The 60,948-nt window shown below is 38.1% G+C and overlaps 2 protein-coding genes across 4 annotated transcripts; one reads left to right on the forward strand and one right to left on the reverse strand.

Moving 5' to 3' along the window:
• Positions 1-27,612: 27,612 nt before the first annotated feature.
• UCHL5 (ubiquitin C-terminal hydrolase L5) lies at positions 27,613-44,459 on the reverse strand. Its single transcript, XM_068691387.1, has 11 exons — positions 44,241-44,459; positions 43,736-43,799; positions 41,661-41,766; positions 34,581-34,706; positions 34,437-34,498; positions 34,210-34,340; positions 32,302-32,365; positions 31,102-31,204; positions 30,593-30,706; positions 30,147-30,245; positions 27,613-27,738 (listed from the first exon to the last, which is right to left on the reverse strand). The coding sequence occupies exons 1-11, from the start codon at positions 44,320-44,322 to the stop codon at positions 27,694-27,696; spliced, it is 996 nt and encodes a 331-aa protein (XP_068547488.1). The 5' UTR covers positions 44,323-44,459; the 3' UTR covers positions 27,613-27,693.
• Positions 44,460-44,515: 56 nt separating this feature from the next.
• Positions 44,516-55,856, forward strand: RO60 (Ro60, Y RNA binding protein). Of its 3 annotated transcripts, none has more exons than XR_011099159.1 (9): positions 44,516-44,671; positions 49,422-50,020; positions 50,533-50,753; positions 51,017-51,163; positions 51,924-52,061; positions 52,397-52,513; positions 53,270-53,376; positions 53,781-53,927; positions 55,253-55,387. XR_011099159.1 is itself a non-coding variant. In XM_068691385.1 (9 exons), the coding sequence occupies exons 2-9, from the start codon at positions 49,441-49,443 to the stop codon at positions 55,403-55,405; spliced, it is 1,617 nt and encodes a 538-aa protein (XP_068547486.1). In that variant the 5' UTR covers positions 44,516-44,671; positions 49,422-49,440; the 3' UTR covers positions 55,406-55,856. The 3 variants fall into 3 exon arrangements, 2 of the variants coding, with proteins under 2 accessions (XP_068547486.1, XP_068547487.1); XM_068691385.1 differs by having other exon boundaries at positions 53,270-53,383; positions 55,253-55,856; XM_068691386.1 differs by lacking the exon at positions 44,516-44,671 and having other exon boundaries at positions 49,653-49,791; positions 53,270-53,383; positions 55,253-55,856.
• The last annotated feature ends 5,092 nt before the right edge of the window (positions 55,857-60,948 follow it).

Below are 60,948 nucleotides of genomic sequence, written 5' to 3' on the forward strand. Positions count from 1 at the left end.
ACAATGCCACTGAGCTGGGAATGATAGGTTTTGTGTTATTTTTAGAAAGCTAAGCTAGGTTAGTCACAGCTCAGAAGTGGTCCCAGGGAGGGGCAGGACTGCATAGTCCAGGGAGCTGAGGAAGGGAGGGGAGCGATGAGGTAGGGCAGGGAAGGAGGAACAGAAACATGCCGAGCTGCTCCACTGGCTAGACTGCCACTGAAAGCCTTGCTGAATACCTCAAACATTTTATCCCGGCAGTCAAGATATACCTTGGCTGGAACTTAAAGAATAATAAGGGAAGATGAGAAGACAGGAGATTTGGTGGAATAACAACAGTAGTCTTAAAAACCTGCAAAAGCCAAGCGATATAATAGTTATCAGAAATTAGCACACCAACAAACAGAAAAATCTCCTGAGCGATAGAGCCAGTTTAAAACCACAGAGGAGCTATCTTCTACTTGCAACTTCCCTCTATTTCTGTGATTATACGTTTGTTAACCCTGATAATTTATTGCATTGCTTCTATAAATATTACCTATGTTGGATTGCTTTGTCACCCAGCTTACATTTCCCGCATAGATCCCACGTGATGCTTCTCACCCAATCTTTTCTAGAAGATCTAAAAGACTAATGACTGCCAAGATAACGATGTTTCACTGAGAGGCACCTTCACACTCTTACGGCACTTCCAGCAGAGCTGGGTGCATGTGAGTGTGTAGGAGAGATGACAAACGTAATGACAGGAGAGATGGAAATAAGAAGGCTGGACATTTAAAATACAGTATCTTCATACATGCAACCTGCACCTCAGATAACCTCCACTTTGTCCAAAGACAAACCTTCTTTACTCACATCATCCAGTTACCCACAGTATCCAATAGCCGAGAAAATTAGAGCTGGAAAAAGATCACAAGTGATGAGGCTGCCAGGAAAGAGGAGGCTTAGGAAGATGCTTCCTCTTGTATTACCAGCACAGCTGATGAAATGCAGTTTGTTTTACAGTCATCTAACAGTTAAAAATAGCATGAAAATGTAGTACAGAACAGAAAACTTTTAGGATTGAAAAAACATTTGTGGAAATTACTGCAATAACTGGCAATATGTAGAAGAGAAAGAACTATATTCATTACACACCAGGGGAAAAAAAAAGTGATGATGACAAGAAGACAGGTCAGAGTTCACAGCTGAATCCTTAACCCCTTGCACATTTAGTGCCTGCTGTCCTTTCACTTCCCTCCTGGTGCAGAACACTCCAGTCTTCACCATTAGTTTTTTTTTTTTTTTAACCAGTTTTTCCTTACCACAGATGAGAAGCAGCGTAACCAAGGACTCGAGCAGTCCAGCTTCTGTTGCATAAGAACCTTCAGGATTTGGGGAATCTCAGTATTAAAAACTTTTTTATTATTATTATTTTTTTTTTATTATTTTTTTAAATGCAACAAAGCATTCACAATGTCACGGAGTTACAGTGGAGCCCTTATGAACTTCACAGGGATGGAGTCATTTCACATTTATTACATCACAGTACAGACTTCACAAATTCATTTATTTTATGCTTTAGAATGGATACTTATGCATTTATTTTTTGTTATCACATTTCAAATTGCTTCCTTGCATGTAACTCCATTCCTTCAACTTTCCGTACAGGTCAAAGACCTTTTTAATCTTCTCAGGAATCTGGATTTATTAGAAATAAGAACAAAGGTGAGAAAAGAGGAACAGAACAAAGAAACTACACAAAACCACAGCTGTTCTAAAAGCCTGAACACTCAGAGAGCTGCATTTGCACCACTGACTAAAATTAATGGGTATCACACCTTTCAGCTACCCAGCTCAGGGAGAAGGCAAGTCCTTAGGAGAGCAGAGATTTTATTTCTCCACAGACAAAAATAAAAATAAAACCCTAAGCGAAAAGCTGAAATGTTTTTCTTTTTGCTTATAATAATGTTATTTCTTCGAAAAGAACATCCTTCACTCTGTAATAAGGAACTCAAGCATTTATAGTAATATATTTTAAATAGAACATGAATAGTTTAAAATCAGGTTAAAAACAATCTGGCTTGTAGTGCTTAATGGAAGATGGAAAATGCAGTCAACAGAGAAACATTATACTTCACAAGGGAAATGTTCTAATCTATTCTTAACTCATTTTTATCAATAATTCCCAGAGCTGGCTTCTAGCCATTCCAGATGAATAATCTAAAGCCAGGAAAAAAGCAGTTTGGACAGACATTATCCACATCTGTAATTCATCTGCCTTGCTATATTAAGTCATTCACCTGTTAAAAACTAATTTACTGGTATATAGATTAATATGCTTAAAGGTTACACAGCTAAAAATAACGCTGCCTCCAGGATTTTCTATACTGTGAAATACATAAATTCTCCTTGTCAGGAGGCTGCTATAAAAAGGCTTTTGCTTGTACTTCTAGAAGCAGACATTTTAAAGTTCAGTCAGGGGTTATATTTGGCAAACACAACCTGAATAGCTTCACAACATATATAAAGTTGCGTGGCTTGTTATTGAAGGTACTTTGTTATTGTCATTATTCGGGGGAAAAAAAGCTATTGTTTTTACCATGCACAAACAGAACAGTAGAATGTGCCTAAAACCAGCAAAATTATGTATGAATATATATATATTTTTGTCAGCAGTGATTTTTATTTTTTTTTTAATAACAACAAAAATAGTTTAAATCTCTAAGTGCTCGATGGCTGAGCCAACTTAAAACCATAAGTTCACTTTCTGCAAAATGACTGCCCCAGCAGGATGCAGCTGCGGCTCCTTCCCCCCCTCGTATCATTCCTGTCCTTCTCGCCCACCCCAGCCACCGCTTTCCCAAGGATCCTGCTCCTGCACACCCCATCACCCGCTGCACCAGGCAGCCCATGCAACAGTCGGCCAGCATCTGTCCCCTGCTGATTTTAGCAGGAATGAATTAGGGAATGTGGTTTTATTCTACCTTGCGCATTGTGAATAAAACCGTTCGCAAGGCTGCACAGACGCAGCGTAACCTCTGTGCTGCTGTTACGACAGCCCCAGTAGGGCTTAATAGAATATTTATTGCTTGTCATTAAATACAAAATGGAAAAAATGCTCTTCAACCTCTGGGAGCCTGGGATGACTTTCGCTGACCTGAAAGAAACAAACAAGGTTTCCATCTCTAATTTTGATTTGGAAAACACGGAGAAGTACTTCACGTAGGGTTAACTCTAGAGCTCTCCAGTGGCCAGGACATAACCCTTCAGTGCCACTCAGCAAGGCCTCGTGTCTTCTATGTGCAGCCAAAGCCTCACGGCGTGCTAATGAAAACGCAGCAGGAAAGCCAACGTGGCAGAATGCCAGTTTCGTTAAATAGAAAATGTGCAGCTAGTAAGCTCTTGTCCATAAAAGAAGTTATCCGAGGGCCAAAACAACAATGGAAAATTGCAGTTCTAGTGTCAACGCTATGCCAAGGATCGTCAGAAACAAAGGGATTCTGCTCCAACCAAGCAGATGGAAATTCTTCTATCGCGTCGAGATAAAGCAGGCCTCCCTCCCGGGACCCAACCGCACGGTTACACCGCTGCCCAAGCAAAGCCTTTCAGCCACTCCCATGCAGAGCAGCATCCAGGAAGGCAGCTTGATACTGCAGCTATTTTTATGATTGATCTCCATTTCTCTTGTGCGGAGAGATACGAGCACAAGGACACCAATGTTCCATGAAAAAACTTCCTTTGATAAACAGGATGTTGGATTTCATTTGGGGTCCCCCTCACACCTGTTCTCTTTATGGCTGCGTAAACATCCTCGCCTCCCCACAGATCCTTTTGCATACTGTACACATAACACATCTTCCTCCTGCTATATTCATCGCTTCAGTGGGAGCAGTCGGCGCGTCACTCAGTGCTCATGTTAACGGGGCGCATGAATCACTCCTTATCTCATTTATGGCACCGTGGCAGAAAAACGCAAAGACAAACACATGAACCCATTCACAAACATTGCAAAGAAATGCACAAGTTTTCCTTTTAGCAGAACAAATAATGAGAAGTGACCTATCAGATCACAAGATCAGCTGGCATCCTGCTCTATAGAATTACTTATATTTACCTTCTCTTGCCTTATCTAACTCAATTAACTTGCGTTCAGGATATGAGTATACATTCATGTTTGTCTTTCCAAAGAGAGTACCATGACTGGAGCAAAGCTCTGCTGGAGCAAAATTCCACTGAAGTCAACATTATCCAGCCGTGCAACACTAACATGGACACATGGGCTGAGTTATCCTTTGTTTTTGACTGGTTAGATCATGTCCTGAAGCCGTGCCGTGGCCCCGCTGAAGTCCATCAGTGACCACACGAGGGGCTCCAGGCCCTGCCTCCAGCAGGGCGCTCTGGGGAACACCCTGGGGTGTTCCTGAACAAATGAGGAGTGAGCAATGTCAGCTTAAGGATGCTCCAGTCAACAGTCCTCTCCATTTGCACATTTCCCCACTCTTCTGGGTCCCTATCTCCTTTCCTCCCTATCTCCTCTGACTCATCTGGGCTTTCACTGGTGTGTGCACTGCCTTCCCCTGCCTTCACGCCAAGGACCGTTCAATTCTGCAGGACAAGCATTGGCTGCCTTTGTCCAGAGAAGTCTAACTGCAGCATGGAGGAAAAAAAAACACGAGATACCAAATTCTGATTTAAAAATGAGGTTTATACATAGCAGCGAGAACATTAAATCTTGAGGTAGGCGCGGGTACGTGAGCTTACAATTAAGATGCGGCTCTTCTAGAGTTACTCTGTTTGTGATTCAGCTCTTAAATTTGGGATGGCAATTCTCTTGTACGATCAAACACAGATCCAATATGTGTAACAAAATATAGGCTTTATCTTGAGACATTTATCATCTTAATAAACAAAAGACAGAGACAGGAAATCAATAAACTCGGTCTAGGAACAATATCAGGAACAATGAACTGGGGAAGAATAATAAGAGGAAATAGAGAAGATCAAGCACACTGAAGTAATTTTAGAAAGAAAGAAGACAATGACGTTCCTCTCAGCTAGCAGGGGAACTACAGTGAGGGTCACCTGGGTAGCTAGAAGTTATAAATAGCATGGAACAATAGCAAGTAAGAAACACCAGAACTTTTCAAGCTGAGAGGAAAGAAGTTTGACTTTAGAGTTCCATTTTTTTTTTTTTTTTTTGGTGTGTAGTAACTAATGATCATGTGAGAAGGACTCTACTTTTTTCCTAATTAGAGGTTGTTTATGAGTGCCCCTCTCATGGTGTGTCAGTTAGGAAGTCCAGGGCTGAGGAAAAACTGCCAAATCAGAGCTCCTGGCACATGGCCACAGGGCAAGATCAGAGAAACTAACTGAGTATTTCCAGTGGGACTGAGTGAAGAGGTAAAAATGCTGAAGAGCTTATTTAAGACAGCTTTCTAAATGACTGCGGAATAAAGGGAGATCTGAAATAAAACATTTGAGGCAAGAAAAAAAAAAAAGTTAACTTGATATTGAGTTGTCTCAGGCAAAGGAAGACAATATACCTGTAAGTATATCCCATACCTCTGATTGCCTTGATGTTGTTAGAAATGACTGACAATGAGCTGATCTTTAAGAAGCACCAGTCCAGTGTCGAATGAGCTGCTGACCATTTAGGAACAGGGTTTATCTCATAGGATTTTTTTCCCACTCCTCCACTACCCTCATTTACTTTAATCAAGCAGCAAGGTACAATACTTGCGGGCATTTACCAGCCTGCAATGCACAAGGAAAAGTTAAAAGCAAGACAATATGAAAAGGAAGAGAGATGCAGGGGGATAGCGGTAACCACGGCTAGGACTGCACTGTCACAGTTGTTTTTAATAGAAAATTCTTAATTATTCCACTAAATCAAGCTCAAGCAACCCCATCTCCCAAGATAACTAGTGACTTGCCCTATTCAGCACCTGGGTGTTTCACTGAAATCCCCTATTAAGCTCATAGAAATCTATTTATAGTTGTCATTGTAACCATCCAGTTTTCTGACTTTTCATGGGTATTTCATTACATCCTTTGTTTTCCAAAATGAGTCATTCTTGCTTTAGAGTCATTTCTGAAGACAATACAATATGTGGAGATAATGTAATATTTTCCTGCCTCCAGGAGTTTTCTCAATAATTTTATTTCATTTCAGAGGACATTGTAAACATGTCTAATCACATTTCTATTCCTCTTGGGCTATACCATCAGCTACTTTTAAACAGCATAGCTCCAATTTGGGTACCAATTCTAATGAGTCTTTCTCACTGAAATTAGCAGCATGATACAGATTGACGTTCAAATAAGATTTGGCCCAATTACATGATGTCTAACTACAGGCATTAGTTTATTTATTAAACAGTTGGAGAAACAACAGTACAATTATTTTTTAAAGCTCTTAATGACTATATAAATAGGAAAAGCACTAAAAAAATCATATATGTGAATACAGTAATGAAAAAGAATAAACAATATTCTTTTGGACCAACTTTGAGCTTTGTCACTACCATGACTGCCACTCGTTTATATGCCAAGACGACCTGTGGCATCCCAACTGTCCAAAAGGCATTTGGGAAAATTCATACATTTGTCCCACTGTGACCACCAGGACGACACAGACCTGCAGCAGGATACTTAACAAAGGTCACTGCTGGATTGTATTTTGCAAGTTTTGATTAAAGAGAGCTTGCAGCTATTTTTAAATTCTAGAAAACAGGCCTAACAAGGACAGACAATTAAACTAGTCTATATTTGGAGACATACTTGCTGACAATGGATTTGGCTTGACTTGCCTTTGCTCTTTTCTGACCCCAGTGAGTCAATATTTTATCCTGAGTTTCAAGCTAAAAGACCACGACCAGATGTGTTTGATACACATGTGATTTTTATGACTGATTTATATATACTGACAAATTCTTGTCTTGGTTCTCCTTTGCTTCTCTTCCTCCCTCGCCTCTACTCTAGACAAGAAATAAAAATACCTCGGCCAACAGAAGGGTTTATTTGACCTCATTATACAAAGTCTAGTCGCAAACAACATTTTGACTGAGCAAAGACTTTGCAAAATGATATTTCTGCTGTGCTACAGGATTATCTTTCACTCTGATTACATGCAAATAATATGAGATCTGAAAACTATAGGGTTGTTTTTTTTTCCAACTTTCGTCATCAACAGCTGGCATGCTATGTGATGAAGAAGAAAAAAATGCGTTTTTGTACTTTCAGAACTCATAACGTTTGTGCTGGTTTCAGTGAAAAACACCAAACAGTCCCTGTTTTGTTCCCCCAAAACATATGGGTTTTAGTTACTGATTCTTAAAAGAATCCAGAGCTTCCACTTCCCTTCAGGATCCCTTCAGGACACAACAATGAGAAATTGTGCGTCACTTAGTATCTGGTAGTTTTAATCTTGATAATTTAAGATACTAGTATGTCCCACCACTTTATTTATTTTGTACTTTAAAAACATTCACATGAATTTAAACAGGTAAATAAAAAAAATCCCGAATTTCCCATTATGGGTGACAGACTCTGTTCTGCGTAGCTACCTGTTAGATGTGAATAAAGCAGCCAAAATCAGCCCTTTAAGAAAAAACCTTGCCAGTTTATATCAATAAAAGGCAAACAAGAAAGAAACGTTACATACATGTATATTAGAAATGGGATGCATGTTTTCAATAATGAATGCTAACATCCATTGGAAAAAATACCGAGAAGAAACAGCGAGAGCTTCCTGCAGACTTCTTCAAATGTGCCCCACCACAGAAGCAATGTGAGCCGTGATAACTATTACAGTTATTAGAAGTATTTTGCTCTCCATCTGGAAGTTTAACGAAGTATTAGCCCAAACTGATGAACATTCAGCTGAGGAAATTATACCTAAATATTCATTATTAGAATGAACTGGAAAAATTATATCCCTGTCCAATTACATCCCAGTCCACTATTCAGCAAGGTCCACATATCCTGTTGTATGCCATAAACACCTCCTGTAAGCTCAATGCACCTTGAAGGAAAATGCTAGTGCAGCAGCTTTTGCCATAGGCTCCTGCTAAGAGTGGGATAAATAAAATAAAGGTAATGTTACAGTAAGATCATCCTGTTCCAGGTACAGCAGGGCATGGACAAACCTGTTCCGCTTTCCCTTTGTATCGCTAATGCTTTAATTTTAAATCTTTAAATATTGCTTCTTTGTTGAAAGGGATTTATGAGCAGGCACAGGTTGTCTCGTGTGCCAATAAATACCCTGGTGGTGGAATAGATACCTGAAGAGCTGTGAGGTGAGTTTGTCTAGTTTAGACTACTGCAAGGAATTTTAGTAGCAAGCTGGAAGATGCAGGAGTAGTCTGCAAAGCTGTGGTGATACATGCTCCTAACAAGCCTAACTCAGAAAACTAATAAAAGTCAGTAGTGATGGATAGACTTCAAATTTGGGATGTACAAATCAAAAGATGGTGCCACTCAGAGGACATTTCCTGGCCTAATGATAACATTAGGCAGGAACATACTGCTCAGAGCATCGGGCTGTAGAAGCTTAAAGAAGCTTGCAGGTTCCTCAGAACGAGGCAAGCAGTAGCAATTTTTGATTTTTTTTTTTTTTTTAATTTATTATTTTTTTCAACATTTATAACTTCACATATCCAAAGAAGAACCGGTAAAAACAACAAAAACAGTATAACAAACCATCTGGACAAACTAAGGTTGAGAAAGAGACAGTTATCAATGGATACTAAAATATATATATATATATATATAAAATATATATACATAATACTATAAGATCATATATATATATAGAATTTATTTTTAAACTGTCATTCCCACAGCTGAAGTGAAGAAACAAGGCAGGGGCTGGCCACAGCATGTTACATTAATCAAAGGCCTAAGGTGCAAAATTACTGAAACAAAGTTATAGCCCTAGACACGAGTTTCAAGTTACCCTCTCAACAAAACAAGCTTCCACTTGGGAAGATTCCCAAAACCATGCAAACAGGCTCAGCAGCACCTCGGGGCAACACACGATGCTGGGTGGCTGCAGAGTGCCAACCCCAGCCCCAGGTGCTGCCCCAAACCAGAGAGGAAGCCAGGGACAGCAGGAAATAGAAGAGGGAATCTTTCATGAAGATAATGATCAGCAAGAAAACTACTGTCAAAAGTTACAGTAAAAATGAAAAGTGATTTGTATAAAGGGTAGGGCAGTTTGGCACTGAGCTCCATGCCCCAAACCAGCAGCACGGTTGCAGCGCTTTTCATTCAGACTTGAAAACATTTGCCTGATACAAGATGCTCCTCACCCTCTAGCTGCAACCTCTCTGGTCTTACAGTGCCCTTACGCTGCCTACGAAGGACAGCCCCAGGGAACTGGGGGATCACAAATAAGATTTTATGACCTACTGGCTCGTGCCATCGTACCTTGTCCACTTACTCACACACAGGTATGGTCGTGGGCACACTCCACTGGTTAGGAGAATTCTCTACCGCGTCCAAACACTGTAGCGCTGCAAATGCTTCCAAAGATTTTGAGTATATTCATTATTGGGATAACTGCTCCTGAGAGCTTTCCTTTTATTTATCATTTATTCGGTCAGCAGAGAGCGCAGATGCAGGGGATGCAGTGGCATCTTCATTTTACACCAGTGAAGCGGAGCACAGAAGCTGAAATAACTTGTCCTGCAGAAAATCAGTTATGGGATTGAGAAGAGAATAAAGCCCTAGGCTTATAGACCACTGACATAATCACAAGACCCAGCTTTCCCTGTGTAATTATTCTTACTGAAATCAAGTTAGCATTGGACACTGGGATGCTAGCCAGGGAATATATGGCAAGAACTGACCCAAAGGGAATTAGAAGTTTGCTTCGTGTTATTCCAGCCACTTTAATATTTCATAGCCCCTACTGAGGCTGATCTGAATTTTTGCAGTGGTTCCCAAAGAGCTGAGAAGGTCTCTGAGGGAAGGACAGATGCAGAGAACTGACTGAGCGTGCTCTTTACCTCATCGTGTCCTCAAGTAGCATCTGTGCCTGCTTGCAACTATCCCAACCTGTTTTTTCACGCTGAACTTGAAACGGTTTGGCTTGGATGAATGCCTGTAAACGATACACAAACTTTACCTTTGTTTACTTGTTCTAGCATTGTTTTTAGTGCCGCTGGTATCTGCTACTCCACAAAAACAACAAAAAAAGCTTTTGATTTCTTGATGGTAGAGAAGCACGATCCCTTGCATGGAAATGCTCTTAATGCTCTTTGTACCCCATGACATACTGAAAGCCGCCCATAAATATTGACATTTTTGCGTCAGGTGACATTCCAAAGAAGCCATCGCTGACTTCTTGTAAGTGACCCAAATATCAGAAAGGCCCAGGCTCAAGCATCTTGCTGCTTGGTGCAACTGACAGAACAGTTAAACAGAGAAGCAGCAACCCTAAAAATAAGTTGCCCACACAGGGAAATATTTTCCTACAGATTATATGGCATATATTTGACATTTACTTGACCTCATTATACAGTCAAATAAGATATGTGCAGCAAAAAAGGTAGGTGCAGCAAAATTATACTTAAAAAAAAAAATCATGGCAGGAAGGTACTTTCGAAAGTTGTACTAAAACCACTGCAAATTCTGTGCTCAGAGGGGCAGGGACCAGGTGCAAGGGTCACTGCTCTGCATGGTGGGCAACAGCAGAAAACGCAGGGCTGGCTGCTGCTCGCTCACCTCCAAATCCTGTGCTGGCCTTAGCACCTCACCCACACAACCCCATGTGCCAGGATAACCTTGTAGGAAAATGCTACTGTGTTTGAATCAATGCAAATGTTTCTTATGTAAACTGAAGCACCTTTGCAGTAATATAATTTGCAACCTGAAAAACTGCAGAATTACTGCCATTTACAGTAATCTACTCTCGCTGTGTTCACCTTGTTTTGGTAATTACTGGAAGATCGATAACACCATCCCCTACTTCAGTGCTCTCATCTGAAGATCTTAAATCTTACTTTTCCTTATTGAATGTATCACATAAGATCAACTATTTGTTTTTACAGCACTTTTCCCCAATACTACAAAAACCTGATGCAAAACCAAAAAAGTATTCCATGAGAACACAGCATTTCTCTTTCTAGTCTCCATGTTGAAAGGAATGAGAAATCATTACATGTTAGGAGAACAGATAATGGAAGCAGTGTGGAGAAGAGACTTCTGCTCCCAAGTAGGAGACAAATTGGCAAACCCAGGCTTTTCACAAGAACCTCATTCTCAAAAGGGAGAAGAAAAGTTAAACCCAGAGTTTGATTTTAGCCTTCTGTGTTCAGGAAAAACGTCTGAGACAGTCCCAGTGCAACCTCTGCAGATATAAAATTCATAGATGTGGCTTTGCAGAAGTCTATCACAGAGTCCCTTACATTTGATTATGCACCCAGATGTAAATGATTCCCATACGTATTTGCAGGGCTATTTGGAAAATGTTGTGAATTAGAATTGCTCAGTCAGATCATTCAGTGTGATTCACTGTCTTGTACATTGTCCTTAGATCCACTGCATAGCGGACAGATGTTTCCAGATGAAGCATTTGAAGAGGCAGTGAATTTCTGCAAAGAACCTTACTCAGTCACTTCCAGCAGCCCTCAGCGATCCCATCCTCAGAGCAGCTCCCATCACTTCTCTTCTCTGTCAGATGAAGATAAAGCTGTGGTTTCAGCTGTTGTCGAAGGCAAAATGCACACTACTGCCATCATCCTTCAAGCTAAGCAAGTCTTGATTAAACAACAAGATGCATCCACTGAACTGCTCATCTTTTGATGTTTACACAGGACAGCAAAATGCCTGTGACAGTGGAAGGATCAAGTCCTGTTTCGTGCGACTCACGCTCAGAAAGGTGCTTACTTGAAGAAGGTATTTGTGTAAGCAAGGAACTGCACACCTGGAAAAGCGCTGTCTTCAGGCTGTGGGGTCCTGTTTTTTTGTTGTTGTTGTTGTTGTTGTTCATTTTACAGGAAAAAAACCACTTTAAACAGAGATAGAGGCTAAGTGGAGTCTCTGCACTGAGTAATCCTCATACATGAGAAACATTATTATTATCTGTGATGATATTGACAAAATGATGGCACATACCTAAATGGTCAAGACACAGCTGCTTTCTCCCCACCCCCCAAAGTTTTATATTATAATAATGAGGGACAAATTCTACTTTCTGCCAGGGACTTCAAAAGAATTTGTAGAGATGTGGAACAGAACAGGATTTGTGCGCTTGCAACAAATCATGGCAAAGTGTCATGTTTCTAGCAGACTTGATTTTTGAAAAAAAAGCTGGGAGTCACGCACTAAAGCATTCAGAAAACACATGACCTCCAACACACAACTGACAACATCAGGAAACTCCAAGACATTTCTGGACAAGGATTTTTCTTCATCTTACCCTTAATGAGGCTCGGTCTGACAGCAACTTAGTTATCAAGGTTCTTCATTAGGCAGGCTCAGCTATTCATGTCAAGGTATTTTAAGAATGTCTCTGATTTATCGTTGGAAGAAGCAGAACTGCTGAGCCTTAAGGCTTTTGCACATTGTGGGAACACATCAGGCCTTGAAAGCATTGCCCACAGACCCCACAATATGTGTGACTCATGAGATGCTATTCTTTTTTCAGTATGCAATTAAAAAATATTATTTATAGGATCACACATGCTACTAAGAAACTGTTTTTCTCTGAAGTTTAGGCATAGCAAGGGAATATTAATTTGGGTAAAATGTAGTATGCACAACTTCTTTGAACTAGGGCCACGTAACATATCTTGGCAAAAATGTGGTTATAAAGAAGGACTCCAATTTCCCAAAATAATTCTGACATTAACAAGTTTGCTGAGGTTAACATCTGCCTGTTTTTGTCTCTGAAGTGACTTGAGCACCAAAGGAGTTTAAAGAACATGAACAGTGCATTTCCTTGTCTTAGGGTACTCCTGTGCCTCATGATGGGTCTTTACACATATCCTCGTACAGGTCTTTCAGTTCTGGAAAAATGCTCTGGATAGGACTTGTCAAAAGCATTCAACACAGCCACATCTGTTCCCACCACAGTTTGGGGCAAGAGGTCGGTAAAACCCAGTAGGGCAGAGAGGCATAAGCTGTATATTACATGACTGTTCTTGCCATTGTCACTTGTGCTCTGAGGACTTCAGTGACACAGGAGATGGCTCATCAGTGCTCATCTTGGCCCAGGCTATAAAGACAAAGTCTTTACAAAGATGACATTTACAAGAAAATTTAAGTCACAATCAGCCGGAACAAAGCATTACAGAATGGCACTAGGTTTATGATAGTACCTTTTCTTTGCACAAAATACCCCTTTTCTGAAGCTGATTACACTGTAGAGCACGAAGCATCATCTTACTGAAAATGAGCAGGAATTGGTTGTTTCGCATGCAGCAATCAGAAGAGAGGTAGGTACAGTTCCAAATAAAGTGGCACCTTGTAACGTGGGCTAGAACATGAAGCCAGAAATTCATGAGCGTTTAAAGCCATGCTCGCACCTTGTAGTTTCAAACCTACTCGGGTTAGTCTGCTTTTCATGCCTGAAGCCTAGGAACAGTTTTAAGCCTAGTAATAGTTTTCTACGATTTGAGTAAAACAGAATTTTTAGTATGTGCAAAAAAAAAAAAAAAAAAAGCAGGTGGATGAATTGGACCATGGTAAAGATCTGTTCAAGAGCAAACACCAGAAAACAGATGAGAGAGAGATCAGAACACAAGTGAATAGCTTTGCACACTCTTTGCAGCACCGTCCTCATCTCCTAAGCTATTGATGGCAGCCGAAGAGAGGAGCCCCAGGCAGCAGCCCTGCTGCGAAAGGACCACTGCCAGTTCCACTCATGGTGCAGAAAGCAGGAGGGCAGTTCATCTGCCGGTGTCTGTTCATTCTGCAACAGTTTATAAAGCAGTGAAAGATTTTAAGTGGAAAACCCTTAGGCAGAAGACTCTTTTTGGTTTTGGCTTCCCTGCCTCTCAGCACAGAGTGAATTCATACAAGGTTAGATCCTGAGAACAAATTACCTTTCCCCTCATAAACTGAACGCTGCTGTAAGTTTTTGCATTTCCCTTGTTCTCATTCAGAGCAATGGCACAGGAATCAAATGCAATAAAAATCTGTTGCTAAAACATACCCTGAAACACGACCCAGGCTGAAGGAACAACTGTCGCACTTTGCACACAATTCAGAAGGGCATCTGAGTTCCTGCTGTCACCAGAAGTTGTATTTTAATCGTTAGAGAACATAATATGCCTGGGACTGCGTGCAAGAGCTGCACAACACTGCAACATGAGCAACAGCCAGTATTTTTCCTTGGTTCATGCTAGGCAAACTGTCATAGTTTCTTTTCTCTCTATCTGATTTTATGCCAACATGTACCCAGAAAGCTGTCGTCTAGTCTTTCTGTCCCCGTGATGTATTGCACCAATCTCTTATTTCCCACAAGCTCATTTCTAAAAGAGCTTCTGTTCATTTATGTCTGCCTCATAAAAGATCTGCATTGTTTTTCTCCCCACCCCTGCCAAGACTAATAAAGAAACATTTTGCTAAGAAAAAACTCGAGCATCAATCAGATTTCATAACTGATTAGCTGGGAGATACTCTGGCTGCGTTCGCAATTGGCCTCTTTCAACTGTTTTTGCTTCTAAAATTAGCTTAGCTATTTCCTGCGAGAAGTTTCAGGATAGAAGCAGAGACGCCCACAAGGCAGCACATTCGGGCTGTGAAAAGCTGATGGGGCTACCCAAGAAACCAGAGCAACTGCTCATCTCCCTGCCGCCAGCATGGCCATGGGAGCCCCGCACTGCAAGGTGCAGCCGGGAGTCCTGCATCTGTAAGCCTGATGCGGCAAGGGAAAGTCAGGAATGGGTGTGTAAGACAAAGCACTGCTCATTAACTTCATCCCCTACATAACCAGGGTTCCCGTTATTATTTATGCCCGGGCTCGTTCCCACTTGGCTTGCTGCTGAGCAGCCAACACCTCACCTCTGCCAACAGCAGGATTCACGTGTCCTGGAGATGCCCTGGGTGCAACACCTCAGCCACCAGATGGTAGAAGTAGACATTTATAAAAATGGTTCATGCCCTCATGCATAAACAGATGCTCTACCCCAATTTTCAGAAGTCGTTTTCTCCAGCCAATTTACTCGCTCCTGTGAGATTCCACAGGGTAAATTCAGGGAAGTCCGAACAACCCCTGTGTGAGCAACGTGTTTACACCGCACTCCGTGCAGGCCCTATTTACACTGCTTTACACACTTCTGACTGCAGAAAAAGATTGGACCTTGATAAAAATAAGTTACAATTACTTCTCGGAGACGTGTATGTTTTCTCCTTTTGCTCGGGTTTACTTTCTGCCACCGGGCAGGCAGCATTATGAAACACAAGCAGAGTGGCTGCTTCTGGTCACGGTGCAGTCAGTCTCATGCAGGATACTTACCAGGAGACATTTCCTTTTCAAACGAGGAGCTGACAAAACCATGTCTTGCTATGGACTGCTCTAAAGCACAGGCTGGGAATGTGTATTTCTGAGCGAGATGCAGTTTCTGAAAATAACTTGGTAGAAGAACACGATAAGACACCGTGACTGCTTCTGAAGGTCTGCTCAAGGAGTGCTCTTAAAAAAAGTAATCAAGTTGTAACAGAAAGGTCTAATAAAGGTGTCATCCCCCTGAAGTCTGTGATGACATTTTATCAGAGTAATGCCAGAGGAGCAGTTAGGCACATTTGGACTAAGGTACACCTAGAGAAGACAGGCATAGAGTTTCTTTATCTAACATGTACTGTATAAAGAGAACAGATCCTTGGTAACTGAATGAAGCCAGCTTTAAAATGAGACACAGCCCAAGTTTCTGTGACATTGCATATCTTACCCTGCTAGGAGAGCCAGGTAACAATTCTTCTTTTACTTTTTTTTTTTTTTTTTTTTTTTTTGAGGGAGAGGTGGAAAAAACCTTTTATAAGTGACAACAGATCAAAATAACAGCATTATCCATGTAGGATTTTTGAACTCAAAAGGTTGTTGAGGAAGAAAAAAAAAAAAGATTTCATCAAAACACTGAGTATCTCACTGAGATCCTGATACTGGCAACGTTAGACCAACTTCCTCCAGTGTCTGCACAGACAGTAGCATGGCTTCTTACAAACATACAACGCCACATGGCTGCTCATGAAGGTGACACATAATACTCCAAATAAAAAACAGAGAAAATTGTACTAAAAAAAACAACAAGCAAAATAACAAGAAAGGAAAGCCATTAGCTGCAAGTCTGGAGGCAAAACCGGATGCTGTTACAGTTTTTTTCAGTCCTGTTAACAATTTAGGCAGTGTTTAAACTGTGGGCATGACTGCTCTCTTCACAAGTCACTGCCAAGGTCTCAAGGAAGAAGATATAAAATGGATCATATGAGAATCGATGCACTGAATGTGAGCACCAACCTCCTTGTTTAAGGAATTCCCCCCAAACAACATAAAGGTAATTTATTCTATTGAATTAGTATCAACTTTTAAGAGGTTGTAATTAAATTAATGTACACCCCTACTCTGTTAACATAAGATTACACCAGGCTGACTATTCCCAGGGACTCTGTCTTGCATGAATTGTATTAAAAAGTTAATTTTTCTTTGCATGCTTAAAACCAAATCACGTTAGACCCTGTAAATTATAATGCAATTACACTGTTCAGCATCATTTAGACCTCCTGCTAAAAGAGGTCAGCACAAACAGGCAAATCCAAGAAGCTACAGCAGTGCTTTACTACAGCTGGGCATGGAAATCCCACAGCCAAGGAGCCAGCAGAGCCCAAGCAGGAGCTGAGCACAGTGTGTGCATTACACCCATCCACTCATACGGGGATGTGCTGCGCAGTTTCTCCTTATCATCATCAACACCAAGATACAGTTTCAAAAGCAGCACATCACCTTAAATATACGTTGCCAGAAAAGAAGACATCCTAAGTAGCAGGAGGCAATGGTTTTCACAGAAATATTGTGGATACAGCCACAGTAAAGAATCTTGGGATTTCAGCTTGTACATTTTTGTCAGTTGGGTTTCAGTAGGTCCTGCTCACTACTTCAGCATGGAAAGAGAAGTTTGGCAGTGTTGGCAGCAGCCAGGAACACAGAAACTCCTACAAGTCGGTTTGGCTGGTAGCAAACACCAAATACAATGCTGCCCTAAATCCTCCCCACCTCTGCTGCTAGTGCCAGATGTGGAGCTCAGGAGAGCATGAGGAGGAAGACAGGCACACAGAGCCTAGAGTGCACATCATAAGAACACTTCCACAGCAGTTCTGTCAAGAGAAGGGCAGGCTTTGCACTTTTAAAGATATACAACAAAAATAGTGGTGATTATCCTTACCTGCTCTGTAACACCTCGTGGTTACAGCATTGCCCAAGGAAGAAACGAGACGTCCTCCCTGTTCCCACAGTGAGACTGCTGGAGGTCAGCATCCCAGGAGGGGCAGATGTACCTTAATCTGGACGGAATCAGGAGATAAAAATGCAATTAAAAACCCGTAACACTGTCCCTCTAGTAAGTAGCAAAGAGCTTTCTACATCAATCTCTGCTTATTCTATTTCTTGTGTTTTCACCCAAATTACCCAGAATGAATTTACCTTATTTAACTTTGTCTTGTGGCCATATTGTGGGCTACGCAGACACAGCTGAAAACACGAAGAGCAAATAGCTAGAGAGGATCCCATGCTATTTGCTCTTTTCTTGGAGCTCAGGACAAGATACTCCTTGATGGGATATTCTGAAGACACAGGGAGACAGAAGGGGCAAGAAGACATCCAGACTTGGTACTGCCTGGCTCAGAGAGACAGCTCTGCAGCAAGCTCATCCTCCCCAGCTCCTGACAGAAGATATCTTTGGAAAAATGAAATATCATCCCCCAGATCATCCCCCATCTGTATCAGAAGCCTTCCTGGACATGTCAGGCATCATGAAGCCTGCAATGGGGTCCAAAACTTAAAAATTCCCTTGTAGCCATGAGGCACAAGAAGAATTGGATGCTTTGATAAGCCCTAAGGTAGATTTTACTGCAAAGCAAGTGCAAGTACAAACTAGTTGGTGTGCTTGCTTTATTAATTCTGCATGTGCTAACCGTGTATGTGGTAAATCACAAACTTAAAAGTAAAAAATATGCTGTAAGTACAAATGCTTCCAATGTTTCCAAAGTCCATTGAGGAAACTGGAAAAAAAAGAGATCAAAGTATCAATGAGGAAGTAACCTTTGTCTGTCCCTTCTATAGAGTAGTCAAAGGAATGGGACTCTACGCTTTATTCTCAAAGATAAAATGTAGAAGTGTACTACAGGACAAGATTAAATAATCAGTACTTCATGCAAAACAGACTATTTTAATAGCTTGTAATTTTAAAGTAGCATTTGCATCTCCAAATACCAATCCACTTTCTTGTGCTTCAAGTGCTTAAACATGAACTCATGACATTGTGAAATTTCACTTGACCGTGTTGCAAAAGAAAAATGTCAGGAGAAGAAATAAAATAATATTAAATAAATATAGGATTATGTTAAAAAAAAAAAAAGGGGGTGGGGGGAGAAGAAGGGTAGGAACAGTACATAGAAGCTTTCCAACTTTACTAGTTTGTTACATGGTTTATCAGAATGAAATAGTGACCTTAAACACTGAGCTTTTACCAAGTTTGTAAATAAGCAAGAGAACAGTAAAGCATAAAACCTCTTATAAATAATGAACTAAGAACAATATGGACTGAAGCCCAGTCTAAATTAAACATCTCACGTTTAACTCATTGCTGTCTCAAAGATGTTCTGAACTTAGTTTTATTTACGGCGTGACAGGACGTGCTGCAGGTATTTCTTATCTGCAACAGCTGCACACTAGCACTTGAGACGAAAACTGTTTGGGACTACAGCAAGTAGCTACTCAAAGGCAGTGAGCTGATGGCCTGTGTAAGTTACATATGCAGGCACGAGCCCTACTGTGTCTGCACAAATTATTTATGCAAGAAATCTGACTTGAGCAGACTCTTCATATGTGCATAAATATTTGCAGAACTGGGAATCAGTCAAATGCTGAGAAAAAACCCTCTTACACTAAATAAATAAATAAATATTCAAATACCTTGTGACAACATCTGAAAAAGTTGTGAAGCTCTCAACTAAGTCCCAATGTTAATCACATCTTCACAAGAAAAGGGTAACAAACAACTTCTTTGCCTGTGTGTTTGAGACAAAAGACCAAATGTAATTGAAACAAACAATTAACATCACTCATCATTAAAAACCATCGGGCCATGGCAGCTTTTTCTCCAGTGGAACAGCTGATGCATCTGACGTAGTGTCTGATTTTTCAGTCAAATATTTTTATTTTCTTTGGGGAAGCAGTATTTGAATGTACCATTTCAAAATGAAGGATCTTGTACAGACAAACACAGCCTTTATACCAGAACAAGGATCTGGACTTCGGCTTCACTGCAGCAAAGATTGCTATCTTTAGAGCTTGGTGTTTGCCATATAGCAAGTAATTATATTTACCAAGATACGAGGACTGTAAATTCAGAGTGTATGTCTAAAATAGAACCTGAAGCATACAATGTACCCGCTGTCTGCTACGAGCACAGTCATTAACATTTTACAGCAGTTGTGACCTATAAACTCCGTGTGCTGTGTGTTGCGTTTGTGTACGCAACAAACCATGTGGTAGGCAGAAGTCACCGAATGCAGCTCTGCAGAGCAAGAACGGCTATTGTCAAAAGAAAGGCTCCGTGCAAGTCTTTGCACTTCTACGTATATGTCCAGGTGCCACCTACAGGAATGTATGGACACAGAAGAGAAAATTTAATAATCTTGTATTGCAGAGCAGAAAAGTCATCCAGATGTGCTCAGTGGAAAATAATTTCCTGTGACATTAATATTAATGAAAACCAGCATGTGCATTATAAGAATAAAGAACAAAGCTTGCTTCCTTTCTACACAAACCACGTTCTTCTCTTCTGTTGCTCTCCCATCACACAACCAAAACTTATTTTCAAGTGCTTCTTCCATGCATGTTACAAACTTTCTCCCCACTGTCACCTCCAGCTTGCTGATAAGAAAAGTCTCGAGACGTGTTCTTTGTCGGTACTATCCGACTCGCCTACCTCTTGCGTATTGTGTATATCTGGCTGTACTCAGCTGTTTTGGAACAAACTATGGCAAACCCATGATGCAACGATCCTGCTGCAAACACCGCATGCAATCGAACTGCTCCATCTAACATGAAAAACAAGCAGCTCTGGAATTACATAAATTTCTGCCCTTCTCGTCGTCTCTTTTTTCTTCCACTTCAGCAGAAGCTTCCAAACACTTGTCTGTGTGATAGAGAAGGCCACTTCTCTCGTTTTCCCAATTTGGGTACTCTGTTGGTATTGAAATCCATTTTTCAGCTTGGATTTCAAAGCTTTCCATAAACTCTTCATGTAATTTCAATTCCAGCATCATCATCTGTACAAATATTGCTTAGCTTCTCGAGACAGGAGAGCATTCAGTCTCTGCAGCTCGCTAAGCCCTATCATTTACACCTGGCTTCCTTTCAGCTGGGCACAGCTTTTACCATTTTTGGTTTCCTGAGTCCGCATCACGCTCTAGGCACACTTAGTCAGATTTCTGTTAAGTGTCGCAGACAATACTGTTAATGTGAGTTTGGTGGCTTCAAACTGGTAGCAGATGGCACAGCATGCAGCTTGAAGTGATTCACGAAACATAAAAAGGATAACAATCTACTGGAAGTGTCTCATCCCACTTCAAAGCACTGAAGCAAAATTCCAGCTACACAGAATTCTGATTCTCTTGCATCATTTCCAGGGAAAACAACTAAAAATTTTTTTCCGCTCCCCTTTCCATCACATAAACAATATTAGGGGCCAGGCCTCCAAAGCCAACCAGAGATTACAGCGTCTGATATTGAATAAATGAAAAAATATTTCTGAAACAGCCAAATATTCTTCTGGCTTTGACGTCTCTATTTCTGGTTTGCGGTAAAGTTACAGTTAAAATATTTCATGCATATAATACAAAGGGGCAGTTCATACCCCATTTGGGAACTGACGATGCAAGAATGTGAAGTTCCCTAATATCACAGGGCTCTATCACAGGTAACATCCCACTCTCATGGTACTGCCAGCAACTTGACTTGAGTGCTTTTCGTAAAGAAGCAGTCTGATGATAAGTTATTGAGGATTGTTTCCACATTTAGGGTAAATTGCTACATCTTGGGATGGTGGAAGCCTAAGCCAGGGAGAGCAGCATGTGCAGCAGAGTACACACTGAACAGGCTCTCTGGAGTCGCTGCATTTGATTAAATTGACAAGTTGCTGAAGCACGAGTACAACATCAAGTGAAGGAAGAAGAGATGATCGATACCTAGAGGCATATTAAGCTCCAGAGAGCCAGTATGACCTCGTGATTGCTAGGAAAAATAGCTAACACAGAAACAGGAATCAAAACATTAAGCTAAGAAGCCGAGGACATTGCGGTCAGAAAGCAATCCTAATACAGTTATGCATACAAACCTCCCAAACAACCGAGGATTCTTTGAGACCTGATTTGATAAGCACAGATATAGATACTTTTTTATTTGATTTAAAAAAAGCATCAAGTCCCAGGCACAACTATGATTTTGATGGCACACCGTATGCTTCAGTTTGACCCAGGTCAATGCAGTAGGCTGCAGAAGCACGATAAGCACTGGGTACAGAGGGGTGCAGTCGGGAAGCAGCAGGGACACGGTGCTGTCGCAGGGAAGGACCTACAGGTCCAAGGTCAAACCACAAAGTGACCCAGCAGATATGGATCAGGATCAGGTCTGTGGAGAGTAACCAAAGCCAGGCACCAGCAGTCATCACCAGGCAAGGTGTTTTTTCAGACCAAAGGTGTCAGTGGCTTTATTCTGGGTCATGCATTAAGTGCAAGAAGTTCAGGAATGTTCAAAAACCTCAAGCCTACCATTAAAACAGAAATAACTGGTGTGTGTGTGTGTGGGGGTGGTCCTTTAGGCAACATAGACATTTCCTCTATTCGTCATGTCATTTTGCATGTTTGTTGTGCAATATCGAAGGCAAGTCAAATTCATTGATTTAAATATATGTAATGATACAGTCTCAAAGTGAAAATAAATAATATCCTGCTGAAGCATAAAGCAAAGGCTAAAGTTCTACATCTAAACTTTGTTCCTTTGACTTTTTTCCTCAGTGGCAAGATTCAATTTTCAAGTAACTTTAGTTGTGAAGTTTGCATGTGCAGAACACATTTCTTACCCAGAATGCTTCCTACAATCACAGAAATCTTGAGAAAGAATTAATCACACTGCAAATAAAGAGAAATCTACTGCATTCATTATATCCTTCTTTTAAATTGGCACCATTTATTTGGCTCCAGTACATCTCTTTGCTTTAATCGACTGAACCTGTGGATGACACTTCTGGTATCTTAAGTATTTACCATTCATTCGGCGAGGAATTTACGATAAAATGCTTATGGGAACTTTCATGAATGACGGAAATACCTTCAGTTAAGCAACAACTAAACAGATTCCCCAAGCAGAACCAAATCTCCTCGTTGTTTTTATTGGACATCTCTCTTTTTTTGCAGTGGGAGGGAGATCATTTTTATGTCTAATCAGTGATTTATTGTGAGTCACAAGAAGTGAATCAAATTTAATGGAAAATGAATCACATACCACAGCATCATCCATTATTGCTACTTCCTCAGGGTAAATTTCTTGCTGCTTATGGAATTCACTGATGTTTTTGTAGTCCTCCTCTGATACTCGCATGTTTCAAACACACTAAGAGGTTTAGATCCTTCATTACCTAACCTCATAAACTTAATGGAAACAATTGCAGGAAATGCTAACTGAATTAGCTTCTGTAGAAACAAACTGCAGAACATTCATGTAACAGCATACTTCAGACAGGGAATTGTCTGACGTAAAAATAAAGAGTGGATTTTTAAGAGTCAAAGCGAAAGGTCATGCTAAATGTTTGCTAAACTAAAACCTATGCTATAAGATGCTCAATATAGCAGAAAAATGCAAAATAAAGTGGTAAGATGAGGTTGTATTATGTTGAAAAGCTACTCAAAGAAACAGCATAGCAAGTACACAGATCTATTTGTATCATAACAAGAGGATAGGTCTAACTATATCTGAAAGGCATACTCAGGATTATTAGGCTCTTATTTTTCTCTATTTTTGTAAATCCTATAGCCTCACTGTTCAAAGGTGAGACCTTTGGAATATTGCAACTAAGAGAAATTACACAAAGCATTACTTTATCTGCTGTTCATTCACACTTAAGAGTACGCCAACAATGTAGATCCAACTAATTACCAAAAGTCATAAGTCTTGCAAATCTAAGGCTTTAGCACCTGGAAGTGAAAAATAAATCTATTGTACACTGAAAGAAGAGTGAACTTCAATACTACTCCTCAAGGTAACACACATCTGCAGCACAAGCTGTGGGAGGGAAAGAAGGATAGTTTCCTACAGGAACAGTCTGGAAGAATAAGCAAATACAATACTAAACACTTTTACTTGTGTGTGGGGAGGAAATCAATCTCCACTGTGGCTTTCCAGGAATAACGAAAAATTTCTCTACCACTACAGCGGACTTAAATCATACTTAGTCCTTCTCAGACATGAAAATCGTTAAACATTTATTTCTCAAAGAGGCTCTGTTTTCGATTATGTTCGGATAACTGTACCCATGGACTCCACATCTACAGTATCTACCTCCATCGCATCACGAGAATAAATACATCTACTATTTGATCTGACATTTAAGAAGCTGATATAGCAATGTGTATGTACAGATAGCATGATCATCTTCTCTGCAATACCCTTTTATTTAAAAGGATATTGTGAACTTTAAAGAAAAGCCAGATAAGCTCATTTGCATTACTTAATGAGAGAGATAGCTAAAAATAATTTTAGTTTTTAATTTAGGTATTGCAATCTAAGTGGGAGAACTACTAGTAGTAGCAGGTCATTTTCATGAACAGATGTAGAAACGCATAAACATCTATCCTTAACATATAAAAAGGCTGGCTTTATGTGTGTGTATATATAGTGTACACACACACACACACACAAATCTTTATATTTATATAAATAAGTCTTCCTAAATCTCCCTGTGGCCTTAAACAGAACAAGAGACTGTGTCACCAATACAACCATCTGTATCTAATCTTTCCTCTAATAACTTTCTTCTGCTCAGGGGTAACAACGTAAACTGTTCTGGTGCAGGTCCATTCTATTTTATTCTTCTGTGACCAAAATAAAATTTATTTGAAGTAATACAATAGGAAAGATAATATTTTCCCCTGAAGCAAACACTTAAGGAGTGCAGTGGTATGTCTGACTTCATCTCTCCCTCCTAGCCAAAACCCGTGCTACTGTATTTTCACATGACTTTAACTGGGCAGCTACTCACTCAAATCAAAACACTGTTGAACATGCAAATATGTTTACCATTTATGTTTTAGAACTCACGTACAAAAAAAATAAAAATATTACCCTGTGAAGGACAAAATCAGGTTATGGCAGAATTATTAAACTTGTCTATCGAAGCACTTAAAATATGAACTGCACTTGCTATGAATATAACATGATTTTTAAAGAATCATTCAAGTCTGGTTGGTTGGTCAGCTCATTACAGTTATATCAAAAATAAATAAGTAATTAAATATCATAGGTAATAAAGAGTAGAAGGCAACATCCCACACATCTCAGGACAATGCCATGTCCTTTACTATTCAGTGAAACACTATAGTGCTGATATCACATGGGTGTTCAGAGTTAAGTTGCTGGATCATAGTTTTCAGTGTTTACTGTTTTAGCATTAATATATTTTTAAACTATAGCTTCGGTTATTTTTACAATTTTCATTAACTGGCTTCAAAAGCAATCAGCTAACAAACATGATCTCATGCTGCAGTTGTATCATTACACATCATTTGGCCTCACTCACCAAAATTCAAGTGGGGGTAAACAGGATTAAAGCATGTCTAAACCCTGACTATTAATAAAGACAACACACTGCATTATTATTAAATCTAGCACTGACAGCCAAAGCAGAGCAGTGAGATCACACTGAAATTTTACAGTGCGATTTTATGCTAACAGACTCTTAGGAAGTGGGAGACACGCTGACCTCTTTTGGGGGACAGGAAACAGCAATGGTAAAGCACATTTCTTCACAGAAATTGAACTTACTGTTTGCTACCAGTATGGCCCAATTTCTGTTTTGACAGCTACTCCACAACATATGTTTTTTTTTCCAGCAAAAAGCATAGCCCTTGAAATAAATCAAAGCACAAGCCTTTCACCATACTATAAAGAACAAAATCCATCTTAATACTGTGAAAGAGAATAATACCCAAACCTCTATCTTGATTCTCCCCCACCCCAACACCTTTAATCTGGTAATTTATCAAATTCACTTACAGATTTACATTGATGTGATACCATCCTAAATGTAAATCACACATAAATCATTACCTATAAAACCAAGATCCATTTTATGACAAGCGGTTTTACAAACTTGGTGAAAATGGTCTAAAATCATTAAGGTTTTGATCAAGAAAAACAGAAAGACTGTGATACACAATATGCTAGCTTTAAGTTGCTCTAGTTCTACACTAAATGCCTTTTTGGCTGATTTAAAAAAAAAACAAACACATTTTTCACTCACACTGGACTATCAAGTTTTGTTCAAATTTGATCTTGACATTCACCATTCTCCCTGCCTATTCAATACCCACCTTTCTTTTTTTTCATTCCACTAATTCACATTTCAGTTGCAATAGAAATTAGAACTGTTTTTTCAAAACAACAACAAAAAACAATACAAACCTATTGTTTTTTCTTCTTTAGCAAAATTTCTTTTCCTCTTATACCCACCCAAGCATGCACAGAGGAAAATTAAAGGAGAATGGAATAATTTCAAATTGACATTATTATGGAACAGGAAAATTGTGTTGTGGAAAGTTATTAAAAGTGAGAATGTCATGGTACAGCAGGAATCATCAGGCTATCACTTAAACTATAAACACTTTAAATAGATGAAGTTTAGAGTACAATTTTAATCTCAGAAATGCCTCTTGAAAAAGAAAACCTTTCCCTTTTCCTAAGCAATGCTGCCTCAATGAAATACTATTGTAGAGAACACTTGTACAGAGCTATCTCCTCATCCATGGCTTACCTGATCAATTTTGTAGACAGATTTCATGTCCTTTTTTTTTTTTTGGAAACAAATCTTATCCTTCCAGCCACTGCAATGACTCAAGCGTATCCTTTCAGCAGGAGAGTGCAGTTTATTTCTTTAGTCAAAATTTTATCCTGTCAATATATGCAATATATATAAAGCACCAACAAATAAAATAATTTGTTTCATATCCGGCTTTTCAGATGTTTTCTGGATACAGTACATTCTCATCATACAGGCCTGCAAGATCAAATGACCTCACAGTTCAATGCAGTCTAACTACAGGCAAAGTGAAACCAACACCTTTTACCAGTTTTAAATGTCTTCCAAACAATATGAGTCTTTTTACTTCTTTTTCTTTATTTCTTGTCCAAGCCTTCCAGGAGAAAACTGGAAGGAAGTTTTCTAAATTAATTTACATATGCTATACACTAATAATGGTTGAATAATTGAAGAAGTACTATATATTGTTGCAATGGCCTGTTACTATCCTTATAAGAATGGTTTAACTTTTCACGGTTCACACTGAGTAGCACTAAGAGGGTAGGAGGCTATGCAAGCACTGCTCCCTTTGGTTCACAGAGGACAGGTCAAGCATCTTCCAGGACAATGTTATGAACAAGAATCTTCCCACATGCTTTTTCTTATACAATTACATTTTCTTATGTGACTAAATTTTCCTCTTACCTCCCAAGGTGAATTAAAAAGCATTGCTTTAAAGGCAACTTCAACATACCATACAACAGCATTAATTTATATCCAAGCACACTAACTCCCTGAGACAATGCTATACTTTCTTTCTAAGACAAAATGACAATGCATATACTCAGAGTCATAAGACTGATGACCTTCAATACATATCTTAGTTACCTTATCCGATAATAAAAATACCACAGGAAGAAAGTTTGCCAAAATAAAAATGGGAATATTTATTATCTTTTCTACTAAAGCAATGCAGATCTTTTGAGATTATACATCGGTCTTTGCAAATGTTTCTACAGCTGAATTCATAATTTTCAACTTTGTAAAAAAATTAGACATGGACTTCTTAGAAACAAAGACACAGGGCATGTCGCTGAACATCTGGATAGTTGGGATGAGCTCAGAACAACTGTTAGTAGGGATGAGCAAATGAGGCTCATGCTTATGCTTAAATTCTGGCATTCGCATCATCATAAACTTACGTGGGACAAAATGGGTACATTTTCCTTATGCGTTTTAGGCTCACTTCTCAAGCTTTCAGAAATCAGACTTTTAAATACCGAGTTTGATGAAGAGAACCTAAACATTACTTAGTAGCCCCACATGCACATGATGCAAGGGGAGGAAAAAAAATTGACCCGTGCATACAGTACAAGACAAACTGTAACAATTGTCAAACGTGCGCTGGACAAAATTTAGAGTTTATGAAAAGTTTTATTTGTTGTCATGAAAATAGTTTCAGAAGCACATAATTATATGTATTGTGCAGTCATCTTCACTTGGCCTCCTGAACTTTCTTGGCATTCTGTTTTTCTTTCGCCTAGAAAGCAAAGGGAGATACCGTTAAACTCTGATAAGACAGATCTACCTTCTATACTTTTGACTGACTAGTCATTCTATTACTGAACCTTCAGCACAGAATGTTGTGGAAAGAGACATTGAAAATGTGCATTCAGATGCTTCAGAGGTATCCTACTGCTGGTTTACTACTGATAATATTTTATGTATAACAGCATGTGAGGATACATATAGGCATAAGTTTATATAATACAAAAGAAATTTTAAAGTTACATAATTCCTGGGGGTGTGGAAGCACTTCTTTTTAAAACAGGAATTTTAACTTCCAATTTTCCTACCTCCACTTATTTCTTTTAGCTTACAAATAACTCTTACTAGTGAAAATATTTTACTTCTCAGACAAAACTTATATTCAGATACAGATTATCTGGAAAATATTAACAGGTGAATTCAAGATTAAAGGAAGATTTGTTCCAAGAAATGTAATCTAAGTGAATATAATTCCTCTAGATGTCTGCAATTCAGCATCAAGTTGGGTGGGACTGTTTGTCTGGCCTGAGAGCAGGAAGGCTCTGCAGAGGGATCAGGACAGGTTAGATCAATGGGCCACATCAAGCTGTGTGATGCTGCATCAGCAGGGCTAAATGCTGGGGGCCGTACTTGGGGCATAACAACCTCATGCACCGGTACAGGCTTGGGGAAGTGGCTCAAAAGTTGCCTGGCAAAAAAAGAGGTGGTGGTGCTGAACGTGATTCAACAGTGTGCCCAGGTGGCCAAGAAGGCCAATGGCATCCTGGCTCGTATCAGAAATAGCGTGGCCAGCAAGATTATGGAAATGATTGTCCCACTGCACCTTGAGTACTGTGTTGAGTTTTGGGCCCCTCACTACAAGAGGGGTACTGAGCTGCTCCAGTGTGTGCACAGAAGAGCAAAGCTGGTGAAGGGCCTAGACAACAAGACGTATGAGGAGTGGCTGAGGGAACTGCGGCTGTTTAGTCTGGAGAAAAGGAAGCTTGAAGCTTTTTTTGCTCATTGCTCTTTGTAACTACCTGAAGGGAGGCTGCAGAGCAAGGAGGGTGTCAATCTCTTTTCTCAGGTGAAAAGTGATAGGATATGAGGCAACTGCATCAAGTTACATGAGAGGAGATTTAGACTGAATATCAGGAAGACTTTCTTCATGGAAAGGTTGATTAGGCTTTAGAACAAGCTGCCCAGGGAGGTGTTAGAGTTGCTGTTCCTAGAGGTATTTAAGAGACCTGTGGATATGGTGCTTAGGGACATGGCTTAACGGTGGACTTGATGATCTCAAAGGTCTTTTCCAACCTAAATGATTCTGATTCTATTCTATGGGCATCAAGAAAACACAGATAGTTCCTAAGAGTGTTCATTGTCTCTCCCCTCCTCCTCAACTATATATCAGAACATCATAAAACCAGAGTAAAGTTACTGTTATAAACCACTACTCTACAAACGTACTCTAAGTACATTTAGCTAAATGAATATACTCATTAAATAATATTTAGCTCTTTTTTTCAAGTTAATAATATACAGATCTTTTCTGATGTGAGTTGAAAATGAGGGATACTGTCTACTGCACATCAATAGATATACAAGCTAGTACAATAATCTAATTACAATTTAAATACTTAAATAGCCATATTGCTATAAATATACTTTAACAACCTTGTCAAGGTGACAGACACTTTAAAAAACATGCTTTAACATTGATTTGCTATTAGGGTTTATAATAATGGCTAGATACTATACAAAGGGCAAAGCAATGAGCCAGTGAATTGGTACCGGGATGAAGACAATAACAATTTTCAAGTCTTCTGAATTACCAGAGTTCTGTGCTAAGGTTGCCATCTAGCGTTGACAGCTAAATAAATCACCAGAACAGCTTTAAAGACTCCCGCTTGGCAAAAGGGATCAGCCTTGTACCTAGGTATCTGTACACGTATACTCTTATTTTCAGTTCAGAAAGGGATGTTAAGGTAGCATGGCAGAACTTCTACTACATAACTGAGGTTCCACACCACAGCCTTAATAGGAATTTTAATTTTCAGCGTAGAAAAATCCAAAATCATGCTTGTACCATAGATTTTATGTGCTGTAACATGACCTTTACCTGATACTGGATTGCCTCTTCCTTTATCACCATCAGAAAACTTCATTTATGTTATCAAAGAGGAGATTGAACACTTTTATGCAAAAGCATGCTCTATCTCAAATCTCTGTTAGAATTCTACCTTCAGAATCACAAGGGACTATCAGATAAACCAGCAATATATTTCAACGTAACAGTTTCAATAAATGAACCCATGCCATTTATACTGTCCTAAACAATTGACTGCATTTTAAAGAAGAAGGTATAAAAAATTACAGCAATACATTGGTTTGTTTCTTATAAATCAACTAAAAAATACTCACTTTTTCTACTAATGGTATTAACTGTTGGTGTTCTGCTAAAGTCTTCAATAATTCCATGATGAAAGGTAAGTAGTTATGTTTTCTTCTAATATTTTCAATCTAAAAATTAATTTAAAACATTAACAGAATTATTACATGGTTATTATGTAAGCAAATTCACTATGCTTAAAATAACCTTTTAAAGTGAGAAATACACAAAGAATTGACAAAACAGAACTACAGAGAATGCAAACTGACTTGTAAGCCTTATGGGCAAAGGAAGCAAGCTGGTAAGTAACAGGTAAATTCAGGATTGGCAGGTGAATTTATGTAAAATATTTAGCACGTTGTCTTTCTAATATCCATCCAATTCCCTCAAATTAATTGCAACAGACTCCCATAGACATAACAGCTAGCTTTCTCTTGCATTTTTCCCATACTTTGATCAAAAAGCAAAAGCTACATACCTTATATCTTTTTAATTTTTGGTTTTCTTCTTCAATTAACATCTGGTATTTTGCAACCTCTGACTGTATAGAACTTAACATGTTACTGCTTTGATCTGTATCCATAGGCTCCTCCTTCCACAAAACAGAAAGTGTTAAACAAAGTTAGTGCAAAAAAGTCCCAAAGTGCCTTTTGAGTATTTCTATTACAGAAAGATTCAGTTTTGCTTACAGTTAAGGAATTTCTGCAGTTAATTTTAATTGTATTTTTTTTTTTAATTAGGAAAATAATGGTTCAGTTACCACAGTTACCATATTAGCCAGGACAGAGAGCCATATTCTGTAGCCATCCTGTACTGAGTGCTCAAATTAGCTCACTCAGGTGATCCCTGGGTATTACCAAGGTATCTCCAGCACAGCATTGGACAGGTATAGTAATCCTTCCCTGCTCCTATTACTTGAAAAGGAGATGAATAAAGACAGAACTGTCACCAAAGAACTACTCCACTACCTTAAATACCATGACTTACCTCTGCAAGTTGCCGCTGTAATTCTGCAATTCTCTGTTCATATATCATCTTTCTGTCAGACACAATAGCCATCAAATTAAACCTTATCTCGCCTTCACTGTATCTAAACAAAAAACAAACAAACAAATCAAAATTAGTCTCAAATCAAAAAGCCTCCTCCAGGATTTCCTTCCATTATAAGGGAATACATTTTTGGAGGGCTGGGGAGGGAACATAAAGAGTTCTATTAATTTAAGTTGTGCTATGGATCCGATCCTGCCATGAAATAAAATCAGACCTCAGATCAGCACTACCCAAACTGTAACTCCTAATAACCTGTTCTTCCAAGATACTACTGTTCCTGCCTGTGGTCAAAAAAAAAAAAATTATTTGAAACTGTATTCAGAAAAGAAAGGCACCAGGAAAAAAAAAAAAGATATGGCTGACAACGAAATTTGTACAAGACTGCTGCATGCAATAGTTTTTATTTCCTTCTTACTGTTACATTTTAGATAGTAACATCCCCATATGATGTGAAAAGTACATTCAACAGTTAGATTAACAGTCCTTCCGGAGTTTAAATTCTCCAAATGGGGCGTGGCAGTCATATTTTGCTTACCAAATAAAAGTCTCCAAGTAAAAGATTTTCAAAATTATTTTCTAAAACCAACATAAAATCAATTTTAACGTGTTTAGGGCTGTAACTTGGGCTCACCGCTAGGAAGCTGGGAAACTTCTATAGTGCCTTTTTCTGGCTGAAATTTCCAAAATAACCAACATACGTAAGGAAAGTTTGTTTTCTATAAATACCAGATGTATGAATATATTTATTATCTGGTATTTTGAATTAAAAGTGCATGCCCAAACTTTATCAATGGTAACGGCACTGTGTTTTTCACTTGTGAAGACCCATAGGTGTCTAACAGTTAAACTTGCTCGCACTTTTTCAGAGTACTAGCAGCATCTCTCTTCACTACAGATACCTACTTTGATTAATCATACGGGAACACAGCGTATTTGAGACTTAATCTATTCATCACATTTGGCTCATGTTGGGCAATAGGTTCTGAAGTCACGCTGTGATATGCGCATAAAATGATGCACAAGCTTCATTCCTTAGAAATTCAGTTGAAAGCCTTTAATTGAAGGAAATCAAGAATAAGGATATATTTTTTAAAAATATATAAGGAGCCGTATTTTAAAAGCATCATGATCATTTACTTTTGTATACGTTTCTCTATGACAGGCCGTACAGCACTTATCCAGTCATCTTGATTGCACGCACCTAGAAAAAAAAATAAAAAAATAAAAATGACTTCTTCAAAGCTTATTGAAGATTCAGAACTTGTATAATTCTGGATTATGCAGCAGTTTCAGATAGAATATGTAATAAGTTCTTCCTAGGCAAGAATCTTCCTAGGCAACTGCAGTCTCAAATTGATCACATGATCTTTTGGGGAAGTGGATTTACACTTTCTTGAATAGCTGTATTTAGATAACTTAAAAACAATAGAACAAAACTCAGTTTTAATAGCAAAAGCATCTAACATTTACCATGGTGATAAAGAACAGAAGAAAATTCTAATTTCAATGAGAACACAAACCAGTGTAACTGCACAATAAAGGCCACAGTTTTTTAACTGGTTGGAAATCTGTAAAAAAGGATGGACTCTTCAGAGGAAGAGCACAGCATATCATACCTTTAATAAATCTTCATATTGTATGAGAGTGTAAGAGATAAGGAAGTAAAGGAGACTATTGATTTTCTTATTCTCTGTCATAAATAATTATTTTCTGATAAAAGTTCTGCTTTTTCATTAGGCCTACAAATGTGACCAATTGTTCCAAAGAACATGAAAGAGCACAGAAAAAGGAAAAAAGTAATGGTAATCATAGCCATTCTATTTAGGTGAAATAAAGAGTTAACACTGCTTATGGAATACTATGTTAAAAAGACAAACAGAAAAAAATAAATAAAATAAAAGAATATATGATTGATAACTTAGTCTCCTGTTTCTCTTGCAACCAACTAAAGATTCTCAAGAGTCTGTTTAGACTAACTAAAGGTTAATTTCATAAATTGATAATGTCTTTCTAGCAATTTCAGGACCGTACAATAAATGAAAAAGCTTGTATGATCTTCTGACCATAACAGTTATGCTATTGATAGATGTGCTGGTTGTAGTCAGCAGCCAGACTGAAGGTGATATTTAGCAGAAAGCCATTACTCAGCCTAAAAATAAATAAAATTGTCAAGCACATTGAGAAAAGATGTTGGAAACAGAGTTTGGAACACTCTGGCTTATACCAGAGTCAAAAGAAAGAGCAGAAACATGGTAGGACTGTAACTTTTCAAGATACAAGATGTTACACATACCACAAGTTAAGGAAGACTACAAGACATGAAACAGGAACTCTAACAGAGAATAAAAATAAGCTATGAGCAGCTATTCTCTCTGATATATTTTGGAAAACATTTGCTACGTATGGAGAAAGTGGGCACGGTCTAAGTGTCAGCTGCATAATGTACAACTACATGGGGTCAGCTGTATTTCCGCAAAAACGAACAATAAAATAAAGGGATACGTTACAATTAACCTGTAAAAAATTAGCTTTCAAAACATGACATGGGAATTGTCTTGGGCGACAATACCACAAACAAAAGATAACACTGAGAATAAGGGGAACCACGCATTAATTGTAATGAAAGCAAAAAGCATTACATGGTTTTAACTTTTTTTTTTTTTTTTGAGACAAAGCTGAAAACAACTTATTTCCTCACATAAGAAAAGCAAATAACCAGCAGTATATTATCGGTGCTTCTCAATTTGCAACAAAACTATTAATTATTAGAAATCCACAGGATTGCATAGGCTTTTCATTTGATTACTGGATGAAAGGAGAGAGAATCAGAAACCTAGTGGAAGCAGGAAGAAAAATGGATTTTCAGATTAACAAAAATAAAACAATATGAATTTCTGCAAAGTATGTGACTGAGTTGTACATTAAGAAAATCTATATATTTTTTTAAATAAATAAATTCATTTGATCCTAGAACATATATACAACCAAATTGTTCCAGCAAGTTATTGTTAAAAGGAAGGATGTTCAGAAAAGATGAAATATTACCTAAATCAATTGGTCCTTCCCTTAATCCATCTAGTTCATATAGCCGTCCATTAACAGGAACATAGCTTACAAAGTGAAACGCATCTTCTTCTTTTGCTGAAGACTTTGCATCAAATTCAAACATCTGTTGTCTGCAAAGAAAATGAAAGAGAAAAAAAAAAGATCTGAGATTAAAAAGAACTTGCCTGAATTCTGCCTAGCTGGAAAACATGTAAAAGACTTGCTACCTGGCAAAACTGTTGTGCACTTGCCGAATCACTTCTGAGTTGCTTAGTGCCAAACCTTTCATCTGAAATTAAATAAAAGTTAAATTGTAAGTCAACATATATACAACACTGATACTTAAAATATAGAAAATAGTAAGCACTTACCGCAGCATCAAAACTTTGTGAAAACTCTTTAAATTCTGACAAAGTCTCTCCTAGATGGATGTCTTGATGAGCGCAATTTAATAGCACACTCACTATGGCTTGAGTAGCACAAGCATTATTTATTACCTACAAAAAAGTGCAAGCGTTGAGAATTTGCTCAGTACTGGTGACAAAAATATAGCTTAAATTCGGTAACACGTTTGGTTACACACACTGTCCTCGCTGATTCATGTTATTGCTTCCCTCTCAAACAAGACAGCAAATCTAGCTGAGTAGCCACAGGAACAACTTTGCTGTAGAAGACCAATGAAATGAACACTGAATGACTGTTCACTGATTAAACTAGTGTTTTGCACCTCTGTTAGAAACTGTGTCATTCTACTGACAACCTCCCATTTTGTCCATTAATAAAGGACAAAACAACAAACAAATGAGGAAACAACACAAACCAGGAACCCTCTGATTTTAGTGGAATGACCAGTAAAACACTACTCACGGCAAGCTGCCCAAACTATATTAAATCTAGTGTTAAAAAACAAAAAGTCATCCTCCCAAAGAGGATGTCATTCAAATAGTTCAAATAATCAGTATTCCTAACAGGATTAGAAGCACTCAAAGAATATTCATTTGGGCAATAAAGCACATAACCAGACCTGGAATGTTTTTCTTAAAAGGTTATGCTGAACAAAATGTATCAAACATCCTAGGGATAAAGCACTACATTTAGAGGTGTTCCAACATGTAAACATTTTTTCCCCCATAAACCTTTTGCTGAATGCCATATGAAATATAGATACCACACAAAAATATATTTTTTTCACTTGTTTCTTACTTTCCAATGTACCTATCCTTTTCAACATAACATTTAAGTTACTGTGTGACTGTTCCTTAGACTTGAGCTAAATATTCGATTTTTAGAAATACAAACAAACTCCTTCACATTACAGTTATGCCTTTAATAGTTTTAAAATCATATCCACACTAATATGTATATAGCATTTAAAGAACATAAGTGAGACCATAATACCAGAAGGACTTCAAATCAGCAGTTTTTTCCTCAGTGAGCTGAGAAAAATAATGTATTTTCAACCTGTGAGACTGTTTTTCAATTGAAAATGGTACTTAAACCTTCAGACTGGGAGAAAGAATATTGCTTTTGTTTAAAAAAAAAAAAAAAAAAAAGAAAATAATTTCAGGACTGAATATGAAACCACTTCCAACGAGACAAAAGGGCTGCAGGGGGGAAGAATGAACAACTTTTTTTCACGATCAAAACCATCAAATTCTCCTTACTGAATGTAAAGAGTTGTCAAAAGCAGGCAGAAATATCTGGCCATATTTGCTTTTCTTTAATTCTCTTTATTTAAATTTTGTCAATCAGTGTTGTCCTCTGCATTGCCATTCCCACTCCAGAAACTGCCTCAGAGACGTCACTTATTTCTCTTGGTCTTTTATGAAATCCTACTGTATTATCACTATATGCCATATCAGACAGTTATTTTTTATAGTTCATGACATTCTTCGTTCATACTACGTCTTTCTAGTGCAGATCATAAAGTAATAACAAAACACTTAGTTTAAGAAAAATACAATCTGGTTGTCTTAAATTTCAACCAAGGGAGTCAGCTGTACATGCAGCACCTGAAACAACTTAAATGAATCCATTTAAAGGTAGGCAAGCTAAAGGCTGCATTGCACAATTAGGAAAGAAAGAGCATGGAAGGAAAATCAGTTGAGGGTAGTGAAATAACAAACAGCAGCAGAAAAAATGAGTAACACAGACCAATAGAATGAAATAATTTGAAATCAACAAACTGTAACACATAAAGGGAACCAAGAACGAAAGATTCTCTGCTGTGTGACTACAGAGTGATATCAGACACTGTTATAAGAGTACTAGGTTGAAAACAGGAGGATCTGAAATGGATTAGAGCAGGCTGGTCTGAAGCAGTGGTACAAACATTGAGGGAACTCAGCTAACACAGGAAGAAGGCAGGGAGGACAGCAGAGACCCCATGCAGTGAAGCGCGTGCTATTAAAATGAAGGTACACTTGAGCAAACTTCAGCTGCAGAATAACTCACACAGGATATTAACAGCAGAGAGCACACCATGTGATAATTCTCACTGAAAAATCAAGATAGAATGAGTTGCTCTGGCAGACTGCTAACCCAACAGCGAATTCAGAAAGGGAAGGGAATGTAAAAGAGACATTTTGAGTCTAGAGGCAGATCTGCACAGAAGCTGGACCAGCTGGATAAGGAGCTTGAACTAACAGCAAAAACACAAGGAGAAAAAAATAAACTCAGCATGGATTTGTGGTCTTACACTGAAAGGCAAATATTGGACATTTTTGTATTCCAAGTGCAGTATGGAAGTAGTCTGCTTAAGTGTACAAGAACCATCTTAAACTATCTTGTCTCACTGCTAGAAAACAATACAGAACAAATGCAGATCTTAGACCAGCGCTAACGAAATGGAAACAAGTTACAGAACTAGAAATACTCCCAAAAATGTGAGGCAAAAGGGAAGGAAAAAGCAGTAAGAAGAGAGTGCTCCAGAAGAGCAACAGAGGGAAGGGCAGGTGATTGATCTAAAAGGACAGCGTGGTGCTGGAGCCAGATGAGGGAGGAGGACCTGGTGGAAGGAGGAGGTGCCCAGCTAGCAGCAGCCCACAGGCAGGGCCAAGTACACTGACCAAGGAGGCGACTGTGGTACCAAAGGTAGATGAGTGCAAGGCTTACTTATTACGCAGCTCAGCATCCTATTACCACATGCAGCCAGTCCAACACTGCTGTACATGCAAGCTATTAAGTCCTTTTAGAGAGAAATGGTCAGGATGCCCATCTACCCCAACTTCTAACTTAACTCTGTTACTTTCAGACAGCATGACAATACACACAGGTTGTCCTAGAAAAAAATCTTTTCAGCATAATAGTTTGAATTGAAGAAATTATGGGGGATTTTCTGCATTTGTCCAGAAATCTCCAAACTTGCTGTATATTTCTGTCCAGTAAGTCCTGGAGCATTTGAACACTGATTTGATCAATATTCAAGGATTCTGACTTAGAGCAGACATCCATATTTGAAAGATTTTGCTGTTGGAAGCTACAAGCTCCATTTAATAATATTTGAAAACAAAATGAAAAGTAAACAAACACAAACCAACCACCAATACATATGCACTAGCGAGATGCAGAAGCCAGACTCAACACGCTGAGAATACTGCTGCACTGCCAAGTGACACTTAGCTGAAAAGAAACCATTGCAAGGAGCTACTTGACAAGGCTATTTTGTCACGCTCTCCCATTAAGGTTCACAACTCCATAAGCAGACACCTTTCCCTAGGAATTCAGCTCAAGTTTCTGGGTCAACTTAAGGTTGTAGTACTTTGAGTCCTCAAATTACGTCCTCCATCTGATGGATCACCTAGTTTGTTTTTCAAACAAAACTTCTAAACAGCTCTGTGCTGTGACTACTAATACAAATAGCAAACCTCAAGGGTCTACATACTAAGCATCAAAGCATTGTAAAACAGTTGGCTTTACAAAGCCCAATGGCACAAAATTAGCATTGAAACTTATTAATGTTTAAAACTCCTATCTAACTTAATTAAGTCATCATTTGGTAAAAAAAAAAAAAATAATACAATCTTCCTGTCATTATGTTCCATTACTAAAAATCTTTCTGATTTTCATCAGGTGTGTATCCAAGTTCATTCAACTTCTTATGACTTTATCTGTTATTTCACGTTTTGCTTTAGCATGGGTGTCTGGTCAATTTTAATGTTACCTAACCTGAAAACGTCAAAAAAAGAGTTTGAAATCAACTAAAGTATTTGAAAAAAAACACAATATTTAATGTGCTCTAATTAGTGGCACAAAGATAACTACAAACCCAAGTTCTTTTGTTACAGTATCATTTATTACAGTAGCAAGATTTTGCTTCTGAAGATGCAGACTTTTTTCCTGATTAATAATGTTATTGTTTTATTATCACAATTGTAATGTTCTATCATCACAATGTAACACAATAAATACATGGCACAAAATAAATGCATTATATCAATACTTCAGTAATAAAAACTGAAAGGGTTATTAAAATAATAATAATAAAAAAAAAGTAGGCAAGTCTACAGCTACAGCTTTCTTTTCTGTCAAAAGATGCTTCCACTTTCACAGCGTGTACTTGCACAGAGTACAGCTATTCAAAACGGTGCTAAAGACAGCTGAATGCATGGAGTGGTACAACCACGTAACTGCTGCATGTAAAAATAATGGCAAGGGCCTACTGAAACAACACAGAAATCAGGAAATTCAGAGTTAAGGCTGGAATTGTATCCTTAACTCACCTCATTGTGCCTAGGTATCCTAGCTCAAAGGGCAATTCATCCAGAGTTCTGTGGCCCCAAAAAGAGGGCCAAATCATACCTAGGCATAACAGGGAGGCCAAATTTAAGATGAGTGCACGTAAAACTGACCAATAAAAGAAAGAAAAAAAAGCCTTTAATATGCATGCAGATTTGACAGACTTTAAAATTAAACTCCTCCCCCCTCCCCAAGCATACTCATGATTTAACCTTGTTCAAGATCGAATTGCCATTTAAAATTTAGCTACAACATCATCATGAAAGCGGGTAGGAGCAAAATACGAGCATGCAAAAGCTTATAAAAATCAGGTTTCCTAGCACAATTTGAAAGTTGTTTTGCTGGATGGGGTATAGGAGTTGTAGCCTTTTATATCTAAAGTTTCTTGCCAAATAATTTTCAACATATAATATCCAGTTAATATTGAAAAGAAATGAAGCTACACTATTAATATCGTTTCTTTCCAATACTGAATTGTTGTTGCATATTAACAACTTAGTCTTGCTCTTAGAGGATTCAGAACTTCATTTTAGAACTTTTCTGCAGTAGGACGTATTATACCCAATCTTTAGATGATAACATTTAAAAGAAGAAAATGCATCGAAATGGGAAAAAGGCACTCAACGAACTTAATGAGATTTTTATTGCCCCAGTGTCATGTCAGCTTTGATGAAATGAACAGGCTGGTAATCTTAAAAGTCATATAAATCTTGCTAACCCAAACAAGAATTCTATTTGTCCTGGGCTTACATCCTGTAAATGAACATATGGTTATCTTATCGATCACATTTTTTTTTGAGATACTAAAAATAATAATAATAATAAAAAGGTTCTTGCAAGATAACGCCCCTACCCTCCTCAAAGCCACCATACGATTGGCCTTAAATATGTAAGGGGAAACTAAACAAAGAAGGGACATGAACCCTGCTGCATGATAGCTGGGAGAAGTTGCTATTTTACAACAGAAATCTTAAACAGCAATGTTTGTCTTCCCTTCTGCTCCTGGGTGACTCAGCAAGATTCACAGACTGTGGTTTCAAGAAATACAGTAACATCACCTCTACTATAAGAGAAGCTCTTGTTCCCACTCACCTTTTACCAGCTTTGGCCTATACAAACTCTCATTGTGAGACTAAATAAATACGTCTGACAATGCGGCAGAATACTAACCCAGAAAAATAAGCACAGGAAACCTACAGAAAACTGCTTGCTAATGATCTGCACCGGCTCATGGAAGTTCAGCGAGCATCTGAGCCATGGCAAGAGAAGAAGAGAACCATGCAGCCAAAAGGAGACAGGCTGGGAAGACCAAGACTTCCATATCCTAATCAGTAGCAAATATTCACATCAGCCACTTACTTGAGAAAACACTTATTAATCCTCAAAACACAGCTCATTGAGTTAAAACTCTCACCTTGGAGAAGTCAGCCTTAGTTAAAGCCTACAAAGAATAACCTAAAGTGGTGCCTATCATGCCAATCAAGCTGTAAAGACAAAGGTAAACTACTGCTGATCACTGTATCCAAGAACGATGGACACTGCTTGGCAGGACTCAAGAGCTGCAGCAGGGGAAGAATCAAGGAATAGTATTAAAATAGCCCAAGGAATAAAGTCAGCCACAACAGCATGAAACAGTAAGGTAGAAGGATTATAAGAGAAACTAATTAAAGACTATTATCTGCATAACAGAAGCACATATACAGAGTAGTCAGGTGAGCTATGAATATACCTTCTGATTCCATTGCTTTCCACATTTCTGTTTCTAGCTAGGAGTTCGTGGACAATTCTTTATATCCTGAAATTTACATAGGAAGCACTTCTGCATTTATGGAAAAAGACGTGAGTGTGTGAGGCTTCTCAGAAAGCCTAATGGTTTGCCCTTTGATATGCATGCTTTGTGTTTAAAACATATAGCGCTATCATTCTTGTTTGAACAGTTTCAATTATATCTTGAAAAAAGTTTTTAAAAAATATTACACACTTCTGCTTTCATTCTGGTTATTTTCTCTCAATTTTTTTTTGCTTGTAAATAGTACACCAATATGCAGAGCAGCCTGTCAAAGGTAACACAGAATTTCAGTACAACGCTGTATTTAATAAAATGCAATGGATTACATTGCCAAAAATAATCAACTCAATTTCAACATTCTGATTTAAATACTTCAAACTTAAAATTTACAGACCAAACTGGTCTGTAAAGTCTTAAAGAAAAGCATTATCCCTGGAAACATATTGACCTGACTGCAGAGTATTTGATAAACACAAGAGACAAGAACTGGAGTGAAAAACATTTTTTCCTATGATTTGTTGAAAGTGGTTTCAAAAAAAGAACAACAAAGACAAACAAACCAAAAACAACCAACACATCAATAAAAAAGCTAACTACAAAACAAGCCTTGCTCCTTCTGTCAAAAACTAAACGATTCTTTATGGTACAGAAGAGTTGCTTGCTCTTATCTATTTGTCAGCCCTCTCCTATACAAATTTTACTTTTTCTATACCTGATAATATTTTTGTTTGACTTGATTAGCAAAGCAAATCTGATTGATCTGTCATCTTATACACTGTTTCTCGTCCCACAGGACTTGTTGCAAGTTATTCCACCTTGCAAAATGTTAATTTCTGCTTTCATTTTAACAAAATGCTAGTTTACCTTTCAGCATTAAAAGCTCTGTTTCATGACACATCTAACAAAAATACTGAACTTGCCGTACCTGTTTAGCAAAAAATATTGTATCCAGTCTGGAATCCTGAACAACAGAACCTGCTGGTTCCTCTCCAGGCTGCCACTTGAATAGGAAAATGAGCCCGTGTACTGGCCTAAAAAATAAAATTGATAGGAATAAAAACAACTGTATTGAGGAAAAGCATCAAAGCCAGAAACGCATACTATAATTGAACCATATGCTGCTGCAGTAATTGTTAATTATTTCTTTTTGAACACTAGGAGCTGACACTGGAAATTTTGGACCTGTTCTTTTAATTAGGCAGAACATACTTCAGACTTCTTTCCACGTATGCTAAACAATTGCAGTCTGAATTGGCATTTAGTAGTTTTCATAAGTCAGGACCAGTTTTTCTGGTCACTATAATAATTGCACAACGTCCTTTTGAATTTATTAGTGATTGGGAAATATTTTGATACCTATTTACCAATCGCATATATGAGCTGGAACTAAAGTTTTGATACTCATTTTAGGCTTACATAAAATATTCAAAGAACAGAGCAGCTCTTGTGAAACTTCACACTTTGACATATCACTCCAAGAAGATACTTTTCTCCTCTACTAAAACCATGTCTTGCTATTCAGACTACTTGTCTTGCACTGAAAATAGCTTTTACTGCATGTGGCACTGCATTCAGTACCCACAGCTACAATAAAGCAAAAACTTATTCATCGTATCAGTTCGAAATTGAGGTTATCTCCACAAAGGTGCCACAAAAGGTTTGTTTGCAAGAAGTGAACATGCTACTGTGCTGCATAAGAAACTCTTCAGAACCTCTGACAGCGTTAGCAGTAGGTCTGCTGTGGGAATTTGAAAAATGCTACATGTTAATGTATTATTAAACATCTTCAAGTTACAATGCTGTATCTGTAGATGGGAAGGAAGGAAGCTGGTGAGGACTCAAGATACACAACTGACAGTAAAAACAAGCAATCCTATAACTTTATGGGCAAAACATGGAAGATTCCAATGGAGCACCAGACGAAGTGTATGGCTCAGGCAGCAAATAATCCACTACTGAAGTAACATTTCTGCCATTCAGGTGCCACTTGCAAAATACCTTTTTATATTCTTTATATATATATATATATATATTTTTTTTTTGTGAGACAAAAAGAATCTAAAATCGTACCTTCCATATTGATTGCTACCTCTCTGGAAAAATTAAATATATAAACGTAGCTTAACTCCACAGCAGCAGAACGTGGCCTAGGCTGAATGATTTTTTCTCTTAAAATATTGCTTGCAAACATAGATTAACACTTAACATATAATGGAGAGAATGGCAAGAGAATTACTGCTGCCAAATGAGGACAGCCATGTTACAAATGATATCAGTCATCGTCAGTTATGACACAACTATTTGCCTTCACACACAGTTCTGTGGGAAAGATGGGTAACACAAGTGCCTAGCTCCAGTAAATTAACTTAAGACAGCAGATAAAACGTCATGTTATGCAGGGAAGAAGAGAGGTACGTTTTAAAAAAGCAATGACCAAAAGTTAAGCAATTTGTGAAAGGATGTAATTCAAGCCAATGACAAAGTCATCAGCAGTTTTTCACGTTCTAGTTGCTATGATCATCTCTTCCCATAAACAGAAAAGCCATCTTACATACCAGTGCATTAATAAAAGGTCATTTAATTACCAAGTACTTGATTAAATTAGGACTAGAGGGAATGGCCTCAAGTTGCACCAGGGGAGGTTCAGGTTGGGAAGGAGGAGACATTTCTCCTCAGGAAGCGCAGTCAGGCGTTGGGACGGGGTGCCCAGGGAGGTGGCGGAGTCACTGTCCCTGAGGGGGTTTAAGGAAAGGTTGGACCTGGTGCTTAGGGACGTGGTTTAGTGGGAATATTGGTGGTAGAGGGACTGTAGGACCAGATGATCTTGGAGGTCTTTTCCAACCTTAATGATTCCATAAATCAAGATCCTAATTAACTTCTGGGGAAATTAGGAAAAAAAAAAAAAAAAAGCCACCTTCCTGAGTTCAGTACATTTCTTTTGGAGAGTTCACACGAGCATAAACTTAGAAAATCTGCATGTCAGAGAAGAAAGCTCCTTACTTCAGTTTTTCAAAATTTTCTGGCTCCAAGCTCCAAATTTCTTCAACTTGTGCTCCTCTACAACCTGAATAAGGAAAGCGAGGTTTTCTCAGGCGCTGCACTTAAAAGGCGCATAACGATTAAAAAAGGGAAGATTGATCTATTAGTTAAACAGAAACACAAGCAAAGTGGACTAGACTTCGTGAGGAAAAAAAATAAACGAGATACGACAGGAATTATAAATTAATGGGCAAAATCATTTTGCTTCTATCACCAAACCCCCCACAGACTGCCCCGCCGACACCACCACACACCCCCTGTGCTGCCAGAGCTATAAAACGCGCGTCTATTAAAATTTCACCTCTGAGGAGCGGAGGCAGCCCCAAAAGACTGCCCACCCCCACGTCCCCCTTCCACCTCTCCCCTGCCCTCTGCTCCTCCGCCGGGAGGCTCCGAGCCCGAGGGGCCGGGGCTGGTCCCCCTCAGAGGCCGTCCCGCCGCCCCTTTCCCGCCCTCCTTCCCTCACCGAAGCCCTTGATGAGCTCGGTGAAGACGCCGGGGTCGCTCTCCATCAGGCACCACTCCCCGGCGCTGCTGCCTCCCGACATGGCGGCGGCTGCTCGGAGCCCTGAGGGGACGGAGCGAGCGCGCGAGGGCCGCCAGCAGCGGCACCGGCTCCGCGGCAAGGCCGAGGCGCAGCGCGGCGCTCCCTTCCCGGCAGCCCCCGCAGCCCAGCTCCGGGGCGGGGACGGGGCCGGGGATGGGACGGGGCCGGGGGCGCTCCCGCCTCCATCCGGGCACTGGGGGCGGCCCCATCCGGGGCCCGGGGATGCTGTCAGGGCGCCGCCGGGCGGAGCTGCTGGAGGCGGCCGGGGGGAGCCGGGGAGCGGCCGCGGGAGCTGCTGCCCCGCCTGCCCCAGCCGCGAGCCGGGCGGGCTCTGCCCTGAGGCATCGGAGGCAGGTGGGGGGCTGAGGGGCGGGGGTGAGGGGGGGTAGGGAGGGGACGGGGGGCGCTGAGGGGGTCGGAGGGGGACTGAGGGGGCCTGTGGGAGGGCTGAGGGGGTTATTGGGGGGATCAGGGGGTTATTGAGGGGATCAGAGGGTTATTGGGGGGAATCGGGGTTTTGGGGGGAATCGGGGTTTTGGGGGGAATCAGGGGGTTTTGGGAGGAATCAGGGTTTTTTTTTGGGGGGAATCAGGGGGTTACTGGGGGGCTGTGGGGGCTGGGGGCCGTTCAGGTGCCTGCTCGGGGCTGGCCTCACAGGCGCAGCCCTCAGCTCCTTCTCCATCCTCGGTTTCAGGCTGGTTTCAGCCTAGCCAGAGCGGAGTGGGCGAGCGCGGTTTCTCCCAGGACAAAGCCCATATGGTTTTGAAGAATTTGAGGGCGATTTGAAGTATTGTCTTTAAACTTTCAGCGCGATTTTTTTTTTTTTTTTGCCCCCACAAACATCCAGCTTAGCCCAAGCCTAACTCTGTGTGCTTTCACTGCATCGCTGCTAACCTAGCAGTTTAAGAACTTAAGGACCGTGGTTCTGTTAAAGCTTTCTGCTTAAAGTATATATTTTTTTGTATGTACCTGGAGCTTGTGCTGTAAGGCATCCCTTAAGAAAACCAGGAGTGATTTGGAGTAGTCGCAGAAAACGTGACCGAGGCTAACTCGGCCGTGTTATGGTACAGTGACACATGGGTATCGACTGTCAGTCAAGGCTTAACCATTGGATAGGCTGTTTAGTGCCAGGCAAACCCATATTTTACTTACAGATTTATTTATATTATGTTTAGAATATATAAAAACTCCTTCCCTGTGGAAAACAGTCTGGTGGATTATGGTTTACATTTGATAAAATTCATCTGCATGGAGAATCTATGCTTACAAATGTCTAAAAGATACATATAAAATTGATTAATTAATGCTTTACCAAGACAAAACCACAATAATTTAACTTCAACATTTTAGCTTGAATCGTTGATATGCAGCTATGATCTTTCTCCCATTGGTGGGAACTGGGCATTGTCATGCTGGGCAGGTTCATATCATTATTCTTCCATTAATAATTTAATTTGTTATAAAGTGTCTACTCTGCACCTTTTAAGACTTTTCACACTGTTGTCTGCATTCAAACAGCTCAGAAAGTTGGACATGGTTATGGTATATTCCTGCTGAATCCTCCATGAGTACTCAAAATTCAAGTTCACTGTTGCAGCTCAGTAGATGAGGAGTAGGGTTTTGGTAGGGCAGACACTCGCTGTGTACTTGCATTTATCCAGCTGTGGGAGTGAAAGCTGTGTGCATTTACAGGTGTTAAAGGAGGAAAATAACCTTGAAGACTGGGCAGAGGAGAGAGACTAGTTAGCAAGATGGAACACCTTTGGGAACTTGTAAGGCTGAAATATAAAACAGAATCTAGAAGTGGCCAACATGATTTAATTAGTTCAACACTGAATTAGGGTGTTGAGGAGTTTATACTTTGTATTAGGACCCAGAACATGGTGTTGATTTGAACCTCTCTCAGTCCGTGAGGCAGCAATGAACCATTTGAGAAATGTCTGTTTTGTATCCTAGATACAGCTAATTGGAAGCATGCTAATTGGAAAGCATTAATAATTTTATTATTTGGCTGTTATTCATCTAGAAAATTAGAAAACATTTCAGAAGACTTGTAAGCGTTATTACTGGGAGAAACACTGCAGGTAATTCATTCCATTGTGAAGTACTATGTGCCATCCAACAAGATGACTTAGAAGGCTGAATGAAAACGAAGGTGGAAATCATAAGAGTGTAAAACAGTATCTGTTTTTATAGCTGTATGAATATTCCTAAAAAAGCCACTTAAAGAGCTAAGTGTCAGAAAAACTAGAAGTGTGTATTGGTAACTGGCTTTTTAAAATATGGATGTTTGTGTCAGAAGCCAATAGGTGCTGCGGTTCACCTGTCACTTTTCAGCACTATGAGTCCATACAAAAGCCTAGCAATTTGAGTGAACATAAAAATTGTCCATTAGTAACATAAATGAATGGTATTTGTTATGTAACACAGAAGTGCACCAGGAGAATTTTCTTACCTGCTGGTTTGCTCTAAATTTCTTTAGTACAATAAAATTTTAAAGTGACAGCATGTTCCCACTTAAAGGAATTTTGCTTTTCAGGGGGATGGAAATACTGATCTTTCATTATAATACTTCATAAACAGCAACGACAACAAAATTTCAAATCAGATAACTATTAACTGTAATTTTAGAAATGTTAAAATTCTTTCATTTAGGTTTTGTTCCTGTTCTCAGGGTGGTGATGATAATGATAGCTAATGTGTGATGGTGACTAGAAGACAAAGCATGTGAGGACATCATAATTGGGTGTAGTCCAAGTGAGACAGCGAGTGGATGTATCGGATCGAACCCATGCAAATAGAAAAATATAGGGAAAAATACAAAAATATTAAAAGAAATGCTCATATTTCTTAATATAATCCTCAGGGACATACATAACAATCAGTGAGATCATAAATGTTTTGATTCACCGAAGGCATGGCTCTTCCAGTTCAGTTTAAGTCTTGGTAGCCCATAGGTGGGTGAAAATAGTTTTCCCATTAGCTTTGTTACAGTGCAGTAATGTTTGTTATGGTACAGACGAGAAAGACACAACAAGCAATTATTCTGTACGTTTCATATATATGGAGATCTACCTGCTCAGGCATGATCCTTTATGCATTACATTCTTACTTATACTTCAAGATAATGGTGTTTTTCAATATCTTCTCACACACTCAGGTGGTGTTTTTTTTGGTTGGTTGGCTTTTTTCCCTGAAAAATACATGAATGCATTTCTGATTTCTGGATTTTTGTTTGGATTTTCTACATTTATTATGAAACATTACCTACTGCGTAATGAAACCAACTAATTGAAATGTATTGAAAAAAGACATTTGTTTAAGTGTTTAAATGTTTATTTGTTTAATGTGTTTAAGACATTTAAAACAAACTGATATGGTACTCATGCATTGCAAATACCACTTTTGTTATTTTCAGTGTATTTGCATCCTTCAGATGTCAGTGAAAAAGTCGGATGAACTATGATGTATTTAAATGGCTTTGGCAGGAAACCTGGTTAGAATATTTAAGTAATATTAAGTAATGAGAAAAACAGCTGAGCTCCAATGCTCTGAATAATATAGTTAAAGATGTTTTTTAGTTAATTTTTAATTGCTTTTTAAAATCTGGCACCAGCATTTGGCTTCTATTTATTTTTTATTATTTTAGCAGCATGTAGAACATAATGGGACCACTGGTAATTGTTCATTTTGTTTGTTTTTATTTTTATTATTATTATTATTATTTTAAATTCTGGATGCAGACAGCACGTCATTGCACGTGGGCAAGAATGGAGGAAGGCAGTCTGTAGTCTCGTGCAAAGAAAGGAAAAATCGGTGTCAAAGAGGAAGTACAGAAGTTGTTTGTAAATAAGTATCTTACTCCCCTACACTGGGGGAAGAAGTCTTTGTCTGCATTAGTGATATTTATTTGCTCTAACTTACCTTGGTCAATGGTGTTTATCTTCGGTATCCAAAAAAGCACATCAGAGGAAGGTATCTGCAATAATTAAAAATTGCCAAGTGGATTTCTTTGAAATGTCATTTGTATGTGCATATTTTAAGATCTACATAGAGTTTGATGGATTGCAATATTGGTACTCTGTGTTTGTGTGTGTGTGTAAGTTGGTACCTCTTTAAGCTATTTAGAGTCTCTTTACTGAGGAAACTGAATTTGTTGTTGTCATGTTGATGTTTTGGGGCTAGTGATGATAGTGGGGGTTGGAATTAGATTGCCTTTAAGGTCCCTCCCCCCAAAAAACATTCTGTGATGATGGATTTTCTTCCTGTAACCCTGCTGATTTCGATTCACCTGCATTTATTTCAGTTTGTGTATTACAGGTTAAATAGTATCGTGCTAAATGTTGTTTGAGCAAGAACAGTGTTGTTGCCTACAATTACTGCTGCAGAACTCTTTTGCAACTCAAGAGTTTATAAATAAAAAAACCCGAAAGGCTCAGACTCTGGATTTTCATGGTGTTCCCTTGCTTTTTAGCTGAAAATGTAAAACAGTACAAGACTTGCTAATATGTCCGTGTCTTGGATCTCACTTGAAACAGCACACTGAGCCTGTAATAAAGAGATTTTTTTTCTTGAGCTACTGCCAGTTGCTAAAAAGCAGTTGAAAAAGCCTCACTGAAGCCCACCATATTTAAACTCTCACAAAGTCTTCTGACTACCTAATTTTGCAGTAATTTTTACTTCTTTATTTTAGCATCACGTTTCTTCGGTTAGTCAGTATGACCAGCCCTTCTGCGAAATAGAGTGGGACAAGATCTGAGTTTTAACCAAATTCAAGTATACAAAAATCTACCAAGGAAACTAGTGGCAAAGGGGAATGGTGTCAGCCATGTTTTCTGTACGCCACTGATAGTGGTAAAGTAGCTTCTAGCTTGGTTTTAAGGAAACAAATTTATCACCATTGGAACTCAGAGATTCTTTTTTTTTTCTGTACCTGTTATTTGTTACTGCACACTGAGAGCAGACTCTTAATAGGTTTACGAAGGAAAAATTACAAATCTATGATTATGACCCATACACTTAGATAAGAAGCAATAACAAGATATAGTTATCAAGTTCTCACAGTACTTTTAAATAAGCTTTTTATTAATCTTTCAACAGACGTTTGGAAGTGTAAACAATGGAGGACGAGGCAAACCAAGTGCAATCCCTGAATGAAAAGCAGGTGCCGAACTCCGAGAGCGGTTATGTGTGGCACGTCACCGATATGAATCGACTGCATCGTTTCTTGTGTTTTGGTTCAGAAGGTGGTACTTACTGCACCAAGGAGCAGAAGCTGTGCTTTGAAAACGCAGAAGCTTTAACAAGGCTAATTGAAGAGGGTAGAGGTTGTGAAGTTGTTCAAGAAATAAAGACATTCAGTCAAGAAGGCAGAACAACAAAACAGGAGCCCCTGCTTTTTGCTCTTGCAATCTGTTCGCAGTGTTCTGATGCAAAAACAAAACAAGCCGCGTTTAAAGCTGTTCCTGAGGTGTGTTGCATACCAACTCATCTCTTTACTTTCATCCAATTTAAAAAAGATCTGAAGGAGGGCATGAAATGTGGCATGTGGGGCCGTGCACTGAGGAAAGCTGTTGCAGATTGGTACAATGGAAAGAATGGCATGGCTGTTGCTTTAGCAGTTACAAAATATAAACAAAGAAGTGGTTGGTCTCATAAAGATCTCCTGAGATTGTCCCACCTAAAACCTGCCAGTGAAGGTAATATGCTTTTAATTTCCCTAGAAATACTATGTTTTAAGCCTCTTATATTTATTGTGGAACTATTTTGGAAGCACTGGTACCAGTGTAGAATGATGACATATTGGTGATCATATCCTGGAACTGAGTGATCACATCAGAAATATAACTCTTTATCTTCAGAGGTAAACAGGGTTTATTTCTTGTTTTTCTCTGTGCATGTCAAGAAAAGGTAAAATAATACAATTCCCTCGATTTGTTGCTATCTAGCTTACAAATGATGAAATAACCTTTTTTCATCATTTGGGAAGATCTGTTGGTTTGGAATGAATTAGGCTCCTGGCTTATGAAGAGAATAAAACAGCTGTTCTAACTTGTATGGGGATGACCTCTTTTAGCTGGTCAGCGGGTCTGGGAAATTCCACTTATGGTGGTGGTGGTTGTTTTTAACAAAAAAATGCTCTAACTTGTTTGCTTGCCGGAAAGATAAATGGCAAAGAAGGTAATCCTGACTGGAAAATATTTTTCTATAGGAATTGCTATAGTCACTAAATACATTACCAAAGGGTGGAAAGATGTCCAAGAAGCTTATAAAGACAAAGCAGTTTCTGCTGAGACTGAAAAACTTCTAAAGTATCTGGAGGCTGTGGACAGGGTGAAACACACAAAAGATGAATTGGAAGTTACTCATTTAATAGAGGAATATGGTCTGGTTAGAGAACATCTACTGACAAACCATCTGAAATCTAAAGAGGTAGGTAAACTTCAGGAGCTTTGTATTCTCTTTAGAGTTAACACTTCTTAGAGTATTACGTCTTGATTTCCATTAAAAAAGCCCTTATGGTTTATTTTTTTCAAGTTTATTTACACAAGTGGCTAATTTAAAAGTAATAAATATCTCTTTCATTTATTTTATAACTTGAACATTTATTTTAAAATACAGTTATTTAATGTGCAGATGTCAATTTTTGTACTTGGGAATCTCATCTTTTTTTTCTTCTCCTTCTTTGATCATAGGTTTGGAAGGCATTGCTGAAGGACATGCCCATTTCTGTATTATTGAGAAATCTAGGAAAGATGACAGCAAATTCAGTGCTTGAACCAAGAAGCTCAGAAGTGGCAATAATATGTGAAAGACTAAGAAATGAGAAATTACTAAAAAAGGTAAGAAATTTCTCATGATTTTCACTTTTAACCCCTTCTAACTTGCATTTCTTCAGGCAACCTCTTTACAGAATAAAAGAGAGATTATTTTTAAGAAATGTGTAGCTTATTCTTAAAAAACACCCAAACAACAACAGAAAACCCACACAACAATAGTGGAATTACTGCACCTTGATAATAAAACTTTAATTTCTCATTTGATTTTTTTTGCCCCTATTTCCAAAACTTCTTTACAAATGAAGTGTATTGACGGCTAGGTTCTTTTCTTAATTTAAGGTCGAGGCAAGCTTTGCTTGTTGGGTTCATCCATTGCTCCTGAGTGTTGTAATTTAGAATGAGCAAACACAATCCTAAAAAGTGAGTGGAAGCCACTCTTCTAGGATCCTAGGAAATGAATGAAGAAACTAGCACAGCAGCTGAGAGAAAAAGTGACAAAACAAGGAGATTGTCTCCTTTCAGAGTGATTTATTTTTTTCAGAGGTAATGCAATAAGAGGGAAAAGAGGGTTCCAATAGAATTCATTGCAAGAGTCTGGAGCGGGAATGAAGTTCATCATTCGATGATGATAAAGAAGCTACTTTACCTGTAACTGACAGCTATAAGTTCATGCTACAGCTTTAAAAAAGACTGCACAAACCTTTTGAACAAATTGAAGTAAACAGATCTTGCAATAGGATCTTTTTAGTTTGTGTTGCCTTTTTTGTTTGTTTGTTTGAGTTCATTCTTTGTAAAACTTACTGTTGATTTATTTTGTCTGTAGGGTAGAATACATCCATTCCATATATTGGTTGCATTAGAAACCTATAAAGCTGGACATGGAAACAGAGGGAAGCTTTGGTGGCGTCCTGATGAAGACATTTTAGAAGCTTTAGATGCTTCGTTCTACAAAACTTTCAAGGTAATAAAGTTCTTGAACTCACTAAGCTCTTTGAGAAGTCTCTTTTTTTTCTGAAAGCTTATAAAATAATATAGAAAAATTTGTTGGGTGGATAATATTTTGAGAACCTCGTAATAAAAATCTTAGTAATGGGGATTTTATTAAACAGAGGACAAAAACAAAAATAAAAACAAAAGCTGTCATATATTCAACTTTTGGCAATGTTATGGTCCTAATGTTGCCCCAAAAACAATTTAAAAAAAAACCACACACCACACTTCTATGATTGAAAGCAGAAAAAGAAAGAAATCAATATATTATGTAGATATTTTCTTACTTTTTCCTTTTTCTTTTAGACAATTGAACCGACAGGGAAACGTTTCTTACTTGCAGTCGATGTCAGTGCGTCAATGACCCAAAAAGTGTTGGGCAGTGTGCTGAATGCTAGCACGGTTGCAGCGGTGATGTGCATGGTGAGGCGTTAAACTTCTTTTATTTGTAGCTATTTGCAGCTTGAGCTTCACTTTTGATACAAAGGTACTCTAAAGCTGGTTAGAAACCAGAAGGAAGTTGATATATATAATTTTTTGTTATTATTTTTGTTACCGAAGGTGTGGCTTTATGGACCAGATGCTTAAAGCAGCCAGACTCAGAAAGGTCACTTTAAAAAAGCTGGTTTCCAGTTTTAATCAAAGTGGTTGAGGCTGCTTTTTCACCTATTGAAACTGAAAATACATTGGGGAGAAAAAAAGAAAGAAAGAAAGAAACAAACAACAACAACAACAAAAAAAAAAAAAGCACAGAAGCATTGATAATTTAATACAGATTGGATTGAGAAATTTTGGGATAATTTGGGCTATCAACACTGACTTTGTATCACATTGCTTTTACCTCAGTTTGATATTCTAAAGCTTCTTGTGCGTTTATTTTAGAGTGGAACTTCTTTGCATTGAAAAATGCTTAGTGTTTTATGTCAAAGAGAGGAGAGAAGAAATAGGAAAGGATTTTTAGTTACAGTAATTAGAACATTTCTGCAGCTCTGATTTTGCACTGTCTATTCACAGTAGTATTACAAAGTATTTAAAGTATAGAGTGAAGCTTTAGCGTATATAATGAGCCACGCTGACTTACATACAAAAGGGTATGATGCCTCTTCAGCAGGGAATGCCTTGATTCAGTCAGGAAAAGTTCTAAATAACATTTTTATTTTTCGTCTTCCTCTTTCTCAGGTTGTAGCACGTACTGAGAAGGATTCCCATATCGTTGCCTTTTCACATGAAATTGTCCCTTGCCCTGTGACAGCTGATATGACGTTACCTCAAGTTTTAGTGAAAATGTATGAAGTATGTAAAAATAATTGAAAAAAATGCATTGCTTTTTTTTTTTTTCTTCTAGTACTGTGATTAGTCTGTATAGTAGAATGATGTGTATTTTTTTTTCTCCTTTTTATTTAGGGGAAGTCCAGCAAATGTCATAATTTCAACGGCCTGAATATTAAATAAAGTAATTTAGAATGGCATTGCTAGATCACAATGGCTTAATTTGAAAACAATAACTTTAGTTATGTCATTATTTTATTTATTTAAGTGAAATGAATGAGTGAACTGTTGTATTGTTGTTTAACAAAGACAATTCTGTATGTGATATACCACGAGGCTCACATAAAAAGTAATTTTCCATGAGTTACTAATTTCTGTAGTAATGTGTTCCATGTATATATGTATTTTTTTTCCTTTTAAGATTCCAATGGGTACGACTGATTGTTCCCTTCCAATGATATGGGCTCAGAAAACACAAACAGCTGCTGATGTCTTCATTGTATTTACTGATAATGAGACATTTGCTGGAAATACTCATCCTGCAACAGCTCTTAGAGAGTACAGGGAGGTAAATATTCTTCTGAGTGCTTGCAATTGATGAATGCAGTATAGAATAAACACTAGTTCTCTACATGTTTTACAGATTAAACAAGTTGTTGCTATCTGCCGTAAATAATAATCTCGATATTGTTAAAAACATAAATTCTATGCTTAGACTGAATTAGTGGAAGTAATTGCTCACATTCAAAACCATTGAATTGAAAAAAGGATTTGTAATTAACCTACTTTGCTAGCTGTACTTGCAATATCAGTGAAAATTTGTTTGGTATTGAGAGAGTGCATGAATTTCTACATTCTATAATTCTATAATTGATTCTGAATTTTATAATTGATGAAATAATTTTTTTACAGGAAGCTCTTAAATAATGGTACTGTGCTCCCAGAATTAAATTCAACTTCGATCTCTGTATTAGATCTCACAAACATTAAACAAAGTAATGAAGACAAGTCTGTAGGGAAACACTCAAGAGGATAAGGTGATAGGTACCACGTGAAGAAAGCCCTATATGTTTTAAAGTGGCTGTGTATGCTGTGGAGCTTTGCAATTTTGAAACAGAACTAAGAAAAACACTTCCTACCAGCATGCTGCTATTAAAAATTATTTGAACAGCAAACAATCTTTTAGGCTTAAAGGGAACTATTTCTAAATTAATATATTTTAAACTGCAAAGACAAGTATGTATGGACATTGATCTTCATACCATGTCTACCCATTTGAAATGAATACCATAATCTTTAACTTGCCCAGTGAAACCTTACCACAGAGTTATTTAGTTGAGATTAGCTTCCTCCCACTCCTAAATTTTTGCTTTTAACAAAGAATTCCTGTACTCTGGCCTTAATATCACTTGCTTTGTTTTAACTTACACATGACTGACATGTAAATCAGCTCATTTAGCTGAGTTGTCCAGGTCACAACTGCTTTATTTGTTCAACCAACACTTGGACTCTTTGCCTGAGACAAAAACACGCTCCTTGATTCATGTTAGATGATTTGATTATTATTATTGAAAGTTTTCTCTCAGAATAATCTTCAGAATAGCAAATGCAGTGTTTACATTTGAAATCTATAAATCTTAATATTGCAGGGAAGTTTTGCCAATAGCATTCATTGTAGTTTATTTGTATTTGTTTAAATATAACTGTTTTACTGCAACTTAAGTATGGTGTTAACAGGCAGCCTGCAATTATTGTTACAGCATATCTAGGTTCTATCAGTATGCCTTTTCAGACAGTGGTTTATGTATGCCAGATAGCAAGATTTGGCCTCTGTCATGTTTCATTTACTGTATATGTGTGTATTTCTGAAAATATTTTCTGTTCTTCCTCTAGAAAATGGGTATTCCTGCTAAATTGATCGTATGCGGGATGACGTCAAACAGCTTTACGATTGCCGATCCAGATGACAGAGGCATGTTGGATATATGTGGCTTTGATACAGGAGCTTTGGATGTTATTCAGAACTTCATTTTGGATTTGATTTAGCATTCTAGGTATCTGCTCTTCCCAATGGGTCCACTGCTGGCAACAGACTTTTCACCTTGGGAACTCCCAGCCAAATATACTTTATTAGAATATGGCACATTATATACATATCAGAGCGTATCCGTTTTGCGAAGGGAAAACAAGAAAAGCAGATGAGACACCGCTTTTCTCTTTTCTCCTATTGCACACAATTTGAAATAACAATGGGAAGTTTGTTAAACGTAGCTACAGGGTTACACAACATGTAATTTAATTTCATTTATAATAGATTAAAAATACTGAGATTTCTTTTTCCCCTGTTGCTGTGGAATGCTTGTTTGCAAGAGTGAATTGATGAATTATTCCTAGGATGGGCAGGACAGAAAAGTGGTTTTAGCTTTTTTAATAATGTTAGTTTAACAACTAACATTAGTTTAGAGGGATCTTTCTTTAGGCTTTTTTTTTTTTTTTTTTTTTTAAACAAATAACTAAGGTTCAAGAATTTCCATAATTATACTTCAGATCTACAAAAGAAGTGTTTTCTGGCACATGTGAGACCATGTAACTGTGATGCAGTATAAAAGTTACCCAGTGAGATTTTATACTGACAAAACTGAAAGTGGAAGAGCTCATGCTCATCTTTTATTTAGATTATTTGGATTTTCGAGGATAAAGTAACTCTTTCTAGAGAGAGGGGTAGTTTCTGTACAATGCAGTTTCAAAAGCACTATTTTAGATTTCATGTGCTTTGGTGAATATTCAACAAACCTTTTAGTAGCGAAAGGTCTTGGAAATGGCTAGGAAGCCACATTCAGTACATGTTGTAACTTCAGTTAGCATCAGCTCACTTTCAGTGAGGAAGATCAGCAAGTGCATGTGTCTTAGCCTACTCTTGAAAGCTGAGTAGCAACAACCAGAAACAAACGGCTACGTTTTCTTCAAAGGAACGTATTGGATGATACAAAAATCTTCCTAATGAGAATACTTCGTTTAAAAAAAATCTTTTTGTAGATTAACATTATTTCTGATTTCTTAAATTAATTCAATCTAACATTTTTCCAAACTACCTCCAGTTTATAGTGACCAATTCTTAAAAACTTTTATGAAGTGTACAGTTGCCTCGTTCTCAAAATCTTGTTTAGGAAGTGATTGAAACTGGATTTTTTTTTTTTTTTTTATTCTGATAGTAAGAGTGTGAGTAAATATGGAGAAAGCTAGTGAATATCTTACCACTTTGGAACAGGAACCAATAGCAATTCATGTGTATATGTATTTAAATCTGTGTGTGTGTGTGTATTTAGGTATGTGTGTACAGGGGGGAAGTTAAAAGATCTCTTTCACAGATCAGTCTTAAAAGCTGAGAGCTTTTTTTCAGAGATGCTTTTACAACTTCCCCAAGATGTGTATGTCAGCCTCTTTTATGCTAATTCTGGCTGTTTTAAACAGTGAATTTGGTGTTAATTTGAAAATAATTATGGTTTATAAAGATTACCCGATTGTGGTAAATGACATGTAAGACCATATTTTTCTGCCTAAAAGACAAGCTTTTAAATGTAAAATTCAAGTTCATATTATACTTTTGATACTTGTAACACTTTTCATTATGCCTCCTACATATTGACTCAAAGTTCAAAGCTTGCATTCTGTAGGATGGTTATCTATTTTGGTGCTATCTAAAATGTGAGATTACATGTTACTGAAGGTATTCTGCTACACACTTACACACTACCTTAATGAATAAATCAGAACGGTGAAGGAAGCCTTTTCTGACACTGATGTATAGGAACAACTCGAGAGTTGTTTTAAATCTGTGGCTTAAAGAGCTGATGGTAAGAATGTTAGTTTTCAGTGGACATGAATGTAGTTACTTCTGAATTATCCCTGCTATTATAATACAGCTCTGATAGAATGCTTGAACACAGGACTACCAGCAGCTTGTCAGGTGACATCCAGAAAAAAACCAAGCGTTCCTGCAGAAACTGATAAAATAGCACTTTGAGGTTGAAAATTAGCCATTTCCTTTGAAAAACTTCTTACCAAGTGTAGTCTCCTTGCAAAATGAACACAAGGAATTTGGGGCGTAAATGCACTTGCTCACTACATGTAAATTATTTAAAGTAAATGCACTGATGTTTTGGAGTTGTTTTTGGTAGTAATGTGTTTTAAATGAGGCAATAGTCAAACACCTGAATAGATGTTTCCTATTAAGCTAGCGATGTTGAAAATAACTGACAGATAAGTATCTTTTGCAGGTACTTTTTCTTTTTTGAAGTAGTATTTGTGAAGTAATAGGAAATATTTTGGACTAAATACGAAATGAGAAACCTAAACTGGTATTTCAATAACTTTTTTGCAGTCAATTGCATAAATTTACTGCAAATAAATATTAGACTAGTTATTAACAGATTGATTGAACAGTTATTGTAGCGATGCATCTTTGAAAGCAGTCTGGTTTAAAATAAAATTCCTTGAACTACAGTAAAAGTGAAGGTGAATTTTTCAGTAGAACTTAGAGAAAATGTTGACACTAGATAGCTATGTGCTATGTTAAAGATAGTCACCCATGCTGGAGTACATAATTTGCCCCTAAATATTTACCATATCTCTGTACCAAAAAAATCTTGTTAGATTATTGTAGATGCTGGTTTTCCAGTGTAAAGCTAGCACTGTTGAGATCATGTTGTCATCTGCTCCTCCTTTAAAGTTTCCAGAGAGAGGGGAAATTGAAGTAAATGCTGACAGATGAAATTTGGCAGTATGTTGGCCCTTGTTCCTCCTATTTTCTGTCTGGAGTTGGTTATTTTCATACATTAAGGGGCAAAGAAGACTGATCCTGTGTTTTCTTTTTCCATAGACTGATCTTTCTTTTCTGGCCGTATGCTGAATTTTAGGGGAACTGTCTGACTCATTTGCTCTAACAAATTTCTCCTGATTTTAGTCTTTAGTTATTAAACAAATAATTACCAGAACGATACCTGGACATGTGAAGAGGCAACAATTACTGTAATTTTTTTTTTAAAGGAAAAAAAAAATAGCTAAGACACAGTTTCTCAGCTTTAGTTCAGTATACAATAAATAAACCCTTTCACTAGAGAGTGGACATGACTTTTTCAAGTTAGTGTTGTTTGCATTGGAGGAACACTGACTAATGAAAATGGGGCTATAATTGTGCACTACAGCTTAGTAGTGAAAATAGGACAGGAAAGATTTTAAAGATAGTGAAGTTTATTCGAAATGTTAAAAAAAAAAAAGAAAAAAAAAAACACAATAAAAATCTAAATGCAGCGTGCAGGTGTAGACTAGGTGAATGCAGGTTTCTTGTTATTTGTCAGAATTAACAGGCTTTCAGTTTGACTGTCATTTCACTGTGAGCCCCTAATAAAATTCTTAAGTGTTAGATTATTGTCTAAGACTGTAATGTTCAGGCACTTTAGCATAAAGAAAGAAGAAAAGGATGTAATGGTTGGAAGCACAGCAGAGGTAAAATGTTCTTCTCTAATGAAGGGCGGTAACCAGTGGACATCGGAGGTCATGTTTCCGCGTAGCAGTGATACAGACAAGAATGTGGGCACGTGCTGCTCAAGATTTCTTTAAAATTATGCATCGGTATTGTGTGTTGAATAAAGACAGTAATAATTTTGCCAAGAATTAGACTTTTGTGCCAGGATTTTTAGACCTGTAGCAAGGAAAGGGAGAGTTTGGGATGCTTGTAGAACTTCCTTACTTGTAGACCTTGGGGCTTAATCCACAGTTGTGTATTTAATAAAGAGAAGTCTCAAAGTAGGTCTAGGTCCAAAGTTAGCAGTGCCAGTCTAACTGCCCAGTACATAACAGCCTGTAATAACTGGCCATAAAGTACCTTGCTGCTTTAAATCACTGTTAAACCTGTTTGTGAAACATAAATCATTGTGGGGACAGGACATTTGTTCTTTTTTGTTGTTGTTGCTTTTAAATTGGGGCCCACTAATACCCATTTATGGGTATGGCTTTCAAAGGCTATTCAATGAAGCGTATGTTCTTGGCTTAAAAAGTACACCAGCAGTTTTGGAAATGTATTTTACTAATGACTCTGTAAAAACACTAGGAAAATATTTTTCTCCATTGCAAAATGCAGTGCTGCTTAATCATGTAGCCACCATACCAAAAGCATTAGTATTGGTTCCGTTTATGTTGATTCTTCTATTACCCATTTTTTTCTGTGCTCTTCCTTTTCTCTGTTAATGTTGGCTTTTTTCTCCTTTTCCATCACCTCGTGAACCCAGACCTATACTTGAACCTCTTCTCACAAGTACTTGTCCTTTCCTTTTTTGCCACTGTTCTAAATCTGCCATTTTGCTGTCATCAAGCACATTAGCTTAGCTAAACAACTTACGCCAGCACTGATGTCATAGTATTTATCTTAACTTAAAAAGGGACAACTTTTTCACCTTCTTTGATCATATAAATCTCGAATAAGATATTTAATTTGCTGTGTCTATCAGCTTTTGGTTAAAAAAAAAGTTGCATAAATTACAAAAGCGCATCCTTGTTTCTTTAAAAAAATCCAACATCTGCCTGTGAAACTAAATGACTTACTTCTATAAAACATCCATTTAAAATTGGCTTTTCAAATGTAAAGCTTCTTTCTCGAGTTTGTTGGGTGGGTCAGAGCTTTTCATTCTGTTGTATGTTTTCAAGTTGTTACAAGCAGAATTAAGGAAACATTTAAATGAATCTTCTATATGAGTGGGAAGCTTTTTAGCAATATTGAAAATATTTGGAGACTAGAATGTAGAAGCAAACCTCAGCAAAAATCACTTGTCTTGCTTGCGCTTTTAATCTTCCTTGTTTTTTTTAAGCATTTCATCACTTTATAGGGTTTATTTAGCTATTTGCAGTGGCTCACAGTGGACAAATATGCTGTAAGTAAATTGTTCTACTGGCTTTATTGGTGAAATGGTAGAGATTTCATCATACCCTGATAGAGTACAGTGTACAACGTTGCTGAGTAAGACTTAAGGGGAAAAGACAAAACAGTAGGACTATATTTTGTATGTGCTGCTCTGAGAGCTAGGACTTAAAATTAGCTAATTGCAGCATAAGGTATGGTGTCTTTAAGTATGTGTGCTTACATTTGGATTTATGATTTTGATACTGTAACATGTGGTTTCTTTAGGTATTTCTGCATTCTGAATTTAAGTTTAAATAAATATATTTGCATATATATATGTGGTACAGTCAGAACTTTTACAAATACTTCATTAACAAATAATGAATGGAAATAGCTGTTTTCCTAATGTTACCAGCTTTTTAGTTAAGCACAACTATTTACAATAAAATATCTATTCTGTTACATTCTCATATAAAAGTGCAGTTCTACTCTCAAACTAATTCCGTATAAGGAATGAACAGATGAATGCATTCACAGCTCTATCTGCTTAGTTAAATAACTTGATGTTTGTTTTTAACTACTCATGCTTCTTAGGAGCACGTTATTTGAGCTGGATGAGTGCTTAAGTATAATCCCTACTACAGAATATTTTAACAGACAATTTTTAACATTCACATCCCAAAACAACCATTAT

Source organism: Anas acuta, chromosome 8 (genome assembly GCF_963932015.1).
Source record: "Anas acuta chromosome 8, bAnaAcu1.1, whole genome shotgun sequence".
NCBI lineage: Eukaryota > Metazoa > Chordata > Aves > Anseriformes > Anatidae > Anas > Anas acuta.

Coding starts and splice junctions, on each gene's coding strand:
- UCHL5 (XM_068691387.1), bottom strand. CDS start 44,322: ATGTCGGGAGGCAGCAGCGCCGGGGAGTGGTGCCTGATGGAGAGCGAC. Junction 34,341..34,436: donor GTGCACAACAGTTTTGCCAG/GTAGCAAGTCTT, acceptor TTTTCTTTGCAG/ACAACAGATGTTTGAATTTG. Junction 31,205..32,301: donor ATAGAGAAACGTATACAAAA/GTAAATGATCAT, acceptor TTTTTTGTTTAG/ATACAGTGAAGGCGAGATAA.
- RO60 (XM_068691385.1), top strand. CDS start 49,441: ATGGAGGACGAGGCAAACCAAGTGCAATCCCTGAATGAAAAGCAGGTG. Junction 50,754..51,016: donor ACCATCTGAAATCTAAAGAG/GTAGGTAAACTT, acceptor CTTTGATCATAG/GTTTGGAAGGCATTGCTGAA. Junction 53,384..53,780: donor TTTTAGTGAAAATGTATGAA/GTATGTAAAAAT, acceptor TTTCCTTTTAAG/ATTCCAATGGGTACGACTGA.